The 72,089-nt window shown below is 40.0% G+C and overlaps 5 protein-coding genes and 2 pseudogenes across 5 annotated transcripts; 5 read left to right on the plus strand and 2 right to left on the minus strand.

The window, feature by feature from the left end:
- Positions 1-1,403: 1,403 nt before the first annotated feature.
- On the plus strand, positions 1,404-2,963 carry LOC102273370 (serine incorporator 1 pseudogene; annotated as a pseudogene).
- A 2,204-nt stretch (positions 2,964-5,167) lies between these two features.
- On the plus strand, positions 5,168-6,097 carry LOC102273086 (olfactory receptor 7E24). Its single transcript, XM_005907906.2, has one exon. The coding sequence runs from the start codon at positions 5,168-5,170 to the stop codon at positions 6,095-6,097; it is 930 nt and encodes a 309-aa protein (XP_005907968.1).
- An 11,557-nt stretch (positions 6,098-17,654) lies between these two features.
- LOC102272799 (olfactory receptor 7E24) lies at positions 17,655-18,583 on the plus strand. The gene is given in 2 exon segments (XM_005907905.2): positions 17,655-18,159; positions 18,162-18,583. Coding segments are annotated over 2 exon segments (927 nt in total).
- A 6,056-nt stretch (positions 18,584-24,639) lies between these two features.
- Positions 24,640-25,753, minus strand: LOC102272510 (olfactory receptor 7G2-like; annotated as a pseudogene).
- A 9,278-nt stretch (positions 25,754-35,031) lies between these two features.
- LOC102272231 (olfactory receptor 7G2) lies at positions 35,032-35,985 on the minus strand. Its single transcript, XM_005907904.2, has one exon. The coding sequence runs from the start codon at positions 35,983-35,985 to the stop codon at positions 35,032-35,034; it is 954 nt and encodes a 317-aa protein (XP_005907966.1).
- Positions 35,986-56,206: 20,221 nt separating this feature from the next.
- On the plus strand, positions 56,207-59,433 carry LOC102272538 (olfactory receptor 7E178). The gene is made up of 2 exons (XM_005910443.2): positions 56,207-56,270; positions 58,490-59,433. Exons 1-2 carry the CDS (start codon positions 56,207-56,209, stop codon positions 59,431-59,433), a joined length of 1,008 nt encoding a protein of 335 aa, XP_005910505.2.
- A 5,220-nt stretch (positions 59,434-64,653) lies between these two features.
- On the plus strand, positions 64,654-65,601 carry LOC102272256 (olfactory receptor 7E178). The gene has a single exon (XM_005910442.1). It carries the CDS (start codon positions 64,672-64,674, stop codon positions 65,599-65,601), a length of 930 nt encoding a protein of 309 aa, XP_005910504.1. The 5' UTR covers positions 64,654-64,671.
- The last annotated feature ends 6,488 nt before the right edge of the window (positions 65,602-72,089 follow it).

Raw genomic sequence — 72,089 nt, forward strand, 5'->3', positions numbered from 1 at the left:
GAGAGATAGAGGATAAAGTCAGATTTGAATGTAGACAGTGATATTCCATTCATAAGGCACCTAAACAATATTCTCTCCTGCTAACCCAGCCTGCATTCAGGCAAGTGAATTTAGGAGAAATGCAGACTCTGTATAAGGAAATGGTGACTTGAAAAGCTCTCAGGCTGGTGTAAGAAGGCCAACTTAGGGTTTGAGATCTGGCTTTGGTTTGAAATTTCTCAACTGTTCATAAGAAAGGAGACCCTGAATGCAGGAAGGATTCGGGGACATTTGTTTTCTCATCATCAAAGCAGTGAGACAGTTGGGATAGCCAGTGAAAGGGCACCAAAGATGCATAGGTTCAAAGCAGAGACCTATGAAGTTCATGTTATTGTTAATGGTGGGGATTTGAGAACTCTTATTTCAATTTCTATTTTCCTCCCACACTGGTTCTATCTTCCTTGGGCATCTTTTCCAGCAGAGCAGAAAATAGGTCTCCCTAAACTGTCCCTTAAGTTCTCCAGATGGTCATGAAGGTTATGGTGATGAAAATGATGACAGTAAACACATTATCACAAACTTTTACCTGGGATTCCATTTGCCAGGAGCTGAGCTAAGATTTTTCTGAAGCTTATTTTCTTTTATCTGCATTCCCACTCCCAGAACATGTGTTATCATCTCTTACAGTTGAGGATAGGAACACAATATTTTTATGTAACTTTTGTCAGGCCCTCTGTGGAATAGAAGAGAAGGCAATGGCACCCCACTCCAGTACTCTTGCCTGGAGAATCCCATGGATGGAGGAGCCTGGTGAGCTGCAGTCCATGGGGTAGCTAAGAGTCAGACACGACTGAGCGACTTCACTTTGACTTTTCCCTTTCATGCATTGGAGAAGGAAATGGCAACCCATTCCAGTGTTCTTGCCTGGAGAATCCCAGGGACGGGGGAGCCTGGTGGGCTGCTGTCTATGGGGTCACACAGAGTCGGACACGACTGAAGTGATGCAGCAGCAGCAGCATGTGTAATAAAAAAGGGGTAAAGTCAGAGTTGAATGCAGGTAGGGAAAATTCATTCATAGGGTACCTATACAGTATAGGTGGTGGTGGTGGTTTAGTTACTAAGTTGTGTCTGAATCTTGCAACCACATGGATTGTAGCCTGCCAGGCTCCTCTGTCCATGGGATTTCCTAGGCAAGAATATTGGAGTGGGTTGCCATACCCATTTCCAGGGGATCTTCCTGATCCAGGGATTGAATTGTCATCTCCTGCACTGCAAGTGGATTGTTTACACTTAGCCACCAGGAAGCCCCTCTAGACAGTGTTCTATCCTGCTAACTCAGCCTGAGCATTCAGGGAACTGACCTTAGGAGAAATGCAAAATCTCTATAACGAAATATGGTCTTAAAAATATGGACTTAGAGTAAATAAGCTGGGAAAGGCGAGAGAAGGTGCTGTCTCCATCTTGTTGGCATACGCTACTCCTGCGACATTGTGGAGATGGGGAGCATCTTGGGGCTGTGCTCCATGGCGAGCTGGATACCATGTTTGTGTGGCAGTGCCCCGTGTTTGCTGTGCTGATGATGTCCTAGTGGAAATAACTCCACTGTAACTAGGTTGATCTATGTACTTTTTTTGCTTGTTGGAGTGTGTGTAGCTTGTGTAATGTTGATACCTGGAATGGAAGAACAGCTGAATAAGATTCCTGGATTTTGTGAGAATGAGAAAGGAATGGTCCCTTGTAATATTCTGGTTGGCTGTAAAGCTGTATACTGATTGTGCTTTGTCTTGGCTATGTTCTATCTTCTTCTCACTCTCTTAATGATCAAAGTGAAGAGCAGCAGTGACCCTAGAGCTGCAATACACAATGGATTCTTGTTCTTTAAATTTGCTGCAGCAATTGCAATTATTATTGGGGCCTTCTTCATTCCAGAAGGAACTTTTACAACTGTGTGGTTTTATGTAGGCATGGCAGGTGCCTTTTTCTTCTTTCTCATACAGCTAGTCTTACTCATTGATTTTGCCCATTCATGGAATGAATCATGGGTTGAAAAAATGGAAGAGGGGAACTCGAGATGTTGGTATGCAGCTTTGTTATCAGCTACAGCCCTGAATTATCTGCTGTCTTTAGTTGCTATCATCCTGTTTTTTGTTTACTATACTCATCCAGCCAGTTGTGCAGAAAATAAAGCATTCATCAGTGTCAACATGCTCCTCTGCCTTGGTGCTTCTATAATGTCCAAGCTGCCAAAAATCCAAGAATCACAACCAAGATCTGGTTTGTTACAGCCTTCAGTGATTACAGTCTACACAATGTATTTGACATGGTCTGCTATGACCAATGAACCAGAAACAGAATGTAACCCAAGTCTACTGAACATAATTGGATATAATACAACAAGCACTATCTCAAAGGAGGGGCAGTCTGTACAGTAGTGGCATACTCAAGGAATTATTGGACTAATCCTCTTTTTACTGTGTGTATTTCATTCAAGCATCCATACTTCAAACAATAGTCAGGTTAATAAACTGATTCTAACAGTCAGTTTAGTTGATGAATCAACACTAATAGAAGATGGTGGAGCCAGAAATGATGGGTCACTTGAGGATGGTGATGATGTTCACCAAGCCGTAGATAATGAAAGAGATGGTGTCACTTACAGTTACTCCTTCTTTCACTTCATGCTTTTCCTGGCTTCGCTTTATATCATGATGACCCTTACCAACTGGTACAGGTATGAGCCTTCTCGTGAGATGAAAAGTCAGTGGACAGCTGTCTGGGTGAAAATCTCTTCTAGTTGGATATGCATTCTGCTGTATGTTTGGACACTGGTGGTACCACTTGTTCTTACAAATCGTGATTTTGACTGAATGGGACTTGAGGCATGAAAGTCTCACTTTGATCATCATTTATTTGAAATCAGCAGTATTCCCAACTTTTGTGAAGTTGTGTGTGTGTGTGTGCTTCCCGTGTAACTTCTCCAGTCTTCTGGCATGAATTAGATTTACCGTTTGCCATTTTATTCATTATGGTCTTGCCAAGCGCATCAATATGCGTTTTAGAATGAATCAAGAGTTGTATGAGTATATTGGTGGTAAGTTAAGAGAAGTGGACATTGTTAGGTTTATTCTCTGCTCTGTACCTGTGAAAAGAGTGAAAACAAAACTGCTTGGCAGTTTGATTTTTAAATTGTGTTAGAACATAAGCTGTTTCAGAAAAATATGAAAAATGTATGGCTGCCTTTTGAAATATTTGATGCCTTGTCCTACAGGATACTGCAAAGAACATGGCTGTCCTAATATTGTAAAAATTGTATAAACAAGTCACAAATGTCAGTTTTCTAAAAACTTTTCAGATTTTTCCCTTGATATGAAGGTAAGGAACATATACAGGTATGGAGTATTTGATTGAAAACAGTGTAGGTTACAGTTGAGACAGAGACACAGAATTTTCAGAGATTTGCTAGTGGTGGGTACTGAATTGAATACCCAGGTAGGCTGTAATGTCCCCTGAGTACAGGTCGTCTTTCATACTAACATAGTGAACTTTGCTTTGGTCATTATAAACACATGCAGATGTGTTAAAATGTGTTCAGTGGAGAAGTGAGGAACTCTGAATGATTTGGACAAAGATTTTGAAAAGGATAATCATAGGTTAGAAGGAGGTTGAAAATCACTTTGAAAGTTTGTTTTGAAAATCAGAGCTGATAAACTGAAGGCTACTAAAGCCTATTTTGCAGTTTCTTCCTGTTCTGTCAAAGTTTAACAGTGAAGAAAGTGAAGCTCAGATAGCTAATCAGTGGCAAAACTGGGAAATCCCACATCTGTCAAACACAAATGGCATTTTTCTGGAATTTAAAAATAATTTCTGTTCAAATACATGCATAATAGATTTTGCACCATTGTGAGTGGTAGATCATTTATGTGATGTGAATTGCTGATGTCTAGTATGCCTTCTACATACAAACAGGCCAGGAGAATGATGGACTGCTGTAAAATAAACTCTTGCTTAACAGTATACTATTCAGCTCCAAAGATGCTTTTCTATTTGCCGCCATCTAATTGAAATATATAGGTTATTAAAAATCTTTCAACTTGAAAATCAAGCAGTATCACTGTTAACTTAGATAGAAACTCTCAGTTGTGTCATTAGTGTCTTAAATCTTAAAATCTACATTTGCTTCTTTTAAGATATTTATTAATGTAAGCAAAATATAACAATTCCTCACCTTTTGTTGTGTTGATATTGTATTCCATGATTTCAAATGGCTGTTTTATCTTTAAATAAATGAATTCAGAGGAAAAAAAATATGGACTTAAGCTGGCATAAGAAGGCCGACTTAGTGTTTGCAAGCTGGTTTTGGTCTTAAATTTCTCAAATATTCATAAAAGTGTTGGATTTGATGAGAAATCAACCCCTTGTAAATGTTTAGGCTTGGAGACATATAAGAAGTATTACCTAGCAACTAAAATTAAAAACAGAAAAAAAACAGACATTTTATTGTGTTCCTGGATTTGTGATCTCAAAATGTCCTTCCTTCTCTAATATTCTTTAGTCCCATGTGTAAAATGTCATGGTCCGGGTGTGGGTTGGAAAAGAATTTCCAGACATGAGACAGAATGAGAGGGAAATAAAGTTTATTAGAGTGGGAGATGCTGTTAGAACAGCAGGCCAGCTCAAGGGAGAACAGATGTTAAACAGGGGTCCTTAGTCCACTTTTATAGCCAGCGTACAAGGAGTGGGATAGAGGTCTTTCAGGTCATTTGCTGATTGTATGAGGCATGTATACTGGGTAGGAGGAAGAGTAGGGCAAACACCTTCTCCCTGTGGGGTAGGAGGGGAGACAGGTTATACTGTTCCATTAATAGTTACAGCATGGAGGAGGGAAGGATGATAAGGGCTTGGTTTTTCTGTTCCTGCATTCCAAGACTCTCCTTGGTTTTGTCTGCTCTTTCATCCTTGGGTCACCACATAAATGGGTGCAAAGAAAGAGGTGACTATTTTGGTCATCAATAAAGACATGCTCACAACTGAGAACTTAGAAATATTCCAGAAGTACTGGGGTGTATATTCAAGTATGAAGACTTTATTTATGGGTTGCTTAAATCCAATGTATGAACACTTATCTGGATGCCTCTACATTTGTTTTGCTTATTTAACACTCTTCTTTTTCAAAAGATGCCCCATCAACATGGAACCACAGAATCTTACACGTGTCTCAGAATTCCTCCTGCTGGGACTCTCAGATGATCCAGAACTTCAGCTCCTCCTCTTTGGACTCTTCCTGTCCATGTACCTGGTGACCATGCTTGGGAACCTGCTCATCATCCTGGCTTTCATCTCTGATTCCCACCTCCACACTCCCATGTACTTCTTTCTCTCCAATCTGTCATTGACTGACATCAGTATCAGCACCACCACTGTCCCCAAGATGCTAGTGAACCTCCAGATGCACAGCAAATCCATCACCTATGCAGGATGCCTAGCTCAGGTGTCCTTCTTTTCTCTTTTTGCATGTTTGGAGAGTCTTCTTCTGACAGTGATGGCCTATGACCGGTTGGTGGCCATTTGTCACCCCCTATACTATCTGGTCATCATGAACCCCCGCACCTGTGGCTTATTGGTCCTGGCATCATTTTTCACCAGCTTTTTGACCTCCCAACTGCACTACTTGATGATGTCACAGCTTACCTTCTGTGCAGATACGGAAATCCCTCATTTCTTTTGTGACCTTTCTCAACTCCTCAAGCTTGCCTGTTCAGACACCTCCATCAATAATATATTAATCCTTTTTATTGGTACCATTTTTGGTGGAGTTCCACTCTCAGGAGTTCTTTACTCTTATTATCGAATTATTTCCTCCATTCTCAGAGTCTCATCATCAGGTGGGAATTACAAAGCCTTTTCCACATGTGGCTCTCACCTGGCAATTGTTTGTTTGTTTTATGGAACAGGTCTTGGTGTATACCTTAGCTCAGCTGTTTCATCTTCCCCCAGGAAGGGTGCCGTGGCCTCAGTGATGTACGTTGTGGTCACCCCTATGCTGAACCCCATCATCTACAGTCTAAGGAACAAGGACATCAAGAGTGCCCTGTGGAGGATTACCCATAGGATTGCCTAATCTTAACACCTGTTCCATTCTTTTCTTTTGGGTCATAAGATTGGAAAAGGTGGTAAAATTAAATATGTGCAACGAGAAGTTCTGAATCTCCAGTTACATAGTGTATATGCATCTCTGCTTTCTGTTTGTTACCAAGTCCAAACTTGCTTTGCTTACTGCATTGGAAGCTAATAAGTCAGGAGACAAGGTGTTGAGGCAAGAAATAATAATTTATTTAGAAAACCAGCAGATGGAAAAGATGGGAGGCTAGTGTCTCAAAATAGCCATCTTATCAGGGCCTGGCTGCCAGATTCTTTTATAGAAAAGGGAAAGGGAGGTGAGGAAGTAAAGCCAAATATCTCCTGAAATGACCAACCTCAGGGGAAGGGAGGTGTTAATTTCATTTTCCTTGCAGCCATTCACAGATGGACAGGGTCAGAGTGCTTCCCTGAACAAAGGCACTTTGGTTTAACATTCAGGCAGAGGATCAGGTTCTGCAGGCAGGCCATTATGTATAGATAGTATCCTTTTCATGAACAAAAGCAACAGGAAGAAAAGGTTAAAGTAAAAGAAATAGATCCAAGGTGTCGTCAGATTTTTTTTCTTTCTTATATTTTTCCTCTTAGAATAACTCTAATGGTTTGATAAGTTATTTTAGACTCCCCCACTTAAATCATATTCCCACCTGGATTTTGCACAGCACATCAATATATCATTCTCACTTTTTTATGCATGATCCAGGACTCCTGGCCATGGGCAGTCTTGTTTCTATCATTGCAAAATAATCATAGCCCTCTCATTTTTGCTATATTGTTTCTATACTTATGGCAGAAAGTGAAGAGGAACTAAAAAGTCTCTTGATGAAAGTGAAAGAGGAGAGTGAAAAAGTTGGTTTAAAGCTCAACATTCAGAAAACTAAGATCATGGCATCCAGTCCCATCACTTCATGGAAAATAGATGGGGAAACAGTGGAAACAGTGTCAGACTTGTTTTTCTGGGCGCCAAAATCACTGCAGATGGTGATTGCAGCCATGAAATTAAAAGATGCTTACTCCTTGGAAGGAAAGTTATGACCAACCTAGATAGCATATTCAAAAGCAGAGACATTGCCAACAAAGGTTCGTCTAGTCAAGGCTATGGTTTTTCCAGTAGTCATGTATGGATGCGAGAGTTGGACTGTGAAGAAGGCTGAGCACCAAAGAATTGATGCTTTTGAACTGTGGTGTTGGAGAAGACTCTTGAGAGTCCCTTGGACTGCAAGGAGATCCAACCAGTCCGTTCTGAAGGAGATCAGCCCTGGGATTTCTTTGGAAGGAATAATGCTAAAGCTGAAACTCCAGTACTTTGGCCACCTCATGCGAAGAGTTGACTCATTGGAAAAGAGTCTGATGCTGGGAGGGATTGGGGGCAGGATGAGAAGGGGACAACAGAGGATGAGATGGCTGGATGGCATCACCGACTTGATGGACTTGAGTTTGAGTGAACTCCGGGAGCTGGTGATGGACAGGGAGGCCTGGCATGCTGAAATTCATGGCGTCGCAGAGTCAGAAACGACTGAGCAGCTGAACTGAACTGAACTAAACTGATTGATACTGTTTTCAATGGCTTTTCCCCCACACTTTGATATGAGGGTCAAGACATTTAGTATATTTTTTGTTCATAATGATCTTGGTCTAATTTTTAAGAAAGTCACCAACTCAATGGACATAAGTTTGAGTAAACTCTGAGAGTTGGTGATGGACAGGGAGGCCTGGCGTGCTGCAGCCCATGGAGTTGCAAAGAGTCGGACATGACTGAGTGACTGAACTGAATTGAGGATGATGAATTTCCTATCTTAATCGGGGTGTTTTGAAAATGAAGTGAGAAACTATTAACTGAGTTTTCAACTGGAACTTTCCTTTGAAAACTGAGCGTATGCTTCCCAAAGAGTAGGTAAGAGAGTACCTACCAGAGCAAAGTCAATTCCCAATTTTTATGATAATTCTCTTTGCCATTCCATTTAACTTCTCCCCAATAATATTATATAGCCAGATGGAAAGGGGTAAAAATTGAATGACTCCACTAAAACGAGGACCTAAAGTAGTTGAACTGCCCCTAAGAGAGTGTAGAATGGCGGCTGCCAGAGGCTTTGGGAGGAAGAAAGGGGAGTTAGTGTTTAATGGCGACAGATTTTCACTTGGGGAAGATAAAATGGTCCTGAAGGTGAATGGTGGTGATGGCTGGAAAACGATGTGAAGGTACTTAAGGCAACTGAACTGTACAGTTAAAAATACTTTAGATGGTAGGTTTTATGTTATGTTGTGAGACGGAGTATTTCCTGCCATATCAGAAAACAAGGATGTCATGGTCACTAGTGATTCTAGCCCTCCAGTGTGAGATGGTGAGCCCTAAGGGCACTCAGGAAGGAGAAGAATACTTGTGATCTAACAGCCATCAGACTGCAGCTACTCTATGGTGAGCCATAGGGAGCTCAGGATGTGAAAAACACAGGATACTGGCCTCAGATAGCTGAGATACATATGAAAGGAATGGTTTCAGTAATGAGCCCAGACTCTTGAATCTTCCCGTACACAGAAAAGCACTAAATTCCTTAACTTGGGGTATCTGGTTTCCTTTAATTCACAAAAGTAGTTTCAACATTCAGACTACTTGCCTTTGTGTAGAGAAACTTCTATATAACCCACCTCCTCCCTCAGCCTCCTCAAACCATTTCTTTCAGGGTTACTTGAGATGTCTCCCTGCTTAAGTCCTAAAATTTCCTGCTGAATAAAGCATAACTCTCAACTCTTAGGTCATGAATATATTTTTAAAATTTAATTTCTATTGAAGGATAGTTGCTTAACATTATTGTATTGTTTTCTGCCATATGTCAACATGAATCAGCCATAGGTACACATATGTAAATATATGTCCTCTCCCTCTTGAACCTCCCTCTCACCCCATCCTACCCCTCTAGGTTGTCACAGAGCACCAATTGAGCTCCCTGAATCATACAGCAAATTCCCACTGGCTATCTATTTTACATATGATAGTGCATATGTTTCCTTGATATTCTATTTGTCCCACCTTCTCCTTCCCCTGCCTTGTCCACAAGTTTGTTCTCTATGTCTGCATCTCTATTGCTGCCCTGCAAATAGGTTCATCATCACCATCTCTCTAGATTCCATAAATATGCATTAAGATATGATATTTGTTTCTGATTTACTTCATCTGTATAATAGACTCTAGGTTTGTCCACCTCATTAGCAATTGACTCAAATTGATGTCAAAAGTGATATCTCACTGTAGTTTTGATTTTCATTTATCTTATAATGAATGATGTTGAGCATCTTTTCATGTGTTTATTAGCCATCGGTATGTCTTCTTTGGAGAAATGTCTGTTTAGATGTTTTGCCCACTTTTTGATTGGGTTGTTTGTTTTTCTGGTGTTGAGTGCATGAACTGCTTGTGTATTTTGAAAATTAATCCTTTGTCAGTTGTTTCATTTGCTATAATTTTCTCCCATTCTGAGTGTTATCTTTTGACCTTGTTTATAGTTTCCTTTGCTTTGCAAAAGACTTTAAATTTAATTAGGCCCCATTTGTTTCTTTTTGTTTTGTTTTGTTTTTCCATTACTTTAGGAGATGGATCAGAGAGGATCTTACTGTGATTTATGTCATAGACTGTTCTATGTTTTCTTAGGTATGAATATTTTTTAAGTTGACAGTTGTTTTACCACAATAAAAAAATCTCCTACAGGAATGAAAGATATAGTGCTTAAACACTGGATGTTACTAAGCCATCAGCAATCAACTCCTAGAGGGATCTGCCTCAGCTAGAGGAGCCCCCAAGCAGTCCACTTTTGATGACTGTGTGATGTGGGGGTGTAAGCATTTGGCTCCTTTGCCCCAACTCTAGCCAACTCTAAGGATCACTGTAGCTCCAGAGCTTCCTTGTGGTTTTCAGAGACCTTTGATGGGCTTCAACTTGGCTTGATGTTTTCTACTCCCTTCCTTACTACAAAGAGTTTGTGAATCAGCAGAGTCTAAGGGAACACTCACAAGACTGCCCTCTATCAGACACCAGCACAAGTTCAAGCATCTCCAGGGCCACCCTTGTTATAGGCCAGTTTGCTACAAATTTGGGAACTTCCTCACATTCAATAATTCTCAAACATGATTCAAACTGAGAGGACTCCCTCAAGTTCTGTCATTCACTAGGATGACTCAGATCTCAGAAAAGCACTCTACTCATTATAATAGTTCTATTATAGCAAAAGGATACAAATTAGAACCAGCTAAAGGGAGGTACACATAGAACATAACTCACCTGAAGAGAAAAAAATTGAGCTAGAATGTTAAATTACTTTAAACTTAATATTCCAGTAAAATTAGAACTAGAATTGGGGCTGTCATTCAAAATACCAAAAAACATAAATCTCTAAGGCATAAAATCCTAAACCCAAAACAAGGACTATGGATAAAAAAATAGAAAGTTCTCAGAGACATAAATCTAAACTGAGAAATTGGAAATACAATCAGAATCTTGGTATGGAAGACCTAAATCTCTCTCACTTACATGACCGATTCAATAGATTTGCAGATATAAAAGTCATATATTGTTTTCTCTAATTTAAAAAATGTGTTTGAACTTTATGAGGTAAATAACTTGGAAATCAGAGGTGAGGCATAGAGGTCAGCCCCCTCCTGAGAAGAGGACAGGTTTATATCCTTCCTAACATATTCACTTTACTTGTTTTCCTCCACCATGAAATTAGCAAATCCTCAGAGACACAGAGACCATGGACCAAGTTGGCTAATTATCTGCTATGTGCATGAAGTTCTCATGGCTGTATCACTATAAATAATCAGCCTGGGCTTCCCAGTTCTTTATATAGCCAGCTCCAGCCAATGGGTTCCATATCTGTGTGTCTCATGCTCCTGAAGTTATTGTCTGTACCAGAAGGCACATACATGAATCTGTCTTACTGGAATTCCTGAGGACAAAGCCTCTGTCCTCAAGTAACACCAGGTATGGGAGGGGCATTCCTGCTCCAGCAGAGACATGGCACAGCCCAGTGAGTGCCAAGTGCAATGGGAGATACTGAATGCAGAAGGAATTGGGGAGACTTATTTACTTATCATCAGAGTAGTGGGACAGTTGGGACAGCCAGTGGGAGGGCACCAAAATGCATAGTTCGGCTCAGAGGCCTATAAAGTGAATGTTGTTGTTAGTGGTGGGGATCGTATAACTCACTTACATTTCTGTTTTCCTCCCACACTGGTTCTATCTTCTTTGGTCATTTTTTCTACCTGATCAGGAAATAGATCCTTCTAAAACATCTAATAAGTGCTCAAAATGATCGTGAAGGTGATGATGAAAATGATGACAGTACGGGCTTCCTTGGTGGCTCAGGGTTAAGGAATTCACTTGGCCAATGCAGGAGACATGCATTCAATCCTTGGTCTGGGAAGATCCCACACTCTGAGCAGCAACTAATCCTGTGCTCCACAACTATTAAGGGCATGTGCTCTAGAGTCCTGGAGCTGCTAACTATTGAGCCCATGGATGGCAAATACTGGAGTCCATCTCTGCAACGAGAAGCCTCTGGAATGAGAAACCTGTGCACTGCAATGAAGCATGGCCACCGCCCGCCCCCATCCGGCTGCAACTAGGGAAAAGCCTGCATAGTAATGAAGATCCACCATAACCAAAAATAAATTTAAAAAATTATTTTAAAAAATCCTTTCATTTAAAAATATTTTAAAAAATGATAACAGTAACCACAACATCACAAAACCTTACTCAATGATTCTAAAAGCCAAGTTCTGATCTAAGTTTATTATGCAGCCTGTTTCCTATTATATGCATTTTCACCTCTCAAAGAAAGTTAGATGCATTATCGTTATTTTACAGTTAGGATAGAAACAGTTTTCTTTAATGTAATTTTGATCAATCCCTGGGGTATAAAGTGTAAAGTCAGATTTGAAAGCAGAAAATGAAATTCCACCCATAGGGTGCCTAGACAGTATTCCTGTCCTGCTAACTCAACCTGCATTCAGGGAGCTGAATTTAGGACAAACGCAAACTCTCTGTTGGGCTTTCCTGGTGACTCAGGGGTAAAGAATCCATCTGCCAATGCAGGAGACAGTGGTTCCATCCTTGGGTCGGGAAGATCCCCTGGAGAGGGAATGGCAACCCACTCCAGTATTCTTGCCTAGAGAATCCCATGGACAGAGGAGCCTGGCAGTCTACAATCCATGAGATTGCACAGAGTTGGACATAACTGAAACGACTTAGCACACATGCATACGAACTTGCTATAAGGGAGAAATGACTTGAAAGGCTCTAAACCTGACATTAGAAGGGTAACTTAGGGTGTTTGTGTGTACATGTGTGTGTGTGCTCTCAGTCATGCCCAACTCTTTACGACCCCATGGACTGTAGCTAGCAAGGCTCCTCTGTCCATGAAATTTTCCAGACAAGAATACTGGAGTGGGTTGCCATTTTGTACTCCAAGGGATCTTTCCCACCCAGGTATCAAACCAACACTGGCAGGCAGATTCTTTATTGGAGCTGGTTGTTGCTGTTGTTCAGTTGCCAAGTTGTGCCTGACTCTTTGTGACCCTATGAACTGTAGCACTCCAGGCTTCCCTGTCCTTCACCATCTCCTGGAGTTTGTTCAAACTCATGTCCATTGAGTCAATGAAGCCATCCAACCATCTCATACTCTGTCATCTGCTTCTCCTTCTGCCTTCAATCATTCCCAGCATAAGGGTCTTTTGGCTATTTGCATCAGGTGGCCAAAGTATTGCAGCTTCAGCTTCAGCATCAATCCTTTCAATGAATATTTAGGGTTCATTTCCTTTAGGATTGACTGGTTTGATCTCCTTGCAGTCCAAGGGACTCTCAAGAATCTTCTCCAGCACCACATTTCTTTTTAATATTTATTTACTTAGTTGTACCTGGTCTTAGTTGTAGCACACAGGATCTTCTTTCTTCCATTATAGCATGTGGGATCTTCAGGTCCAGCACCACAATTTGAAGGCATCAATTCTTCAGCGCTCATTGGAAGTTGAGGGGTAGTTTCATTTTCAGCACCAAACCTGGGGGAACAGCTCCCTGCCTGGCACTCCTGTTAATTCTAGTACACCGTTACTTCTTTACCAGTGAGTTACCTGGGAAGCCTCCACATGTCCTACAAATGGATATTACTGATCCTACTTCAGTGTAAAGGATACCAGCATAGAAGTGGAGAGATTTACACACACTCCACCTTTAGAAGGCTGAAAGATGTGGGTCTCACACAAAGGCTTCTTAATTCCAGTCCCAAGTCTCTGTAGCTCCTGAGTGAATTATTTTCTTTTGAAACCTTCTTTAGTCCCAGATGAGCAAATGCAATTAGAACCATGGATTGCTTCTTCTGGGATCTGGTGAGTCTACCCGTGAATTAGTAGAATGGAACAAGTGGTTTGCAGGGGGCTTTTTTGTGAATATTAAAGAGATAGGGTTTTCTATGAATAATAATGCATTTTTCAGACAATTTTGTAAATCTGAGCCATGGAAATATCATTCTTTTTGAAAAATGGAAATGTTCATATGACTCTATCATGAAAAGCCTTGCTAGTCAAATTTCAAGAATCTTTCTGATTTTATACCTTGACAATCAGAGTGTACATTTGCTTTTGTCTGATATTTCCATCAGGAAAATAAGTAATTAATAGTAAAGTTGCACAAATTTCCATCTTTAAAACTAAAACAGTACTCTTGTATGCATATATATTTTGGAAATCCTCACTTGTGTAGGATGGTGGATGGCATGATAATTCACTTATCTGTGTCATAATAAGAAATTGAAAAATAAATGAAATTTAACCTTCAGGTAATACTGTGCATCATTTTATGTGTTGATATATATATATATATGTACTTAAGAGATATAGGTACATAGATACATGTCCTTAAGTATATAGATATATGTACTTAAAATGCAATACTGTGGTAAATGACAACTTTATGTCAGCTGGAATCTAGGCCAATTTGCAAGAAAACTACTTATAAACACAGAAGTCAATAGAAATATTATGGACACACTGAAAGGAAAATACATCTATTGAATTCATGACAATGTTTATCCTGAACAACACTGAAATGCAGGGGAATAGGACCATATAGGGATAGCAAACCCTCTGTGTTTTTTATTTTTTAAGTAATAAATATAAGTTCTAATGCAAGTATTGGCTTCCCTGGTAGCTTGGACGGTAAAGCATCTGCCTACAATGCCAGAGACCCAAGTTCGATCCCTGGGTCAGGAAGATCCCCTGGAGAAGGAAATGGCAACCCACTCCAGTATTCATGCCTGTAAAATCCCATGGACCGAGGAGCACCAGGCTACAGTCCATAGGGTCGCAAAGAATCGGACACGACTGAGTGACATTATTAAATATTTATATTTTAATATGTGAAGTGTATAATAATGATGTTAATAATAGGTAACATGAATGCAATATCAATTGACTGCCTGACAATGGTTCTCTACCCTGGCAATATGTTAATATGCCAAAAGGACCTATGGGTAGAGATTCTGGTTTAATTGCTTCTAGGCTGTACCCAGTCCATAGTTAAATTATAAAAGATCAAAAGGTAATTATAGTATGTGTATGGATGAGTCCCTTTGCTGTTTACCTGAAACTACCAGAACATTTTTTGTTAATCACCATATACACCCATGGCAGATTCATGTCAATGTATCACAAAACCACTACAATAGTATAAAGCAATTAGCCTCCAAATTAAAATAAATAAATTTATATTTTAAAAAATTTTAATAAAAATTTTTTTAAAAAATGAAAAAAATCACCTATACACCAATACAAAATAAAAAGTTTTTAAAAAGGTAATTATAAAGATGAACTAACACTGACAACCACTGTGTAACCTGGTTAGGTCTGTGAAACTAATATACCCATTTTATAGATGAATAAACTACCCCAGTGTTTGTGATATTAGTCTCTGGTTTTCTCCCTTTTGATTTTTCCCATATTATATCTTGTTTTGACCTGGCATGAGAAATGAAGACCTGCATTGCCTTCAGGAAGCTCAATGTAGGAGAAACACAATTACTTGGTAAGAAAGAATGACTTGAAAAGGCTTTTAAAAGCTGGCATAAGAAGACCAGCTTAGAGTTTGAGACCTGGCTTTAGTCTGGAATTTCTTGATTGTTTATATGAGAGTTAGACTTGATGAGAAATCAACTCTTCACATATGTTTAGGATTAGAGACTTATTTAAGAAGTGTTACCTAGCCACTGCAAACAAAAACAAGAAAAAGCAAACTCAGCCTCAGATCTTTCTCCAAGAGCGTGTAACACTGATAGAAAAAAACCTGCAAAAAATAGGTACACAGTGTTTATTAATTATTACTGAATCACTGGTGTACCATATATTAATGTTATCTTTAAGATCAGTGATGCCATATGATTTTGCACTTCTAACAATTAGTTATTATCAAAATGTGAAGCCCATCAAGGCTAAATATTTGTGTTGGATGTGTAAGTTAAGAGACATTGATCAGACAATCTGCACATTGGAATGAGCATTTTACTCCAAGAAAGACAGATGTCAAAATTAAATAAAAATATTTCCCTCATGGTCCAGGGGCTAAGACTCCATGTTCCCAATGCAGGGGGACCGGGTTCAATCCCTGGTCAGGGAACTTGGTCCCATATGCTGCAACAGAGATACCATGTGCTACAATTAAGACCTCCCACAGACAAATAAATAATAAATATTTTTTAAACCCAAATGAAGAAACATTCTAAAAGATAATTGGTATGTAAAAATGGTATCTGACTATGAATATTTGAGTTTAATTTATAGTCCAGTGATTATGGGTTTTAAGTATTTAGGATTACCCTATAAATAAGGGAATTTTTGTACTGTATTTGAATAGGATAAAGTACATTTGAATGCTTTATAAGTGTACTTTAAATCTTTTTTATTAGGATATAGTTGATTCACGGTGTTGTGTTAGTTTCAGGTATACAGCAAAGTGAGTCTTTTATAAATGTCTGTACTTTTACTCTTTTTAAGATTATTTTTCCCATATAGGCCATTACAGAGTATGGAGTAGAGTTCCCTGTACAGTAGGTCCTTATCAGTCATCTGTTTTATATATAGGAGTGTATACCTGTCAATCCCAACCTTCCAATTTATCCTGTCCCCCCCAGTAACCATGAGTCTGTTTTCTACATCTGTAACTTTATTGTTTTGTAAATCAATACATTTGTACCCTTTTTTTAAGATTCCACAAATATAATATCATATGATATTTGTCTTTCTCTGTCTGACTTACTTCACTCAGTATGACAATCTCTAGGTACATGTTGCAAATGAAATTATTTTGTTATTTTTGTGGCTCAGTAATAGTCCACTGTCAGTCAGTTCAGTTCAGTTGCTCACTTGTGTCCAACTCTTTGTGACCCCAAAGACTGCAGCATGCCAGGCTTCCTTGTCCATCACCAGCTCCTGGAGCTTATTAAAACTCATGTCCATCAAGTTGGTGATACCATTCAACCATCTCATCCTCTGTCATCCCCCTTTCCTCCAGCCTTCAATTTTTCCCAGCATCAGGGTCTTTTCCAATGAGTCAGTTCTTCACATCAGGTGGCCAAAGTATTGGAGTTTCAGCTTCAGCATCAGTCCTTCCAAAGAATATTCAGGACTGATTTCCTTTAGGATGGACTGGTTGGATCTCCTTGCAGTCCAAGGGACTTTCAAGAGTCTTCACCAACACCACAGTTCAAAAGCATCAATTTTTCAGCGCTCAGCTTTCTTAATAGTCCAACTCTCATATCCATACATGACTACTGGAAAAGCCATAGCTTTGACTAGATAGACCTTTGTTGGCAAAGTATGTCTCTGCTTTTTAATATGCTGTCTAGTTTGGTCATAGTTTTTCTTCCAATGAGCAAGCATCTTTTAATTTCATGGCTGCAGTCACCATCTGCAGTGATTTGGGGGCCCAGAAAAATAGTCTCTCACTGTTTTCATTGTTTCCCCATCTATTTCCACTGTTCAGTTCAGTTCAGTTTAGTCGCTCAGTTGTGTCCGACTCTTTGCGACCCCATGAACTGCAACACATCAGGCCTCCTTGTCCATCATCAACTCCCAGAATCCACCCAAACCCATGTCCATTGAGTCAGTGATGCCATCAGTCATTTCCACTGTAATGTACTTTAATTAGAACTATATTTTTAAGAAGGAGAATACATTTTATTCTATATTTTCCCTTCAAAAGTAGGGGGCACATAATTTGCTGTGTGTATGGACTTGTTATTTCACAATCTCCTTACTTCACTCATATTCTTTGGCCCCATGACTCTAAAATGGGTGTATAGACAAGTGAATATTCTTGGCATCAATAAAGAAGAGCTCTTAATTGAGAAATACTGCTGCATGTACTTCCGTGTTTGATACTCAAGTCTGAATACATTATGTGTGAATTGTTTGAATCCAAAGTATGGACATTTATTCAGGTTCCTGTATATTTATTTCCTGTATTAAACACTCTCTTCTTTTTCAAAAGGTGGTCCATCTACATGGAATCACAGAATCTAACAGGTGTCTCAGAATTCCTCCTCCTGGGCCTCTCAGATGATCCAAACCTGCAGCTCCTTCTTTTTGGGCTCTTCCTGTCCCTGTACCTGATGACCTTGTTTGGGAACCTGCTCATCATCCTAGTCATCAGCTCTGATCCCCACCTCCACACCCCAATGTATTTCTTCCTTTCCAGTTTGTCCTTGGCTGACATCAGTATCAGCACCGCCACCATCCCCAAGATGCTGGTGAACCTCCAGACATACAACAAATCCATCACCTATAGAGGGTGTCTGACTCAGTTAACCTTTTTTTCTCTTTTTGCATTTTTGGAGAGTCTCCTCCTGACAGTGATGGCCTATGATCGGTTGGTGGCCATTTGTAACCCTCTACACTACCTGGTCATCATGAATCCCCGTACCTGTGGCATGTTGGTCCTGGCATCATTTTTCATCAGCTTTTTTACCTCCCTGCTGCACTACTTGATGATGTTACAGCTTACCTTCTGCAAAATGTAAAAATCCCTCATTTCTTTTGTGATCCTCCCCAACTTGTCAACCTTGCCTGTTCCAACACCTCCATCAGTAACCTATTAATCTATTTCATTGGTACTATCTTCGGTGGAGTTCCACTCTTAGGAATCCTTTACTCTTATGCTCGAATTATATCCTCCATTCCAAGAGTCTCCTCATCAGATGGGAAGTACAAAGCCTTCTCCACCTGTGGCTCTCACCTGTCAGTTGTTTGCTTATTTTTTGGAACAGGCCTTGGGATGTATGTTAGTTCAACTGTCTTATCTTCCCCCAGGAAGAGTGCAGTGGCCTCGGTGATGTACACTGTAGTCACCCCTATGCTGAACCCCTTCATCTACAGTCTAAGGAACAAGGACATCAAGAGTGCCCTGTGGAGAATTATCATCAGAAAAGCCTAATTTCAATCCTCCTGTGGAGGATTTTCTGCAGAATAATCTAATCTCAAAACATGTTCCATATTGTTTTGGGTTCATAAGACTGGAAAAGGCAGTAAAATCACATATATGCAACAAATGATTTGAATCTGCAGTTCCATAGTGTATATATACCTATCTGGCTTTCATCTTTCAGTCCACAAAATTTTTCCTCTTAGAATAGCTGGAAATAGTAGAATTACTTAGAATAGTAATTACTTAGAATAGTAATGGAATTGTAACATCATTTGGACACTCCATGTGAGTCATAGCCCATTCAGGATTTTGCATAGCACATCAGTATACCCTTCTCAATTTTCTTATGTATTATGTCAGACCCTTGGTCATGAGCAGTATTGTTTCTATGATTACAAAATAATAATAGCTTTTTTTGTTGTTATTTTCTGTTTTTATAGGTTTCATATTATTTGCACCCCCCCCCCACCATTTGTTAGGTGGATTTAAACCCTACCTTAAGTATATTTTTGTTTCTTAATAATGTTGTTCAGATTTTTGAGCAAGTAGGTTGACTAATTTCCTGTTTAACCAGGACATTTTGGGACTGAATTTGGACACTATAACACTGGGTTTTCAACTAGTACTTTTGGGAAATAGGATTATGATTTCCCAAGAATGATGAGAGACTACCTTCTAGAGCAAAGACAATTCTCAATTTTTCTAATAATTCTCCTTGCCATTCCATCTAACTTCTTCCTGGTCATATTACATAGTCAGACATAATACGGAAAAATAGAATGGTTCCATTTCTAGAAGGTACCAAAAGTAGTCAAACTCATACAGATAGAGATTAGAATGGTCGTTGCCAGAATCTTTGGGAGGAAGAATGGGAGTTAGGGTTTAATGGAGACAAATTTCAGTTGGGGAAGATGGAATAGTGTTGGAGATGAATAGTGGTTTATGGCTGCAAAACCAAAAGAGGAGAGAGGGTCTGAGAGAGGGCTCTTGTCTAATACTTGGAAATGCACTGTCCAAGGAGACACACATGCTGACAAAGCAAGAGTGGAAAAGCTTTATTGGAAAAGGGTGCTTGGGCAGAATGAAGCAGAGTAAGGGAATTCAGAACTACTCTGCCACATAGTTCACAGTTTCAGGTTTTATGGTAATGGGGTTAGTTTCTGGGTTGTCTCTGGCCAATCATTCTGACTCAGGGTCCTTCCTGGTGGCATGCATTACTCAACCAAGATAGATTCCAGCGAGAAGGATCCCAGGAGGTCAGTAGGACATATAGACTGCATCCCTACCTACTTTTTACCTTTCCCATATTCTTTCAGTTGGTCGTAGCTTTTTAGTTCTGCATCCCTTAACAGGAACTCCCATTGAAAGATAACCCAAACAAGTGGTTATTCTCATGCTTGGCCAGAGTTGGTGGTTTCAGTCAGTGGTTCCCCTAAAAATCTGCCCCCCAACCCCCTCCTCCACCAGGACTTCATACTGAAGATAACCTCTTGAGAATTGGAGCAGAGATTTTTCTTCTGTAACTACTTTCTGTTGAGAATGAACATTGTCCTGCCTAGTAGAGTAGACGTTTCTCTCCACCTGTTCTAAATCGAGGTATCTTATGTCTGAAACTGACATCCACCCTTGTAGTAACAAAAATTTAGCCTGAAACTGTCAGAGATATAAGTACTTGTAACAGACAGGGGCCAAACAAGAGGCCTAACAGGATGTCATCACTGTGTCCAGAAAAGGAAGGAAAAATTGGGAGTGAGGGCTACAGAGTGTATGACTTTCTTCTGATCATTTGCTGTTGAGGTAACAGGGCAGTGCTCCAGGAATCTTGCACTCAGCCTGAAGCTACCATCCTCCTCCTGGATCAGGGATACAGTTCTTCAGAACTCAAAGATAGTGTTATATATACTCTTTGAGGAGGAACCAGCACCTTGCCCCAAGTCTGCACCACCATTTGACTGCTTCTTCCATGTTTCTGTTGGCTTTCCTTGTGGCCTAGATAGTAAAGAATCTTCCTGCAATGCAGAAGACCTGGATTCGATCCCTGGGTTGGGACGATCCCCTGGAGAAGGGAATGGCTACCCACTCCAATATTCCTGCCTGGAGAATTCCAAGGACAGAGGAACCTGGAGGATTACAGTCCAAGGGGTTGCAATGAGTCTGACATGGGACTGAGTGACTCACACTTTCACTTTCCCATGTTTCTGCATCCCCTCCCTTTCCTGATTAGCAACTGTCTGAATCTGCCCTTTGAAACTCAGGGAAGATCAAGGAGGCTGAATGAGCCTACAAATAAGAAACAGGGGATGCAGAAAGGATTTGTACTCTGGAGTCCCACAGAGTCCTCTTCAGTTTCAATTCAGGAAACTGTGCAACAATGGTTCTGGTCACTTCCTGCTAAAATGGGGCAGTTATTGTTGTTGTTGTTTACGTGCTAAGTCGTGTCTGACTCTTTGTGACCCCGTGAACTGCAGCCTGGCAATCTCCTCTGTCCATGGGATTTCCCAATCAAGAGTGGGTAAAATGGGGGCATAGTTCTCCCTCAATTTGGAGAATATACACTTAATTGGAAATATTTCTGAGTTCCAAATCCTGGATCTAAGTCTTGTATGATCTCAATCCCACTTCCTTGGTTCACTATTTTGGTGTAAGATATTCAGTTAGAAGTAGTTGGAGGAGTGAAAACTGGAATTTTAACTGACAAAATAAAGTTCATTCCCTGAGATAAGCCTGAAACCCAATCTGGACCTCTCACCTTGGGGAGAATTGCAGCCAGGTAGCCAGTTGTTTACTTTTATCTAAGGAGGTTTTAACTTCCAGTGTGGTATTAACATACACATATCAGAAACTATTAGCCATTACCTGTCTCCTTTTTCTACTAATATCTGATCTAAAGCAATTTCATTTTCCAAAAAATTCTAGTTGCAAGAGGACACCTTGAACCCATAAGGTTGCAGCTACCAGCTGCCAGCAGACATTGTTTTGAGAATGGCTGGTGACATCCCAAGTCTGCCACAGCTCAGAAAACTGAAGCTCTTAGCTATACAAGGACTTTTCAGAAATCATGTTCATAATGCCAACTAGTATTATTACTTTGGATGTCTGAACTACAGCTATTCCATTTTTACTTTCAATTGCATTTATCTCCTTAATGGCCAAAACAGATGTCACCATTAATGACTTCAGTACTTTTTTCGTTATGAGAAGATACAAGAATTTGAGCTCATAAAATCTTTCCTGAAAGAAACTATCTGAAGGCCTGTTCTGCAGTTCTTCCAGAACATAAAGCACCTCATTCAAGTTCCCCACCTTGGACTCATTTCAAAAGCTGTGGTACATATACACAATGGAGTATTACTCAGCCATTAAAAAGAATACATTTGAATCAGTTCTAATGAGGTGGATGAAACTGGAGCCTATTATACAGAGTGAAGTAAGCCAGAAGGAAAAACACCAATACAGTATACTAACGCATATATATGGAATTTAGAAAGATGATAACAATAACCCTGTGTACGAGATAGCAAAAGTGACGCTGATGTATGGAACAGTCTTATGGACTCTGTGGGAGAGGGAGAGGGTGGGAAGATTTGGGAGAATGGCATTGAAACATGTAAAATATCACGTATGAAACAAGATGCCAGTCCAGGTTCAATGCACGATACTGGATGCTTGGGGCTGGTGCACTGGGACGACCTGGAGGGATGGTATGGGGAGGGAGGAGGGAGGAGGGTTCAGGAGGGGGAGCACATGTATACCTGTGACGGATTCATTTTGATGTTTGGCAAAACTAATACAATTACGTAAAGTTTAAAAATAAAATTAAATTTAAAAAAATGTGTTGAAAGTCAGTGGCTGTAGTAGCCACTGACCTAATCCTAAGAGAGACAGATGGGAAGTGCCCAGTTTTCAGTTATCAGGGCCCCTTCAGGGTAATGAATTCAACCGTGGTTTGGGGGGCATTTCATGACTCTTGTCCCACAACTCTAGGAATGTTCATTCTCAGATCTGGCAGAGATTTCTCTGATAGGCCACTCAATGTGCTATTACTGGACTAGGCCTTATTAACAGTAGCTGGAAGTCTGTGGACCACCTTCTTCCTAGTCTCTTTTGGTCTAGGAAAATATTCCCTCTTGTTACTTCTTCCCCTATCTAGAATTACACTATGACAATCATCAATCTCATATGAAGTTTTATATCATCATTTTATCAGAGGCTCAGTCACACATTTGGTAATGAAAGAAACAATTTTGTAAAAATGGGCAATATAAAAATAAGATAGCTAGCAATATTAATGAGGTCATAAGTAAGAATTTTGGTCAAGAATTGTCTTTAGAAGCAGCCCAGTATATTCGAGATCATCTGAATTTACCTGTTCTATACCAATCCTTACCTTTAAGGGAAGCTATATATTGGCATTGCCCATAAGGCATCTAGCCCAATTTCCTACTGTTATTAGACTGATTACCCCCAGCATGGTTTAACTGTCCCCAGCCTAAGGGAGTATTTAAATTTAAATGACCACAGCCTGGGTGTTAATCTCTTGGTTGTAGACCATGGGGCATCTGATCTTCATCCAAGGATACATTATTGGCTTAAGCTTCAGAAATAAACTTAGAGTATTCTCTTAATAATTTACTTAAAGTTTGCACAATGTAACATAACAGAAAGGAATTATCTGAGAAGTGAGTCTTAGTGACTACTGACTTCAATAAAGAATTAGAATTTGATATCCATTGAAACATCTCTGCTTCTCTAAAATTACCTTCATTTTTATCAAATATAATTAAATCAAGATTAACTCATCCACAAGTTAAGTCTGATTCATTGATATTGAGATATTTTCCCCTTCCTTTTTTCCTGTGTCTTTTCTACTTCTGTCTCTCTAATAAGGATATCTGTGACTACATTTAAAGGCTATCCAGATAATCTTGGATAAACTCTTTCACTGAAAAGACTCTTTTTCCAAATAAGTAACATTCACCCTGTTGTCATATAAAGTAAGATTCACAAGATAGGAAGAATAGGAAGTGGACATATTGTTTTGGGAGCTACTATTCAAACTCACTACAGAGATGTTCTGGCAGACTCATAGAAAGATCTATTAAAAACTGGCTCAGGGAAGGAAAGTCAGTTTTCTATCTTTGGGCTTCATGTCCAAGTCTAACATTTTAATTTACTGTCACCATCTTTGTGGAGAACAATCTGAGGATAAGGGCATCTCATGCAGGAGTGGATGAGTACTTAGCTCTTGTTCCTGATGATCTCTGAAGTCTTTGTCATGAAAGATAACTTTCTTTATTGTTTAATATATTAGACAAAAGTTTCCTTTTTCTTATTACAACTGAAGTCTCCTCACTGATAAATTTCAGATATCTCACAATCACCTCAACCACCAAGGATGATGACAATTTTATAGATATTGAAACTGATTATAGTGGATGCTACTGGTGCCTCAGAAGGATGCTATTCACCAGTGACTGTGATGTGATGTGTGATGTGAACTCATTTCCCTTGCCTCATGGGAGGGATAATTCTAAGGTATGATTGTCATGGCCCTTTCCATAGTCAGACAGAAGCTAGTCTCAATTCAGGACCACAGCTTCCTTCATTCCTCCCTCAACCCCCACCCCAGCCCCCTGCCTCATCCACCTCCTACAACTTTCCTTTTCTGAGAGTCATCACAAACAAAAGTCACTCAAACTAGAACTCCTGGGTCATACTGCTTCTATAGAACATGAGCAAAGAAATAGAGTATGGAGAATTGAAATGTTGTGACAAACATCCCAGAGCTAGACTAAAAGCAAAGTTGGGCTCTGAGTCCAAGTTGCAATAGTTTAAATATGACTCCATCTAGTCATTTTGGAGGAATTGTACAATGGAAGAATCAAGTATTCTGGTTCTTCTAGGGTGCCTATCATTTTGACTTGAGAAAACCAAGCCCGCACCCCCACCCAAAGACAATGTAATCACAGAACAAAAAAAGGCAACATATCAATGAGTTTCCTCAAGGATTCCTTCTTGTCCCTGTTTCTCAGGCTGTAAATAAATGATGTAAATAAATGGGTTCATCATTTAAGGACCACAATGTATCTCAGTGAGACTACTGCAATTTTTCTGGGCAAGCCAGTAACTGCAGAACTAATGTAAACCCCATGAGCTGTTCAACAGAACAAGGAAACAACCAACAGATGAGACCCACAGGTGGAAAAAGCTTTATACTTTCTATTCATTGATGACATTCTCAAAACAGAGGAGACAATTAGAGTATACGAGAAAATGGTCCCAGAGACAGAAACACCCCAAATAAGCTACCCATGAAATGTATTAGAATGTTGTTGATGAGGGTATCAGAACAGGCCAGCTTGATGACCTGAGGAAACTCACAGAATGAGTGAAGAATTTCCAGGTCTCTGCCGAAGGACAGCCTCAGTGCCATTGGACTGTGGAGCAGGGCATTCATAATGCTAAAGAACAGAAGGAATAGAATCAGCAGAACACAGAAAGGAGGGCTCATGATAACTATGTCCCTTCTGCATGCATGTGTGCTAAGTCACTTCAGTCATGTTTGACTACATGCAACCCCATGGACTATATCCTGCCAGGCTTATCTGTCCATGAAATTCTCCAGGCAAGAATACTGGAGTGGGTTGTCATGCCCTCCTCCAGGGGGTCTTCCTGACTCAAGAGTTGAACTTGAGTCTCTTATGTCCCCTGTATTGGCAGGCAGATGCTTTACTACAGACCCATGTGGGAAGCCCAGACATGTACCTTAGGGGTTGATAAATGATCACATAGCAATCATAGGCCATAATAGCAAGGAGAAAATTCTCCCAACAGGTCAAAAACAGGAAAAAAGCCATTTGGGTGAGGCAGCTTGCAGAAGTGGTGCTCTCATTCTGTGCTTACTTATTGACAAGCATCTTTGGGATGGTGGTTATGCTTAAACAGATGTCAGCAAAGGAAAGATTTGAAAGAAAGTAATACATGGGTGTGCAGAGGTGGGAATCAGAGATGACAGCCAGGATGCCAAGCAGGTTTCCAAGAACAGTGACCATGTATATGGACAGGAACAGTGAAGAGGATAAGCTGGAGTTCAGGATCTTCTGCCATTTCCAGGAGAAGGAAATCTGAAACTTCTGTTTGATTTCCTGATTCCTTGTTATGAAGAAATCGGATGGAAAATATCAGGTGGAGAAACAATAAAATTTATAATCTATGGGCTAGCTGCAGCATTAAAATTACTTTGGAACTTTTTCAAAATAACCATTCTTGGGCCCTGTTCCTGATTCCCTGATGACAAACACTAGAAATAAGGACTAACAATTAACATTTTTAATAAGGTCTCTATATGATTCTGCCAAACAATGAATTTTGAAAGCCACTTCTCTAGAAAAACACTCATCTATATAATGAACCCAAGAAAATAATTGAATCTTCTCTTCTGCCTATTTCTCCCTCCACTTACTTTATTAGCCAAAATATTTTGTTAAGCACTGATAACCTCACACACTGTGGCAAGTGCTGAGAGTAAAATAAAGAAATGTGTTTGTTAGCCATCTGTATGTCTTCTTTGGAGAAATGTCTATTTAGTTCTTTGGCCCAATTTTTGATTGCGTCATTTATTTTTCTGGAATTGAGCTGTAGGAGTTGCTTGTATATTTTTGAGAGTAGTTGTTTGTCAGTTGCTTCATTTGCTATTATTTTCTCCCATTCTGAAGGCTGTCTTTTCACCTTGCTTATAGTTTCCTTTGTTGTGTAGAAACTTTTAAGTTTAATTAGGTCCCATTTGTTTATTTTTGCTTTTATTTCCAATATTCTGGGAGGTGGTTCATAGAGGATCCTGCTGTGATGTATGTCGGAGAGTGTTTTGCCTATGTTCTCCTCTAGGAGTTTTATATTTTCTGGTCTTCCATTTAGATCTTTAATCCATTTTCAGTTTATTTTTGTGTATGGTGTTAGAAAGTGTTCTAGTTTCATTCTTCTACAAGTTGCCCAGCTTTCCCATCACCACTTGTTAAAGAGATTGTCTTTAATCCATTGTATATTCTTGCCTCCTTTGTCAAAGATAAGGTGTCCATAGGTGTGTGGATTTATCTCTGGACTTTCTATTTTGTTCCATTGATCTATATTTCTGTCTTTGTTCCAGTACCATACTGTCTTGATGGCTCTGGCTTTGTAGTAGAGCCTGAAGTCAGGCAGGTTGATTTCTCCAGTTCCATTCTTCTTTCTCAAGATTGCTTTGGCTATTTGAGGTTTTTTGTGTTTCCATACAAATTGTGAAATTATTTGTTCTAGCTCTGTGAAGAATACCGTTGGTAGCTTGATAGGGATTGCTTTGAATCTATAAATTGCTTTGGGTAGTATACTGATTTTCACTATATTGATTCTTCCGATCCATGAACATGGTATATTTCTCCATCTATTATTGTCCTCTTTGATTTCTTTCACCAGTGTTTTATAGTTTTCTATATATAGATCTTTAGTTTCTTTAGGTAGATATATTCCTAAGTATTTTATTCTTTTTGTTGCAATGGTGAATGGAATTGTTTCCTTAATTTCTCTTCCTATTTTCTCATTATTAGTGTATAGGAATGCAAGGGATTTCTGTGTGTTTATTTATATTGTACAACTTTACTATATTCATTGATTAGCTCTAGTAATTTTCTGGTGGAGTCTTTAGGGTTTTCTATGTAGAGGATCATGTCATCTGCAAACAGTGAGAGTTTTACTTCTTCTGGGCCAAAGAACTAAATAGACATTTCTCCAAAGATGACATACAGATGGCTAACAAACACATGAAAAGATGCTCATCATCACTCATTATCAGAGAAATGCAAATCAAAACCACAATGAGGTATCATTTCATGCCAGTCAGAATGGCTGGATCCAAAAGTCTACAGCAATAAATGCTGGAGAGGGTGTGGAAAAAAGGGAACCCTCTTACACTGTTGGTGGGAATGCAAACTAGTACAGCCACTATGGAGAACAGTGTGGAGATTCCTTTAAAAACTGGAAATAGAACTGCCTTATGACCTAGAAATCCCACTGCTGGGCATACACACCAAGGAAACCAGAATTGAAAGAGACACATGTACCCCAATATTCACCACAGCACTGTTTATAATAGCCAGGACATGGAAGCAACCTAGATGTCCATCAGCAGATGAATGGATAAGAAAGCTGTGGTACATATACACAATGGAGTATTACTCAGATATTAAAAAAGAATACATTTGAATCAGTTCTAATGAGGTGGATGAAACTGGAGCCTATTATACAGAGTGAAGTAAGCCAGAAAGAAAAACACCAATACAGTATACTAACACATATATATGGAATTTAGAAAGATGGTAACGATAACCCTGTATGTGAGACAGCAAAAGAGACACAGATGTATAGAACAGTCTTTTGGACTCTGTGGGAGAGGGAGAGGGTGGGGTGATTTGGAAGAATAACATTGAAACATGTATAATATCATATATGAAACGAGTTGCCAGTCCAGGTTTGATGCATGATACTGGATGCTTGGGGCTGGTGCACTGAGATGACCCAGAGGGAGGATACAGGGAGGGAGGCGGGAGGGGGGTTTGGGATGGGGAACATGTGTATACCTGTGGCAGATTCATGTTGATGTATGGCAAAACCAATACAATATTATAAAGTAATTAACCTCCAATTAAAATAAATAAATTTATATTAAAAAAAAAGAAATGTGTGTGCTCAATCATGTCTGATCCCTCGAGACCTCATGAACTGTAGCCCGCCAGGCTCTTCTCTCCATGGAATTCTCCAGGCAAGACTACTGAGTGGGTAGACATTCCCTTCTCCAGGGGATCTTCCCAACCCAGGGATCAAATCCACATTTCCAGCATCTCCTGTGTTGAAAGGCAGATTCTTTATCACTGCACCACCTGCAAAGCCCCTAAAATGAAGAAGACATTGCTGCATTTCTTCTTAATTATTATACAACTTCAAACAAAAAGAAATATAAGAATAAAATTACAAATTCTGTTTATTTATTCATAATTATGAATAAAATTATGAAGGAATTTCATCCCTTAAGCTGGTAACTGGCATATGATTTTTTTTTTAAAAGCTGAGTATGAGTGAAAGGAAAAAACTGAATACATAGGCTCCTAAAACATCCAGATGAAAATAGCAATAATTTGCTAGTATTTAGAAGATAACAAGAATACTACAAGATAACACTAAATGTCAAACATCCTAGAAGGAGTGTCCCTGTAAGCAGAGGTTCTCCCTCTCCTAGTTAGTTAGTTATTGTTAGTGGCTTAGTCATGTCTGACTCTTTGTGACCCCATGGACTGTAGTCCTCCAGGCTTCTCAGTCCATGGAATTCTCCAGGCAAGAATACTGAGTGGATAGCCATATACTTTCTTCAGGGATCTTGAGAGCCCAGGTTCTCCTACACTGCAGGCAGAATCTGAGTCACCAGGGAAGGCCTCTCAGTCTCTGGGGGTGGGGGCCACGGGGGTTGGGGAGGCAGACAAATGTGGTCTTGACAGCCCTTATTGCTTGGAAGAGTACTTAGACTCAGAACTCTGAAATTAGTGGAGTTAATTAATTAATGGAGTTAATTAATGGACTCAGACTCTACTACTTGTTTTATGAAAACAGAAACTTGTCCAACTAAATGAGTAACCTAGTATCCTCATTGAGTAATGGGAATGTTTCCTCTTGAGAAATCTGTATGCAGGTCAAGAAGCAACAGTTAGAACCGGACATGGAACAACGAACTGGTTCCAAATTGGAAAAGGAGTACATCAAGACTGTATATTGTCACCCTGCTTATTTAATTTTCATGCAGAATATATCATGAGAAATGCTGGGCTGGATGAAACACAAGCTGGAATCAGGTTTGCTGGGAGAAGTATCAATAACCTCAGTTATGCAGATGACACCACCCTTATGGCAGGAAGAGAAACGGAACTAAAGAGCCTTTTGATGAAAGTGAAAGAGGAGAGTGAAAAACCTGGCTTAAAACTCAGCATTCAAAAAAGGAAGATCATGGCATCCAGTCCCATAACTTCATGGCAAATAGATGGCGAAATAATGGAAACAGTTCAGTTCACTTCAGTTCAGTCACTCAAATCATGTCCAACTCTTTGCAACCACATGGACTACAGCACACCAGGCTTCCCTATCCATCACCAACTCCTGGAGACTTCTCAAACTCAAGTCCATTGAGTCAGTGATGCCATCCAACCATCCCATCCTCTGTCATCCCGTTGTTGTCCTGCCTTCAGTCGTTCCCAGCATCAGGGTCTTTTCCAATGAGTCAGTTCTTCACATCAAGTGGCCAAACCATTGGAGATTCAGCTTCAGCATCAGTCTTTCCAATGAATATTCAGGACTGAATTCCTTTAGGATTGAGTAGTTGAATCTCCTTGCAGTCCAAGGGACTCTCAAGAGTCTTCTCCAACACTACAGTTCAAAAGTGTCAATTATTTGTTGCTCAGCTTTCTTTATAATCCAACTCTCACATCCATACATGACTACTGGAAAAACCATAGCTTTGACTAGATGGACCTTTGTTGGCAAAGTAATGTCTCTGTTTTTTAACATGCTATCTATGTTTGTCATAGCTTTTCTTCCAAAGAGCAAGCATCTTTTAATTTCATGGCTGCAGTCACCATCTGCAGTGATTTGGGAGCCCCCCAAAATAACGTCTCTCACTGTTTCCATTGTTTCCCCATCTATTTGCCATGAAGTGATGGGACAGGATGCCATGATCTTCCTTTTTTGAATGTTCAGTTTTAAGCCAGCTTTTTCACTCTCCTCTTTCACTTTCATCAAGAGACTCTTTTAGTTCTTCTTCACTTTCTGCCATCTGCGTGTCTGAGGTTATTGTTATTTCTCCAGGCAATCTTGATTCCAGCTTGTGCTTCAACCAGCCTGGCATTTTGCATGATGTACTCTGCATATAAGTTAAATAAGCAGGGTGACAGTATACAGCCTTGACATACTTCTTGCCCTATTTGCAGCCAGTCTGTTGTTCCATGTCCAGTTTTAACTGTTGCTTCTTGACCTGCATACAGATTTCTCAGAAGGCAGGTAAGGAGGTCTGGTATTCCCATCTCTTTCAGAATTTTCCACAGTTTGTGGTGATTCACACAGTCAAAGGCTTTGGCATAGTCAATAAAGCAGAAGTATATGTTTTTTTCTGGAGCTTTCTTGATTTTTTGATGATACAACAGATGTTGACAATTTGATCTCTGGTTCCACTGCCTTTTCTAAATACAGCTTAAACATCTGGAAGTTCATGGTTCACATACTGTTGAAGACTCACTTGGAGAATTTTGAGCATTACTTTGCTAGTGTGTGAGATGAGTGCAATTGTGAGGTAGTTTGAACATTCTTGGCATTGCCTTTCTTTGGGATTGGAATGAAAACCGGCTTTTTCCAGTCCTGTGACCACTGCTGAGTTTTCCAGATTTGCTGGCATATTGAGTGCAGCACTTTAACAGCATCATCTTTCAAGATTTGACATAGCTCAACTGGAATTCCATCACCTCCAGTAGCTTTGTTTGTAGTGATGCTTCCTATGACTTTGCATTCCAGGATGTCTGGCTCTAGATGAGTGATCACACCATTGTGGTTTCTGGGTCATGAAGATCTTTTTTGTATAGTTCTTCTGTGTATTCTTGCCACCTCTTCTTAATAGCTTCTGTTTCTGTTAGTCCCACACTGTTTCTTCCTTTATTGTGCCCATCTTTGCATGAAATGTTCCCTTTGTATCTTTAATTTTCTTGAAGAGATCTCCCATTCTATTGTTTTCCTCTATTTCTTTGCACTGATCATTGAGGAAGGCTTTCTTATCTCTCCTTGCTATTCTTTGGAAATCTGCATTTAAATGGGTATACCTTTCCTTTTCTCCTTTGCCTTTAGCTTCTCTTCTTTTCTCAGCTATTTGTAAGACCTCCTCAGAAACAGTGACAGACTTTATTTTCTTGGGCTCCAAAATCACTGCAAATGGTGACTTCAGCCATGAAATTTAAAGATGTTTACTCCTTGGAAGAAAAGCTATGACCAACCTAGACAGCATATTAAAAAGCAGAGACATTACTCTGCTGACAGAGGTCTGTATAATCTAAACTATGCTTTTTCCACTAGTCATGTATAGATGTGAGAGTTGTACCATAAAGAAAGCTGAGCACTGAAGAATTGACGCTTTTGAACTGTGGTGTTGGAGAAGACTCTTGAGAGTCCCTTGGACTGCAGGGAGATCAAGCCAGTCAGTTCTAAAGGAAATCAACCCTTAATATTCATTGGAAGGACTGATGCTGAAAATTGAAGCTCCAGTACTTTGGCCACCTGATGCAAAGAATCAATGACTCATTAGAAAAGACCCTGATGCTGGGAAAGGTTGAAGGCAGGACAAGAAGGAGATGACAGAGGATGAGATGGTTGGATGACATCACCGACTCAATGGACATGCGTTTGAGCAAGCTCCAGGAGTTGGTGATGGACAGGGAAGCCTGATGTGCTGCAGTACACAGGGTCGCAAAGAGTCTGACATGAATGACTGAACTGAGCTTTTCTAGCATCAGGGTCTTTTCCAATGAGTTGACTGTTTGTATCAGGTGGCCAAAGTGTTGGAGCTTCAGCATCCATCCTTCCAAGGAGTACTCAGGGTTGATTTCCTTTAGGATACACTGGTTTGATCTCCTTGCAGTCCAAAGGTCTCTCAAGAGTCTTCTCCAGCACCACAAATCAAAAGCTTCAATCTTTCCATACTCAGCCTTCTTTATAATCCAAGTTTCACATCTGTACAAGACTACTGGAAAGACCATAGGTTTGACTATGTGGAATTTTGTCAGCAAAGTGATGTCTTTGCTTTTTATTATGCTGTCTAGGTTTGTCATAGCTTTCCCTCCAAGAAGCAAGTGTATTTTAATTTAATTTCATTCATATACTGATATCCTAATATTTAGAATATGACTGTATTTGAGATAAGATCTTTGAAGAGGTAATTTGGTTAAAATGGAATCATTAAGGTGAACCTTAATCCAATGAGAGATTTGCATACATGCATACAGAGGAAAGACCACATGAAGAGAATATGGCCAGCTACAAGCCAAGAAAAATGGCCTCAAAAGAAACCAGTCTTGCTGACACCTTCATCTAGGCTTCCAATCTCCAGAACTGTGACAATAACTTTGTTATTAAGCCACCCAGTCTGTGCTACTCTGCTATGGCAGCACTAGCTTCCTGGGGGCTCAGATGGTAAAGAATGCCTGGGAGACCTGGGTTCAGTCCCTGGATTGGGAAGACCCCCTGGAGAAGGGCATGGCAACCCACTCCAGTATTTTTGCCTGGAGAATTCCCATAGACAGAGGAGCCTGGTGGGCTGCAGTCCATGGGGTCACAAAGAGTCAGACATGACTAAGTGACTAAGCACACAGCACAGCAAACTAATACATTGTACAGACCCCTTCACCACCAGCACAAGATTTAAAGTAAACATCTGAACATTTTATAGCACCCATGTTTGTGAGGGGGAGGATTTCTACTCAGGAGAAAAATGGGTCCTGCCATTATAGAGAGAGTGTATGATCCCAGTGGAAAAAGTCCTTGGTGAGAATTCATACAAACATATATGTGAACATGTCAAAAACAGAGTCAGAGTTTGTTGGGGGTCACGAGGGTCTTGGTTTTAATCTTATGTCTCTCCTCACTGCTTCTACTGTAAGAAATTATAGTGTAACAATATTAAAGAGACTTTGTGTTACCTGGCTGACATCACTGAAGTATGGTGCTTGATATATCTCCCATGGATCTTGAAGGCAGATCTGTCCTTAGAAGGACCAGACAAACTGATTGAGGCAACGGGCTCCAGGTCAAGAAAGATCATCTCTGGAAGGAGGTTCACGTGTCCTTCTTCCTTACTGAGCAAGGACTGTTGAGTGAGGTGGTCACAGGGAGACTCTTGCAATCTCTGCATCCCTGGGGATCAATAACTAAAGCTCCTCATTAGACAAGCTATTTTAGTGTCATGCTGATCCCTGGACCTTCCAGATCAAGACTCTAGAATGGATGAGTTCACGATGGCCAATGTCTGACCCTCTGAGGCAAGGTAGCTGCACACCATCTACTTCTTTCCACTTCTGTTTGGACAGCTTTGTTTCAATCAACATAGGTAGTTAATTCCTTTTCAGAGTTCATATCCACCTTTTCCAATTTTGCCACAATAATTTCATTGTATATTTCCTTTTTCTTAGTTTATTGAGAAATAATTAACACACATCATTGCATAAGTTTGAGGTATACAGCAGATAATTTGATTTACATATATTATGAAGTGATTATCACAACAAGTTCAGCTAACAGTCATAATCAAGAGATACAATAAAAAGACAGAAAAAAGAAGGAAAATACATTTTCTTACTTTCAAGATTAACTACTTTCCTATATATCGTACGTCAGTGTTAACTGTGTCATCATGTTGTACATTGCACCCCTAGTGTTTATTTATCTTTTCTGAGGTGTAAATGATTTACATTATTAGATTAGTTTCAGATGTACAATGTAGTCATTCAAAATTTTTATAAATTAATCTGCATTTAAAGTTATTATATATTTTATGGGGGTATGTGTTGTGTTGGTTTCTGCTGTACAATGAAGTGAATTATCAAATATTGGCTACATTTACAATACAATACATCCCTGTAGCTAATTTATTTTATACATAGTAGTTTGTACCTTTTAAGCCCTTGCCAATTTCTTGCCTCTCCTACCTTCTTCTTCCCACTAGTAACAACTGGGTGGTTCTCAATATCTGTGAGTCTGTTTAATTTTGTTACATCCACTCATGCATTTTATTTTTTAGATTTCACATGTAAGTGATAGCATACTTTATTTGTCTTTCTCTCTGTGACTAATTTCACTATTATAGTAACCCCCAAGTCCATTCATGCTGTAGCAAATGGCAATATTTCATTCCTGTCTATGGCTGAGTAATATTGCATATATATATATGCAATATATATACATACAATATATATTGCATGTATATATACATGCAATATATATACATGAAAGTGTGAAATTGTTAGTCTCTCAGTTGTGTCTGACTCTTTGTGACCCCATGCACTGTAGCTCACCATGTGCCTCTGTTCATGGGATTTCCCAGGCAAGAATACTGGAGTGGGTTGCCATTTCCTTCTCCAGGGGATCTTCCTGACCCAGGGATTGAACCTGGGTCTCCTTTATTGCAGGAGTTTTCTTATATGTATTATTTATATATAACTCATTTATATACATATATTCAATTACCCATTACATATTCTTGCCTCTTTTGTTGGATATCAATGATCCACATATGATCTATGCTACAGAATGTCCATGCACACTTGAAAAAAATGTATATTCTGCCACTTACAAATGGAATATTCTACATATATCTATTAACTATTATTTTGCCTCGTTCTATAAACACAAGGCTAAGGTAGATGGCACAACCACAGAAAAGAAGATGTCCCATTGATGAGTTTTCTCAAGGCTCCCTTCATGTCCCTGTTTCTCAGGCTGTAGATAAAAGGGTTCATCATCTGAGAAACCACAATGTACATAACTGAAGCCACTGCAGTCTTCCTGGATGAGCCAGTCAGGATAGAACTTATATAAACTCCAAAACCTGTCCCATAGAATAAGGAAACAACTGACAAGTGAGACCCACAGGTGGAAAAAGCTTTCAGCTTTGCACCCGCTGATGGCATTCTCAAAACAGAGGAGACAATTTGAGTATAAGAGAAAATGATGCCAGAGAGGGGAACGACACCAAATATGCTACCCACCAAATATAACAAAAGGTCATTGATGTGGGTATCAGAACATGTTAGCTTGACAACCTGAGCAAGTTCACAGAAAAAGTGAGGGATTTCCAGGTTCTTACAAAAGGACAGCCGCAATGCTGTCAGACTGAGGAGCAGAGCATTCAGAATGCTTAGCAACAGTGAGAATATAATCAGCAGGCCACAGGTTTGTGGGTTCATGATAATTGAGTATCTTAAAGGGTGACAAATGGCCACATAACGGTCATAAGCCATGACAGTAAGGAGAAAATTTTCCAGAAAGGCAAAAACCATGACGAAGCACATCTGGGTGAGGCAGCCTGAATATGTGATGCTCTGATTTTGTGCTTGGATGTTGACCAGCATTTTGGGGATCGTGGCTGTGCTCATGCAGATGTCAGTAAAGGACAGGTTGGAGAGGAAGAAGTACATGGGGGTGTGGATGTGGGGGTCACAGCTGACAGCCAGGATGATGAGCAGGTTTCCCAGGAGAGTGATCAGGTACATGGACAGAAACAGGAAGATGTGGAGCTGTAGTTCTGGATCATCTGTCAATCCCAGGAGATAAAAATTGGAAACATCTGTTTGATTTCTGGTTTCCATATTGTTGATGAATCTGAAGGAAAAATGGAGTGAAAATAAAATAAAATGAAGGGTCCCCAGGTGAGCAGCAGCAGCCCTTGGGAACTGATTAGAACTGCAAATTCTTGGTATCACTGTAGGTTTACTGCTGATAAACTCTAGGGGCAAGGGCCAGAAATTCAAGTTTCAACAAACCCACCAGATGAATTTGATATATGATAAAGTTTGAAAAAACAGTGCTTAAATTTGAACATAAAGAAATAAAATTTTATGTATATTGTAAATCCAAGAGATCATTTAAATATTTCCCTTTGCTAATTTTCCCCTCCATCATCACATTTCACACTTTGTTGACTTTTATTTTTATTGATCACCAACAGCCCTGGGATTTCTTTGGAAGGAATGATGCTAAGGCTGAAACTCCAGTACTTTGGCCACTTCATGCGAAGAGTTGACTCATTGGAAAAGACTCTGATGCTGGGAGGGATTGGGGGAAGGAGGAGAAGGGGACGACAGAGGATGAGATGGCTGGATTGCATCACCGACTCGATGGACGTAAGTCTGAGTGAACTCCAGGAGTTGGTGATGGACAGGGAGGCCTGGTGTGCTGCGATTCATGGGTTCACAAAGAGTCGGACACTACTGAGTGACTGAACTGAACTGAACTGAACACTTTTTCACACCTTGTGCCAAATGCTGAGACTGAAATAAAGAATAAAATGTGACATTTCCTTCAGAATCATTTCTTGCCTCAAACACGCAGAAAGATGAGAATGCATATATCTAATCTGTCTTGTGGAGTGTGGTGCCCGAACTTAACATACCTCAAAATGACTTGAGGGGCTTATCAGATTATAGATGGGTTATCAGATCTAAGTTACATTTATCATATCTGAGTTATAATATATCTCTATTCATCCATGCGAACACTTAGGTAAGATGAGGTTATATCAAGGTTATGAAATACACAGTGGATAGAAAATATTAAGTCTGAGCTCAGATCTTCTCACCACTGAGTTGACTCTGGATAGTATAGAATTAGCATTCCCAAACCAACACTCAGATTTTATAATTTCCCTTTAACAGTTTAATATTTTCATCTTGAAAACATGCCAGATCTTTTCTCCTGCCTATAATATATGTTCGTCTCTACCCATGAAGTATTGTGTAACAGGTCACGGCATCTATACAGGTATATGCTCTGCACCTGAGCAAAGACTAGAAATGACATATATCCTCACCCATAACAATTTTTTACTTGACCTTTTCATAAAACCAGATCTTTATTTCTGGTAGTTTATAAATGTCAAAAGTAAGATTCATTTACAATAGTAACAAAATAGAATACTTTTAGAAAAGATGTTGATTATGTTTGAGTTTGATGTTTTATTGTGTCAATTTTCACTTTAAAAAAGAAAATGTCATGTAGATTCCTTCATGATATGCAACTCATCTGCATTAGCAATTAATTCTAACAGAAGCTGGACAAATATCACATTCTGTGTTTCATCCTAGGGGGATTTCTTCCCCTAAGATGATAGGTGAGATATCATTAAAAAAAAAAAAAAAAGCTAGATGAGAGAGAATTAAATGCATAAGCTTCAAAAAATAGATTAAAATAGCAAAGATTTGGGCTTCCCAGTTGGCTCAGTGGTTAAGAATCTGCCTGCCAAAGCAGGAGCTGTAGGAGACGCGGGTTTGATCTCTGGATTGGGAAGATCCCTTGGAAGAGGAAATGGCAAGCCACTCCAATATTCTTGCCTGGGAAATCCCATGGACAGAGGAGCCTGGTGGGCTACAGTGCATAGGGTCACAAAGAGTCAGACACAACTGAAGAGACAGCATGCCTGCAGAGCAACAATTTTTGGTCCTTAGAAGACAGGAAACTACAAGATAAGACAGATATATGACACTTCAAAAATATTCAGGCATTGAAACTTCCCTAGTGATCTACCTCCTAATGTAGGCAAGGTGGGTTCCATCCCTGGTCTTGGAACTAAGATACATCATGCCATGCGGCAACTAAGCCTGTGCACCATAACTCCTGAGCCCAAAGCCTCTAGAGGCTCCTGTTGCAACAAGCAAAGTTTGTGCACCACAGGGAAAAGCCCACATGCCACAACTAGCAACAAAGAGTCCAGCACTGCAGCAAAGACCCAGTGAAGGCAAAATAAAAATTGTATAGCTGAGCACCAAAGAATTGATGCCTTCAAACTGTGGTGCTGGAGAAGACTCTTAAGAGTCCCCTGGACAGCAGGGAGATCAAACCAGTGAGTCCTAACGAAAATCAACACTAAATATTCATTGGAAGCTCTGATGCTGAAGCTGAAGCTCCAATACTTTGGTCATCTGATGGAGTCAACTGGTTGGAAAAGATCCTGATGCTGGGAAAGATTGAGGGCAAAAGGAGAAGAGGATGGCAGAGGATGAGATGGTCAGATAGCATCACTGACTCAATGGACATGAGCAAATTCCAGGAGATGGTGAAGGACAGGGAAGCTTGGAGTGCTGCAGTCCATGGGATCACAAAGAGTTGGATACGACTGAGTGACTGAACAACAACATATATATTCAGGCACCCTACAGGATTATAAAACAATAGTCTTCCGCAGTTGGGGGAGACAGATGTGGCTATGTCAGTCCTTATTAGCTGGTATATTATTTAGGCTCAAATACTATGAACTTAATCCAGGACCAGTACTTTCTTTGAGAATTCAAAAATTGTTCAACTGTGTAAGAAACTTCAATGTACTCATTTGTTTAGTGGGAGCTATTATAAAATATTATGGAATATTGAAATGATGAGAAATGAATAAAGAGCCATCAGCATAATACTCAGCATATGAGACCTTTGTACTCACCTATCCTATTTTAAAATTTTCTTCATGAACAAAGGCACCTGTCTCATTACACTCCTAGGAAGGAAGCCGTGATCAGATTAAAAGAATACAATAGAAAGGGGGAATGAATATTGTTCCATGGCAACTGAAAATTTCAGAGATGTGTTATGAGCTTAAAATCTAGTTAGAAATCATTATCACATAGAAAAGATATGAAGGAAATATTGATGATATCCATGTTCATTGGCCATGGACACATGATGAAATAGATAGAAATTGAAATAAATGATAAAATAAATCAGATACTCAAATCAGTACCAATTATGAAAATGGTAAGATAAATTTTTTAATGACAAAGCCTACAATTTTAGAAAATTTAAAATATATATTGAACACTTACAAGTAATAATCCACAACAAATATAAACCTGGAGGATTATTCAAGCAAATAAATACAGAAATAAGTACAAGCAGCATTCCCATCTTGTGAAAAGTACCAAATTCCCACACATCACAGTCCTCATTCTAGGTGTTTTATTGCAATAAATAACACAGACGTATATGGAGTCCCCATATCATGTGTTAGAAAATCTTGATGCTTTTCCTTTCTCAAGAGAACCACTAAATGAATTACATTATACATTATTCTTCAACAATTTTTACTGTAAGCAGGTTTATTGTTTTGTGAACAATTGCATTGTACTGCATTTTGAAGTTTTATATAGTTAGGACCACATGCTGCTGCTGCTAAGTCATTTCAGTCGTGTCCGACTCTGTGCGACCCCATAGACGGCAGCCCACCAGGCTCCCGCATCCCTGGGATTCTCCAGGCAAGAACACTAGAGTGGGTTGCCATTTCCTTCTCCAATGCATGAAAGTGAAAAGTGAAAGTGAAGTCGCTCAGTCATGTCCGACTCTTAGCGACCCCATGGACTGCAGCCTACCAGGCTCCTCCATCCATGGGGTTTTCCAGGCAAGAGTACTGGAGTGGGCTGCCATTGCCTTCTCCTAGTATATGTCATTTACAATTGGTGTTCTTGTGTAATTTACCTTCTCTTTGTTGTTGATATTTTTAATCGCTTTTCATTAATTTTAATTACCAGAGAGTATTTCACTATGTTGTTGTGTGTGTGCTCAGTCATGCAGTCGTGGCCAACTCTTTGAAACCCCATGGACTGTAGTCCCTCAGGCTCCTGTGTCCATGGGGATTCTCAAAGCAAGAATATTGGAGTGGGTTGCCATTTCCTCCTCCAGGGGATCTTCCCAACCAGTGATCAAAACCAAGTCTCCCACATTGCAGGCAGATTTTAAGACTATATTATTACATCATACTTTATTTCTCTGTTTCCTAACTCATAGGTGTTATGGTTAATACATTTGTCTTACATATGTTTGTGAACACATGCACAATATAAAACAATGCAAGGGGGAACACTATCACATTCAAGATGATTTTGACTCTCAGGAGGAGGGAATAAGATCTGAAGGGGATACAAAATGGATGCCTTTTGTATGTGTATTATTTTCTTACATTATATTTAAGACCTGAAGTTGGGAACAGAATGTCACCATTTTAAAGTTTCAAAGGAGTTTAAGGATTGTTATATTTTTTAAAAGGTGTTATACTATCTTTGCTGTCCATGTATCACATTCTTGCAAATTTTATAGATACAGGTTTTCTAGGAGGACAGCCAGCTAAGGCTCCATGTGTCTCTACTTATCCCTTGTGTCTTTGCAGCCCAAGTACAGCAATAAAGCAAACGAACTTCTGTGCAGTGGTATTTGAAGAACCAGAAAGGGAAATAAAGGAAAAACTGACCAAATCTCTTCCCCACAACCACCACGGCATTCAAGCAAATGTCAGAAAGTTTTGTGAGGCATCAGGTTTGAGAAAGACATATTTCTGCTTAGGAGAATAAAGAGTATATAAAGACTTCTTCCATTTTTAGAGGAAATAGAAGACCAGCAGATTGAGAACTGGGTGAGCATTGGTACAAACTTGTCAACAAAAAGACAGGTTGTCTGGAATCTCATAGGACACTTCATTCTGACCATTACATGCTTGGACTCTGCTCATTGTGTCCCTTAGAAAAATTTTTAGTAAAACACCTTTTCCTGTTACCAAAAAAAAAAAAAACAAATCATTAACTAAGGGACTTTACCTGACTGGCATCAGTGTGTAACAGTGCTTGACATGACATGATGCTCGGATATTGGAGACAGACGAACTGTCCTCAGGAAGGGCAGACAGAGCATGTGAGACCTTGAACTCCTAGTCAAGAAGGATCACCTCTGAAAGCTGGTTCAGGTGTGCCTTTCCTAGGAAGGCAAGGGCTGTTTCATATCACAGGCTGACGGCTAACTATAGCTATACCCCTGGGGATCAATAACCAAATTCCTCATTAGACAAATATTTTTGGTGCCATTCTGATCCCTGGGCTGTACAAATCCTTAAAGACCACAGCAGTACAAGAGAGAATTTCATGATGGATAATCCTTGACCTTCTTAGGCCAAGTGTACGCCATGTATTCTATCCACCCATTCATATACACCTGCATTTCACATATAAACATTCATTTCCTAATTAATTCCAGGCTTCCTTCCTATTGTTTGCTGGGGGAGGGGGGGTGGACACGGAATTTTGTTTTATTTATTTATTTTTTCGTGGGAAGGCATTATATTTTAAATATAGCAATGTGAACCTGTTAATCCCAAACTCCCAATCTATTCCTTATTAATGTTACATACAAAGGCATCTCTATTTAATTTATAAAATCAGAAAGCCTGATTCCAATTTTAAGTGTAGAAACCTATTTTACATATTGGCCAAATAATATATTTATAAACAATTAAGATATCAGAGATCAAATTGCCAACATTTGGAGGATCATAGAGAAAGCAAGGGAATTTCAGAAAAACATCTATTCTGTTTCACTATAGCCTTTGACTGTGTGTATCATAACAAACTGTGAAAAGCTCTTAAAGAGATGGGAATACCAGACCATCTTATCTGTCTCCTAAGAAACCTGTATGCAGGTCAAGAAGCAACAGTTATAACCCTGTATGGAACAACTGATTGGTTCAAGATTGAGAAAGGAGTAAGACAGGGCTGTCTGTTGTCACCCTGTTTGTTTAACCTATACACTGAGCACATCATGAGAAATGCCAGGTTGGATGAGTTACAAGCTGGAATCAAGATATGCAGATGATACCACTCTAATGGCAGAAAGTGAAGAGGAACTAAACAGCCTCTTGATGAAGGTGAAGAAGGAGGGTGAAAAAGCTGGTTTAAAGCTAAATATTAAAAATCTAAGATCATGGCATCCAGCTGCATTACTTCATGGCAAATAGAAGAGGAAAAGGTAGAAGTAGTGACAGATTTCCCCTTCCTGGGCTCTAAAATCACTGCGGATGATGGCTGCAGCCATGAAACCAGAAGACAATTGTTTTTTGGCGGGAAAGCTATGACAAATCTAGACAGGGTGTTGAAAAGCAAAGACATTACTCTGTTGACAAAGGTCCGTATAATCAAGGCTATGATCTTCCCAGTGGCCACATATGGTTGTGAGAGCTGGATGGTAAAGAAGGCAGAGCGCCAAAGAATTGATGCCTTCAAACTGCGGTGCTGGAGAAGATTCCTGAAAGTCTCTTGGACAGCAAGAAGATCAAACTAGTCAGTCTTAAGAAAAATCAATTCTGAATACTCATTAGAAGAACTGATGCTGGAGATGAAGCTCCCATATTTTGGTCATCTGATGTGAACAGCCGACTCATTGGAAAAGTCCCTGATGCTGGGAAAGATTGAGGGCAGAAGGAGAAGAGGGCATCAGAAGATGAGATGGATGGGTGGCATCACCAATGAAATGGACATGAACTTGGGCAAACTTTGGGAGACGGTGAGGGACAGGGAGGCCTGGTGTGCTGCAGTCCATGGGGTCAAAAAGAGTCAGACATGACTGGGTGACTTAACAACAACAACAACAACAACAAGATGTTGTAACATTCAAACAATTAGAGATATTTCATCTTTAGATACATTGATGTTTTCTTAATTTTTGTTGTCTGTATTTTACCCAGCAAAATCTAATCTATTCTCAGTGATGTATTGTGACTGTGATCAGTATATACAGATTTCATAATCTCTTTTTAGACTTTAATAACCAATCTTTCCAATTTTTACACAATAGAGTCAATGTATTTTCCTTTAATTGAATTGTAGTTCTTCATTTTCAGTTGTATTGTGATAAAAAACAAATCACTGAAAGGCACTAGTGTGCAGTTTTGTCTATTAGTTCACATGAGATTTCATCCATTACTTGAGTTGTGAATGGTGCTCCATTCAATATTCACTTAAAAACATTTTTCTTTAGAAACTTCAGTATTTTCCTTTGTTCGTTAATTTATCTTCATTCTAACTCTTTCTATATGAATTTACTTTTTTAATTTTAATTTTATATTTTAAAAGTTTTATTGGAATATAGTCGATTTACAAAGTTGTGTCAGTTTCAGGCGTACAGCTGCTGCCGCTAAGTTGCTTCAGTTGTGTCCGACTCTGTGTGACCCCATAGATGGCAGCCCACCAGGCTGCTCTGTACAGCAAAGTGATTCAATTATATCAGAGCATTGAATTCAGAAGGTTGGGTATGGCACTCAAAAATGTGCCCTTCTAGGGCTTCCCTTGGAGAAGGCAATGGCACCCCACTCCAGTACTCTTGCCTGGAAAATCCCATGGGCGGAGGAGCCTGGTAGGCTGCAGTCCATGGGGTCACTAAGAGTCAGACATGACTGAGCGACTTCACTTTCACTTTTCACTTTCATGCATCGAAGGAAATGGCAACCCACTCCAGTGTTCTTGCCTGGAGAATCCCAGGGACCGGGGAGCCTGGTAGGCTGCCGTCTATGGGGTCACACAGAGTCAGACACGACTGAAGTGACTTAGCAGCAGCAGCAGGGCTTCCCTGGTGGTCCAGTGGTAAAGAATACGCCTGCCAGTGCAGGAGACACAGGTTTGATCCCTGATCCAGGAAGATTCCACATGCTGTGGAACAACTAAGCCCATGCACTACAACTACCGAGCCTGTGGTATACAGCTTGGAAGCCACAACAATTGAACCCAAGTGCTGCAGCTACTGAAGCCTGTGTGCCATAGAGCCTGTGCTCTGCAGCAACAGAAGCCACTGCAATGAGAAGCCTGAGCACCACAACTAGAGAGTAGCCCCTGTTCACTGCAATCAGAGAAAAGCCGACACTCATCAGCAAAGACCCAGCGCAGCCAAAGACAAACAAACAATTTTTAAAAAATGCGCCTGTCGGGGGGAGGAGCCAAGATGGCGGAGGAGTAGGACGGGAGAACACTTTCTCCCCCACAAATTCATCAAAAGAGCATTTAAACGTCGAGTAAATTCCACAAAACAACTTCTGAATGCCGGCAGAGGACATCAGGCACCCAGAAAAGCAACCCAACTCTTCGAAAGGAGGTAGGAAAAAATATAAAAGACAAAAAAAAAAGAGACAAGAGAGGGAGGGACGGAGTTCCGTCCCGGGAAGGGAGTCTTAAAAAGAGAGAAGTTTCCAAACACCAGGAAACCTTCTCACTGCCGAATCTGTGCCGAGCTTTGGAAGCACAGAGGGCAACATAACAGGGAGAAAAAATAAACAATAAACTCGCAGATTGCGAGCCCTACGGTAACTCCCCCAGCGGAGAAGCAGCGCAGACGCCTGCACACGCCATTAGCAAGCGGGGACTGGGCAGGGAGGCGCGGCGCGGGCTGCATCGCTGAGAGTAAGAATCTGGCCTGAATACCCTGAGCGCTATCTGAGCGAAATAATTTGGGCTAGCAAACCAGACTGTGGGATATCTACCACGCGAAAAGCCAGCCCCAACCTAAGACACCGCCAGGCCCGCGCACGGAACAAAAGACTGAACAGAGATAGCCGGCTGCAGACCTTCCCCCTCCGGTAACAGGCAGCCAGAGCCGGAAGGGGACAATCGCAGCCCCAGAGAGACATTATCTATAAAACTGTAAGCAGGCTTCTTTGCTAACTAAAACTTCTTGGGGGTCTGGACGGTCAACATCTGCCTGAGACGGTGCGCCGGTTTTACACCCAGATAACTGAGTGGCGGGGAGGCAATAAGTCGCAGCATTGGCGTTCGCCAAGTACCTCATCACCTGAGCTGCACGGACCTGGGAAGAGCACAAAATGCAGGCCCAACAGAGTCTGCACCTCTGAGGACTACCCGAGTGCCTGAACCTGAGCGACTTGGACCTGGGAGGTACATGCAGCCCAGGGCCGGCCTCGGATTGTTCTTGGCGGAACAACCTAGAGCCCGAGCAGTGTGGGCAGGGAGGCTACACGCGCTGTGAGTGGGGGCAGACCCAGTGTGGCTGAGGCACTGCGAGCACACGCCAGTGTTATTTGTTTGCAGCATCCCTCCCTCCCTCCCCACAGCGCGACTGAACAAGTGAGCCTAAAAAAAAAAAAAAAAAGTTTCCCCCACCGTCCCCTTTGTGTCAGGGCGGAAGCCAGACACTGAAGAGACCAGCAAACAGAAGAAGTTATAACAGAGGGAAACGCCTTGGAAGCTACAGGCAATAGATTAAAACCCCGTGGTTACTACGGACTACATAGGAAGGGGCCTATAGATCTTCAGAAATATAAGTCGGACCAAGGAACTAGCCAAAAATGAACTGAACCCACCATACAACAAAATCAGAGAAAGTCCTAGATATATTTTTACTATTTTTACGATCATTCTTTCTTTTTCTTTTAATTAAAAAAATTTTTAAGTCCTCTATTGTTCCTTTAATTTTCACTTTTATAACCTATTACTTTGCAAAAAAAAAAAAAAAAAAAAAACCCTGTTTTTTTCTTCTTCAGCGAACTTCATATATATATATTTTATAATTTTTTGATTTTTTTTTTCTTCTTCTTCTTCTTTTCTTTAACATTGTATTTTTGAAATTCCAAACTCTACTCTAGTTTTTTAATTTTAGCTTTTTGTATATGTTATCAATTTTGTACCTACAGTTTTTTTATGTTTCATTCTCTTCTTCAATGTTATATAACATTGTATATCTGAAATTCCAAACTCTACTCTAGATTTTTAATTTATGCTTTTTGGTATTTGATACCAAATTTGTACCTGTATCTTCTTTATAATTTTTATGACATTGTTTTTGTTTGTTTGTTTTCTCTCTTTATGTTTCTTCTTCTTTTTTTTTTAACATTGTATTTTTGAAATTCCAAACTCCACTCTAGAGTTTTAATTTTTGCTTTTGGTATTAGTTATCAATTTTGTACCTGTATTTTCTTTATAATTTTCGTGACCTTGTTTGTTTTTCTTTGTTTGTTTTTTATCTCTTTCTTTTCCTTCTTCTTTTCTTTAACATCGTATTTTTGAAATTCCAAACTCTACTCTAGATTTTTAATTTTTGCGTTTATGTATTTGTTACCAATTTTGTACCTTTAAGAACCCAATGTTCAGGACCCATTTTTCACTAGGGAGTGAGATTACTGGCTTGACGGCTCTCTCTCCCTTTGGACTCTCCTTTTTCTCCACCAGGTCGCCTGTGTCTCCTCCCTAACCCCTCTCTACTCTACCCAACTCTGTGAGTTTATGAGTGTTCCAGATGGTGGAGAACACTTAGGGAACTGATTACTGGCTGGATCTGTCTCCTTCCTTCTCATTCCCCTCTTTTATCCCTCTGGCCACCTCTGTCTCCTTCCTCCTTCTTCTCTTCTCTGTATAACTCCGTGAACATCTCTGAGTGGTCCAGTTGTGGAGTGCACATAAGGAAGTGACTACTGGCTACCCCACTCTCTCCACTATTGATTCCACCTCATCTCAATTGGGTCACCTCTAACTCCCTCCTACCTCTTCTCTTCTCCATGTAACGCTGTGAACCTCTCTGAGTGACCCTCACAGTAGAGAAACTTTTCATCTTTAACGTAGATGTTTTATCAATGGTGCTGTATAGAAGGAGAAGTTTTGAAACTACTGTATAAATAAGACCGATAACTGGAAGCAGGAGGCTTAAGTCCAAACCCTGACTCCAGGGAACTCCTGACTCCAAGGAACATTAATTGACAGGAGCTCATCAAACGCCTCCAAACCGACACTGAAACCAAGCACCACACAAGGGCTAACAAGTTCCAGGGCAAGACATACCAAGCAAATTCTCCAGCAACAAAGGAGCACAGCCCTGAGCTTCAAGATACAAGCTGCCCAAAGTCACCCCAAAACCATAGACATCTCATAACTCATTACTGGACACCCACCAGAACACCAACACAAGCTTCCCTAACCAGGAAACCTTGACAAGCCACCTGTACAAACCCACACACAGCGAGGAAAAGCCACAATAAAGAGAACTCCACAAATTGCCAGAATATAGAAAGGACACCCCAAACTCAGCAATTTAAACAAGATGAAGAGACAGAGGAATACCCAGCAGATAAAGGAACAGGATAAAAGCCCACCAAACCAAACAAAAGAGGAAGAGATAGGGAATCTACCTGATAAAGAATTCCGAATAATGATAGTGAAATTGATCCAAAATCTTGAAATCAAAATGGAATCACAGATAAATAGCTTGGAGGCTAAGATTGAGAAGATGCAAGAAAGGTTTAACAAGGACCTAGAAGAAATAAAAGAGAGTCAATATAAAATGAATAATGCAATAAATGAAATTAAAAACACTCTGGAGGCAACAAATAGTAGAATAACAGAGGCAGAAGATAGGATTAGTGAATTAGAAGATAGAATGGTAGAAATAAATGAATCAGAGAGGATAAAAGAAAAACGAATTAAAAGAAATGAGGACAATCTCAGAGACCTCCAGGACAATATTAAACGCTACAACATTCGAATCATAGGGGTCCCAGAAGAAGAAGACAAAAAGAAAGACCATGAGAAAATACTTGAGGAGATAATGGTTGAAAACTTCCTAAAATGGGGAAGGAAATAATCACCCAAGTCCAAGAAACCCAGAGAGTCCCAAACAGGATAAACCCAAGGCGAAAACACCCCAAGACACATATTAATCAAATTAACAAAGATCAAACACAAAGAACAAATATTAAAAGCAGCAAGGGAAAAACAACAAATAACACACAAGGGAATTCCCATAAGGATAACAGCTGATCTTTCAATAGAAACTCTTCAAGCCAGGAGGGAATGGCAAGACATACTTAAAATAATGAAAGAAAATAACCTACAGCCCAGATTATTGTACCCAGCAAGGATTTCATTCAAATATGAAGGAGAAATCAAAAGCTTTTCAGACAAGCAAAAGCTGAGAGAATTCTGCACCACCAAACCAGCTCTCCAACAAATACTAAAGGATATTCTCTAGACAGGAAACACAAAAACGGTGTATAAGTTCGAACCCAAAACAATAAAGTAAATGGTAATGGGATCATACTTATCAGTAATTACCTTAAACGTAAATGGGTTGAATGCCCCAACCAAAAGACAAAGACTGGCTGAATGGATACAAAAACAAGACCCCTACATATGTTGTCTACAAGAGACCCACCTCAAAACAGGGGACACATACAGACTGAAAGTGAAGGGCTAGAAAAAGATTTTCCATGCAAATAGGGACCAAAAGAAAGCAGGAGTAGCAATACTCATATCAGATAAAATAGACTTTAAAACAAAGGCTGTGAAGAGAGACAAAGAAGGTCACTACATAATGATCAAAGGATCAATCCAAGAAGAAGATATAACAATTATAAATATATAGGCACCCAACATGGGAGCACCTCAGTATGTAAGACAAATGCTAACAAGTATGAAAGGAGAAATTAACAATAATACAGTAATAGTGGGAGACTTTAATACCCCACTCACACTTATGGATAGATCAACTAAACAGAAAATTAACAAGGAAACGCAAACTTTAAATGATACAATAGACCAGTTAGACCTAATTGATATCTATAGGACATTTCATCCCAAAACAATGAATTTCACCTTTTTCTCAAGCGCACATGGAACCTTCTCCAGGATAGATCACATCCTGGGCCATAAAGCTAGCCTTGGTAAATTCAAAAAAATAGAAATCATTCCAAGCATCTTTTCTGACCACAATGCAGTAAGATGAGACCTCAATTACAGGAGAAAAAGTATTAAAAATTCCAACATATGGAGGCTGAACAACACGCTGCTGAATAACCAACAAATCACAGAAGAAATCAAAAAAGAAATCAAAATTTGCATAGAAACGAATGAAAATGAAAACACAACAACCCAAAACCTGTGGGACACGGTAAAAGCAGTCCTAAGGGGAAAGTTCATAGCAATACAGGCACACCTCAAGAAACAAGAAAAAGTCAAATAAATAACCTAACTCTACACCTAAAGCAACTAGAAAAGGAAGAAATGAAGAGCCCCAGGGTTAGTAGAAGGAAAGAAATCTTAAAAATTAGAGCAGAAATAAATGCAAAAGAAACAAAAGAGACCATAGCAAAAATCAACAAAACCGAAAGCTGGTTCTTTGAAAGGATAAATAAAATTGACAAACCATTAGCCAAACTCATCAAGAAACAAAGGGAGAAAAATCAAATCAATAAAATTAGAAATGAAAATGGAGAGATCACAACAGACAACACAGAAATACAAAGGATCATAAGAGACTACTATCAACAATTATATGCCAATAAAATGGACAACGTGGAAGAAATGGACAAATTCTTAGAAAAATACAACTTTCCAAAACTCGACCAGGAAGAAATAGAAAATCTTAACAGACCCATCACAAGCACAGAAATTGAAACTGTAATCAAAAATCTTCCAGCAAACAAAAGCCCAGGTCCAGACGGCTTCACAGCTGAATTCTATCAAAAATTTAGAGAAGAGCTAACACCTATCCTACTCAAACTCTTCCAGAAAATTGCAGAGGAAGGTAAACTTCCAAACTCATTCTATGAGGCCACCATCACCCTAATACCAAAACCTGACAAAGATCCCACAAAAAAAAGAAAAAACTACAGGCCAATATCACTGATGAACATAGATGCAAAAATCCTAAACAAAATTCTAGCAATCAGAATCCAACAACACATTAAAAAGATCATACACCATGACCAAGTGGGCTTTATCCCAGGGATGCAAGGATTCTTCAATATCCACAAATCAATCAATGTAATACACCACATTAACAAATTGAAAAATAAAAACCATATGATTATCTCAATAGATGCAGAGAAAGCCTTTGACAAAATTCAACACCCATTTATGATAAAAACTCTCCAGAAAGCAGGAATAGAAGGAACATACCTCAACATAATAAAAGCTATATATGACAAACCCACAGCAAACATTATCCTCAATGGTGAAAAATTGAAAGCATTTCCTCTAAAGTCAGGAACAAGACAAGGGTGCCCACTTTCACCATTACTATTCAACATAGTTTTGGAAGTCTTGGCCACAGCAATCAGAGCAGAAAAAGAAATAAAAAGGAATCCAAATTGGAAAAGAAGAAGTAAAACTCTCACTATTTGCAGATGACATGATCCTCTACATAGAAAACCCTAAAGACTCCACCAGAAAATTACTAGAACTAATCAATGACTATAGTAAAGTTGCAGGATATAAAATCAACACACAGAAATCCCTTGCATTCCTATACACTAATAATGAGAAAACAGAAAGAGAAATTAAGGAAACAATTCCATTCACCATTGCAACGGAAAGAATATAATACTTAGGAATATATCTACCTAAAGAAACTAAAGACCTATATATAGAAAAAACTATAAAACACTGGTGAAAGAAATCAAAGAGGACACTAATAGATGGAGAAATATACCATGTTCATGGATTGAAAGAATCAATATAATGAAAATGAGTATACTACCCAAAGCAATCTATAGATTCAATGCAATCCCTATCAAGCTACCAACAGTATTCTTCACAGAGCTAGAACAAATAATTTCACAATTTGTATGGAAATACAAAAAAACCTCGAATAGCCAAAGTGATCTTGAGAAAAAAGAATGGAACTGGAGGAATCAACCTGCCTGACTTCAGGCTCTACTACAAAGCCACAGTTATCAAGACAGTATGGTACTGGCACAAAGACAGAAATATAGATCAATGGAACAAAATAGAAAGCCCAGAGATAAATCCACGCACATATGGACACCTTATCTTTGACAAAGGAGGCAAGAATATACAATGGATTAAAGACAATCTCTTTAACAAGTGGTGCTGGGAAATCTGGTCAACCACTTGTAAAAGAATGAAACTAGAACACTTTCTAACACCATACACAAAAGTAAACTCAAAATGGATTAAAGATCTAAACGTAAGACCAGAAACTATAAAACTCTTAGAGGAGAACATAGGCAAAACACTCTCTGACATACATCACAGCAGGATCTTCTATGACCCACCTCCCAGAATATCGGAAATAAAAGCAAAAATAAACAAATGGGACCTAATTAACCTTAAAAGCTTCTGCACATCAAAGGAAACTATCAGCAAGGTGAAAAGACAGCCTTCAGAATGGGAGAAAATAATAGCAAATGAAGCAACTGACAAACAACTAATCTCAAAAATATACAAGCAACTCCTCCAGCTCAACTCCAGAAAAATAAATGACCCAATCAAAAAATGGGCCAAAGAACTAAATAGACATTTCTCCAAAGAAGACATACAAATGGCTAACAAACACATGAAAAGATGCTCAACATCACTCATTATCAGAGAAATGCAAATCAAGACCACTATGAGGTACCATTTCACACCAGTCAGAATGGCTGCGATCCAAAAGTCTACAAATAATAAATGTTGGAGAGGGTGTGGAGGAAAGGGAACCCTCTTACACTGTTGGTGGGAATGCAAACTAGTACAGCCACTGTGGAGAACAGTGTGGAGATTCCTTAAAAAACTGGAAATAGAACTGCCTTATGATCCAGCAATCCCACTGCTGGGCATACACACTGAGGAAACCAGAAGGGAAAGAGACACGTGTACCCCAATGTTCATCGCAGCACTGTTTATAATAGCCAGGACATGGAAGCAACCTAGATGTCCATCAGCAGATGAATGGATAAGAAAGCCTGGTACATATACACAATGGAGTATTACTCAGCCATTAAAAAGAATACATTTGAATCAGTTCTAATGAGGTGGATGAAACTGGAGCCTATTATACAGAGTGAAGTAAGCCAGAAGGAAAAACACCAATACAGTATACTAACACATATATATGGAATTTAGAAAGATGATAACAATAACCCTGTGTACGAGACAGCAAAAATGATGCTGATGTATGGAACAGTCTTATGGACTCTGTGGGAGAGGGAGAAGGTGGGAAGATTTGGGAGAATGGCATTGAAACATGTAGAATATCATGTATGAAACGAGATGCCAGTCCAGGTTCAATGCACAATACTGGATGCTTGGGGCTGGTGCACTGGGACGACCTGGAGGGATGGTATGGGGAGGGAGGAGGGAGGAGGGTTCAGGAGGGGGAGCACATGTATACCTGTGATGGATTCATTTTGATGTTTGGCAAAACTAATACAATTATGTAAAGTTTAAACATAAAATAAATTAAAAAAAAAAGAAAAACAAATTTTAAAAAAAATGGAAAAAAATAAATAAATAAAAATGCGCCTGTCTAAAAATGTTCCTACAGTCTTTTGGACTCTGTGGGAGAGGGAGAGGGTGGGATGATTTGGGAGAATGGCATTGAAATATGTATAATATCATATATGAAACTAGTCACCAGTCCAGGTTTGATGCAGGATACTGGATGCTTGGGGCTGGTGCACTGGGGACGACAGAGGGATGGTATGGGGAGGGAGGAGGAGGAGGGTTCAGGATGGGGAACACATGTATACCTGTGGCAGATTCATTTTGATATATGGCAAAACCAATACAATATTGTACAGTTAAATAAAATTAAAAATAATAATAATAAAATAAAAATGTTCCTAAATGTTGATGTTGCTACTTTGATGGTCACACACAAGGACCACTCTTCGAAAGCATTGACCACTATGGAGCGTGGATAATTAACTCATCCATTGGTTTGTACATAACCCAGTATACTTCCTGGGCAGATGGTGACCCAGATCATCATAGCTCTGCTGGCAGTTCAAATCCATGAGTGAATTAAGCCTCTTCATTGTCAATGGATCCTTAAAAACCTGTTCTTCTAACTTTATTTTCATTTCTATGCCCTACCATTTGAGTTCTTATCACAAAATCTGTGTTCTAAATTTTCTGATTAACAGTAAAATTACTAAAAATCATAATACTGAAATGGGCTTCCCTGGTAGCTCAGCTGGTAAAGAATCCATCTGCAATGCAGGAGACTCTGGTTCAATTCCTGGGTCGGGAAGATACACTGGTGAAGGGATAGGCTACCCACTCAGCATTCTTGGGTTTCCCTTGTGGCTCAGCTGGTAAAGAATTCGCCTGCAGTGCAGGAGACCCGGGTTCGATCCCTGGGTTGGGAAGATCCCCTGGAGACAGAAAGGCTACCCACTCCAGTATTCTGGCCTGGAGAATTCCATGGACTATCCATGGGGCCACAAAGAATCAGACATGACTGAGTGACTTTCAATTCACTTTCACTTTCAAAATACTGAAATAATCATTATTATAGTCTACCACCACCACTAATAACAGAGTTATGGCTATTGTTAGGCAGCTATCTCAGCATCTACTTATGTTAGCTAATTTCATTCTTTCCATACACCTATAAGTTGGGTGCTTTTCTCATGCCCCACTTTACCATAATTTCACTTAAGTATAAGGTAAGTTTATGTTATACATACATGGACTCATGGTGCTTTTGAGGTGGTGAAGGGATTTGAACTCAGGCTTCCAGATTTTAGAGTTGACCTCATGCCACCATGTAATATGACCTCAGAGTAGAAAAGGATTATGTGACTTGAAGGGTCGATCAGATTCCATCACTTACCTTTTGAAAACTTCCAATTGAATAAAGTCCCAAATAGTTTTTCTGATTTTCAAGATCTCATTTCTGGCCACAAAGATGTTGAGTTATTGGGCTGAAAGCATCTAAGAGGATTCACACTCAGGACCTGAGGTCAAGATTAGAATATGTTACCTGCAACTCCAAGCTCTTATGACTATGGTCATAATATATGTGAGATAAACCACATGACTTTGTTAATGAGACTATCTTTCCCCCCAATTACTTGAAGTTAAGAATATTTTTCTCATGATGTGAAAAAGTAGCACTTTTTTTTTTTTTTTTTTCAAAACACAGCAATTGGAGAAGGAGCAACATGCATAGGGTTTCGGGGGGGAAACTGAAGGAAAAAAAGCAATAATTTGTTAGTTTCTAATTTCTTAAAATGAGAAAAACTCAATCTGCCAACACAAACATCCAGAAAGGCTGAGCTTTGTTTTTTTTCTTTTCCATTATTGTTTTTTAAGGGATATTGAATATAGTTCCCTGTGCTACACAGTAAGGCCTTGTTTATTCATTCTATTTAATATATACACTAGTTTGCATCTGCTGATTCAAACTCCCAGTCCATCCCTCCTCACCCTCCATCACCAGGATTCAGATTTCATCTTTTCAGCCCTCTCTTGACATCTCACCGCCTTGCACTGATAGAAGTCAGTTGTCCTGTTGTCAGAAGCCCATTTGATAAGAAACTAAGGGAGTCCTCTGGCCCACAAAGGATTCAATCTTACCAATAGCCATGTAAGTGAGCTGGCGTTCAGATACGCTTCCAGTCAAGATCTGACAAGACTATATAGCCCAGGCCCACATTTTGAATGTAGACTCTCTGAGACGCCTAGAAGTATTTAAGCAAAATAACAGAATGCATCACAATAAACACTGTGCAATATACCAACATACACCAACTGAGCAGAAAAAGTAGAGCTAAATTTTAAACTAATTGAATTGAAATATTTTAAATTTCAACAGAATTAGAACTAGAATTGGAACTGTCACTCAAAATAGCAAGAACCATAAATTTCCAAGGCATAAATTCCAAAACCCCATAACAGGACTGTTAAAAAAAAAAAAAAAAAACAGTAGTAAGCTCTCAGAGATATAAATTTTAACTAGGGAAACAGAAATACTATCAGAATTTTGGTATGGAAGACATGCATATGTGTGGGTGAAGTTGCTTGAATAGTGTCTGACTGTTTGCGACCCCATGGACTGTAGCCCGCCAGGCTCCTCTGTCCATGGCATTCTCCAGGCAAGAATACTGGAGTGTGTTGCTCTGCCCTCCTCCAGGGGATCTTCCCGACCCAGGATTGAACCCGCATCTCTTGCGTCTCTTGCATTGGCAGGCTGGTTCTTTACCACTAGCACTGCTTGGGAAGCCCATGGAAGGCATAAATCTCTCTAAATTATATGACTAATCAAAGATTTACAGATATAAAATCACATATTGCTTTCTCTCATTGAAGAAATAAGTGTGTGAATTTTATAGTGAAACAAACAACTTGGAACTCAAAGGTAAAAATTAGAGGTCAACCTCTTCTTGGGAGTCGGAAGGGTCTAGGTCCTTCCTTATACATTCACTTTTCTCCTTTTTTTCTTCCATGAAGTTAGCAAATCCTCAGAGACTGAGAGGCCATGGGCCAATTTGGCTAATTATCTTCTAGCTGCATGGAGGTCTCCAGGCTGCATCACTGTAAATAATCAACCTGTGCTTCCTAGCCCTTCAGTTAGCCAGCTCCAGTCCAGTGGGTTCTATATCTGTGTGTCTCATTCTCCTGGAGATGTTGTCTGCACCAGGAAGCACATACCTGAGACTGTCTTCCTGCATGTTCTGAGGACAAACTCTCAGCCCTTATCCAACACCAGGTAGGGGAGATGTAAGACATCTGCATCCCTTAGTCCTGCCCCAGCAGAGACACAGCACAGCCTAATGAGTGCCAAGTGCAGTGGGAGACACTGAATGCAGGAGGGATTGGGGGAGCCTTGTTTTCTCATCATCAAAGCAGAGGACAGATAGGATAGCCAGTAGAAGGACACTAAAATGGATAGATAAGCTCAGAAGACTAGGAAGTTGATGTTGTTTCTGGTGGGGATGCTAGAACTTTTATTTAAATGTCTATTTTCCTCCCATAATTATTCTGTCTTCCGTAGGCATCTTTTTTAACTCGAGCAGGTAATTGTTTTCTCTGAAGTACCCTCTGGGCTTCCCTGTGGCTCAGTGGTAAAGAATCTGCCTGCAAATCAGGAGCCTCAGGAGACGCAAGTTTGATCCCTGGGTCAGGAAGATCCCCTGGAGGAGGGCATGACAATCCACTCCAGTATTCTTACAAGCAGAATTCCATGGACAGAGGAGCCTGGCGGGCTGCAGTTTGCGAGGTCACAAAGAGCTGGACACGACTGAAGCAACTTAGCACAGCCCAGCAAAGTGTCCTTCAAGTGCTTCAAATGATCGTGAAGGTGATAGTGATGAAAATCGTGACAATAACCACAAAATATCACAAAGCCTTATGTAGGAATTCATGTGCCAGGCTCTGAACTAATGTTTTTCTGTGACTTGTTTTGTTTTACCTGCATTGCTGCTGCTGCTGCTGCTAAGTCGCTTCCGTCGTGTCCAACTCTGTGCCACCCCATAGATGGAAACCCACCAGGCTCCCCCGTCCCTGGGATTCTCCAAGCAAGAACACCGGAGTGGGTTGTCATTTCCTTCTCCAATGCATGAAAGTGAAAAGTGAAAGGGAAGTCGCTCAGTTCTGTTCGACTCTTAGCGATTATTACCCCCAAAAGAGAGCAACACGCTTTATTATCATCTTACACTTGAGGATAGGAGCACATCTTAGGATAGATATTTTAATGTAATTTCAATCTCGCCCTGTGGTAGAGAGGAGGTAAAGTCCGATTTGAATACATACAGCGAAATACCATTTTGTTTGTTATTATTCAGTCGCTAAGTCATGTTGAACTCTTTGAGACCCCAAGGACTGTAGCCCATCAGGCTCCTCTGTCCATGGGGTTTTTCCTGCTAAGAATACTGAAGTGGGTTGCCATTTTCTCCTCCAGGGGATCTTCCCAACCCAGGGATTGAATCCCATTGCAGGCAGATTCCTTAACTGCTGAGCCACCAATGAAGCCCAAAACTCCCATTTACAAGACACCTAAACAGATTTCTCTCCTGCCAACCCAAACTGCATTCAGGGAGCTGAATTTAAAAGAAACACAAACTCTCTGTAAGAAAGAATTTATACCTATGGCTGATCATGTTGAGGTTTGACCGAAAACAGCAAAATTCTGTAAAGCAATTATCCTTCAATAAAAAAATAAATTAATTAAATGAGAAAAAAAAAAAAAATTGGCTTGAAAATCTCTTAAACTGGCATGAGAAGCCCACTTAATGTTGAGAATTTGTTTGGTCTTAAATTTTTTGATGGTTCATAAGAGGTTGGATCTGCTGAGAAATCAACCCTTCACAAACCTTTAGGATTAAAGATATATCATAGTTAAGAAGTGTTACCTAGCCACTACAAACAAACAAACAAAAAAAAAACAGCAAACAGTAATCTCAATTTCAGAACTTTCTCTGAGACTATTATAGTACCGATAGAAAAATATTCTGTAATAAGAAAAGCAAATTCAGGGTCTTAATTAGAGTTTATTAATTAATCATTGGTCCATAATATATGAATGCTATCCTCAAGATCAGTGATAGTGTATGATTTTATGCTTTAAAATTTTATAAAGCAATTATCATTCAATTAAAAATAAATACATTTTTAAATTTTAAAAAATAAATAAATTTTTAAAAAAAAAAAAAAATGTATAGCCAGTAAGAATTTGCTGTGTGAGGAATTTTCTGTATGACTCAGGGAACTCAAACTGGGGCTCTGTGACAACCTAGAGGGGTGGGAGGTGGAAGGGAGGCTCAAGAGGGAAGGGACATATGTATACCTATGGCTCATCCATGTTGATGTATGGCAGAAACCAACACAATATTATAATTATCCTTCAATTAAAAATAAATAAATTAAGGAAAAAAGGATATTAAAAATGCATTTATAGAAATATGAAGTCCACTAAGAGCAAATATTTATATTTGAGTTATATGTGTGACCACAACACACATTTGAGTGAACACATATTTCCACGGAAGATAGATGTCATAAAACCAAATAAATATGAAAAATCTCTAGAAGTTAATTTAAAAAACAGAAATGCTATCTGATTAAGAATTTTTTAAAATTTATACCCCAGAGAGTGGTTTTAGCTGTTTAGGACTACATTACAAATTAAGAGAGTTTCTTGTACAGCATTCATATAAGATACAGTATATTTGAGTGTTTTTTAGTGTCCTTTAATTAGAATGACTTTTCTAAGAGACAAAAAACTTTTACTATAGATTTTTCCTTCAAAATTAAGGGGACACATATTACATCACGTTCATGGATTTATTATGTCAAAAAGTCCTTACTTCTCTTGCATTCTTTGGCCGCATGCCTCTAAAATAGGTAAGTAAAGAAGCAAATGAGTAATTAACCTCTGATTAAAAAGAAGCAAATGATATTTGGGGCCTCATTAAAGATGGGCTCACAACTGAGAAATATTGCTAAAGTTGCTAGGCCATGTGGTCATCAAGTGTGAATATTTTATTTGTTAATTGCTTAAATCCAAAGTATGGACACTTCTCTGGGTGCCTCTACATTTGTTTTGTTTATTCAACACTCTTCTTTTCATAAGGTGCCCCATCTACATGGAAAAAAAGTAATTTAACAGGTGTCTCTGAATTCCTTCTCTTGGGCCTCTCAGATGATCCAGATATGCAGCCCCTCCTCTTCGGACTCTTCCTGTCCATGTACCTGGTCACTGTGCTTGGGAACCTGCTCATCATCCTGGCTGTCAGCTCCAATTCCCACCTCCACACCCCCATGTACTTCTTCCTCTCCAATTTGTCCTTGACTGATGTCAGTTTCAGCACCACCACCATCCCCAAGATGCTAGTGAACCTCCAGACACACAGCAAATCCATCACCTATGCAGGCTGCCTAACTCAACTGACCTTTTTTTCTCTTTTTGCTTTTTTGGAGAGTCTCCTTCTGACAGTGATGGCCTATGACCGGTTGGTGGCCATTTGTCACCCTCTCCACTACCTGGTCATCATGAACCCCCGCTTCTGTGGCTTGTTGGTTCTGGTGTCATTTTCCATCAGCCTTTTGACCTCCCTGCTGCACTACTGGATGGTATCACAGCTTACTTTCTGTGAAGAAGTGAAAGTTCTTCATTTCTTCTGTGATCCTCCTCAACTCTTCAACCTTTCCTGTTCTGACACCTTCATCAATAACATATTAATCTATTTCATTGGTGCCATCTTGGGTGGAGTTCCACTCTCAGGGATCCTTTACTCCTATACTCGAATTATTTCCTCCATTCTAAGAGTCTCATCTTCAGGTGGGAAGTACAAAGCCTTCTCCACCTGTGGTTCTCACCTGGCAGTTGTTTGTTTGTTTTATGGAACTGGCCTTGGGGTGTACCTCAGCTCAGCTGTCTCATCTTCCCATAGGAAGGGTGTAGTGGCCTCAGTAATGTACACTGTGGTCACCCCTATGCTGAACCCCTTCATCTACAGCCTAAGGAACAAGGACATAAAGAGTGCCCTCTGGAAGATTATTATCAGAAGAACCTAATTTCAATACCTGTGTTATATGTACCTATATGTGTGTGTGTGTATATATATGTTCCTAAGACTGGTAAAGGCAGTAACAACAAATCTGTGCACCAAGTGATTCTGAATATTTAGTCTCACACCATATATGTACCTCTCTGTTTATATATTTTTCCTATTAAAATAGCTCTAATGAAATTGGAACATTATTTAGTCACCCAGTGTGAGTCATAACCATTCCAAGATTTTGCATACCACATCACTACACCTTTTCAATTTCCTTATGTATTACACAGAGCCCTTGGTCCCTGGCAGTCTTGTTTCTGTAGTTACAAAATAAATGCAGCTCTTTGTTGTTGTTGTTCAGTATCTCCGACGTGTCTGACTCTTGCAACTCCATGGACTATAGCATATCAGGCTCCTCTGTACTCCACTATCTCCTGGAGTTTGCTCAAATTCATGTGCATTGATTTGGTCATGCTATGTAACCATATCATCCTCTGCCACCCACTTTTCCTGCCCTCAGTCTTTCCCATCATCAGGGTATTTTCCAGTGAGTCAGCCCTTTGGATCAGGTAGCCAAAGTATTGAAGCTGCAGCTTCAGCATCAGTTTTTCCAATGAATATTCAGGGTTGATTTCCTTTAGAATTGACTGGTTTAATCTCCTTACAGTCCAAGGGATTCTCAAGAATCTTCTCCAGCGCCACAATTCAAAAGCATCAATTCTCTGGTGCTCAGCCTTCATGGTCCAACTCTCAAATCTGTACATGACTACTAGAAAAACCATAGTTTTAAGGCAGTTCTATTTCCAGTTTTTTAAGGAATCTCCACACTGTTCTCCATAGTGGCTGTACTAGTTTGCATTCCCACCAAGAGTGTAAGAGAGTTCCCTTTTCTCCACACCCTCTCCAGCATTTATTGCTTGTAGACTTTTTGCTAGCAGCCATTCTGACTGGCGTGAAATGGTACCTCATAGTGGTTTTGATTTGCATTTCTCTGATAATGAGTGATGTTGAACATCTTTTCATGTGTTTGTTAGCCATCTGTATGTCTTCTTTGGAGAAATGTCTATTTAGTTCTTTGGCCCAGGGAAAGAGACACGTGTACCCCAATGTTCATCGCAGCACTGTTTATAATAGCCAGGACATGGAAGCAACCTAGATGCCCATCAGCAGATGAATGGATAAGAAAGCTATGGTACATATACACAATGGAGTATTACTCAGCCATTAAAAAGAATACATTTGAATCAGTTCTAATGAGGTGGATGAAACTGGAACCTCTTATACAGAGTGAAGTAAGCCAGAAAGAAAAACACCAATACAGTATACTAACATATATATATGGAATTTAGAAAGATGATAACAATAACCCTGTGTACGAGACAGCAAAAGAGACACTGATGTATAGATCAGTCTTGTGGACTCTGTGGGAGAGGGAGAGGGTGGGGAGATTTGGGAGAATAGCATTGAAACATGTATAATATCATGTATGAAACGAGTCGCCAGTCCAGGTTCGATGCACGGTACTGGATGCTTGGGGCTGGTGCACTGGGACGACCCAGAGGGAGGGTAGGGGAGGGAGGAGGGTGGAGGGTTCAGGATGGGGAATGCGGGTATACCTGTGGTGGATTCATTTTGATATTTGGCAAAACTAATACAATATTGTAAAGTTTAAAAATAAAATAAAATTAAAAAAAAAAAAAAACCATAGTTTTGATGATATTGACCTTTGTCAGCAAAGTGATGTCTCTTCTTTTTAATAGGCTATCTGTGTTTGTCATAGCTTTCCTTCCAAGGAAGGAAACACTGCTCTATTTCTTGTTATATATTGATTCTATACTTTTCCTTTTATTATTCCCTATTTGTCATATGTATCTATATTCTACCATAACGATCAATGCATCCAATATATTATTGCTCGTTAATAATCTTTTTGTGAAAATAAAATTAGAAAAAAAAATAATCTTTTTGTGAAAATAGAATGGGTATTTAATTTCCAAATCAGAGAAATTTGAAATTAAAATAGGGCACTATGAATACTGAGTTTACATAAGCAGTTATCAATTGGGACTTTCCTAGGAAAACTGGGGTATATGCTTCCCAAGGAGTAGAGAAGAGACTACCTACCAGAGAAAAATTGATTCCAAAATTTTCTGATAAATCTCCTTCCCATTCCATCTAACTTCTCCCCAATCATATTACTTAATGAGACATAAAGGGACAAAACACTGAATGATTCCACAGCTAAAGTAGTCAAATTTAAAGAGAATGATGGTTTTGGGATCAGGAAAAGGGGAGTTAGTGTTTAATGGGCACAAAGTGTCCATTAGGGGAAGATGAAATAGTTCTGGAGACGGATAGTGGTGATGGTTGCTAACAATGTGAATGTACTTAATGCTGCTGAATTGTACAATTAAAAATGGGGAGCTAAATGTTATGTTTTTTTTCTTACCACAACAAAAAAAAAATCTCCTGTCAGGAATAAGAGATGAATTGCTCCAAATTTGGGTGTTAACCCTCAGGAATCAACTCCTAGAGGTAGCTGCCTCAGCTTCAGGGAGCCCACATCTGATGACTGCATAATGTGAGGTTATAAGCATTGGGCTCCTTTCCCTCAACTGCAGCCAACTCTAAGGGATCATCTTATAACACCCTGGTAGTTTTCATAGAACTTTGAGGGTCTTCAGCTTGGCTTGACTTTTCCACTGCCCTTTCATGCTACAGATAGTTTGCCAAACCACAGAGTCTAGGGAACAGTTCTCACAAGATTGTCTCATTTCAGACACCAACACAAGTGCAGTGGTTCCCAGAGTGACTCTCACTCTGGGCATCTTGGCTCCAAATTCAAAAAATATAATAACAAAAAACATAAATCTCCAAGACAGAAAGCCCAGAACTTGAGACCAGGACTATAGAAAGAAAAATATGACAATGCCAGAGACATAAACCTTAACCATGAACAAAGAAATACTATCACATTCTTGGAAGAGACCAAAATCTCTCTAGGTTTCATGATTAATTCAGTGAATTTATAGACATAAAATCATGTATTTCTTCCCCTAATTGAAAAAAAAATGTATCTGAATTTGATGATGAGAAAATAAACTGGAAGGCAGAGGTGAGGAGTACAAGTCAGCCTCTTCCAGGCTCTACTGGATCCTTCCTAATACATTCACTTTTTTCCTTCTCCTCCTCCATTAAATTAGCAAACCCTCAGGGATTGAGAGACCATGACCAGTTTGGCTAATTATCTGCCCCGTGCATGAAGTTCTCCAGGCTGCATCACTGTAAATAATCAGCCTGTGCTTCCCAGCCCTTCAGTTAGCCAGCTCCAGTCCAATGGGATCAATACCCATATGTCTCATCCTCCCAGAGTTGTTGTCTGCACCAGGAGGCCCACACCTGAGTCTGTCTTACTGCCTGTGCTTAGGACAAAGCTTCAGCCTTCATCCAAAAGCAGGTAGGGGACAGGCAGCTAATCTGCAGTGCTCAGTCCTGGTCAAGCGGAGGGACAGCCCAACCCAGAGAGTGCCAAGTGCAGTGGGAGACACTGAATGCAGGAGGGATATGGGAGACTTGTATGCTCATCATCAAGGCAGTGGGAGTTATGATAGTCAGTGGGAGGCCACCAAAACGCAAAGATCAGCTCAAAGCCTACGAGGTTTATGTTATTGTTAGTGGTGGGAATTGTAGAACGCTTATTCAAGTTTTTGTTTTCCTTCCACACTGGTTCTATCTTCCTTGGGCATCTTTTCTACTACCAGGAAACCGGTCCTTCTAAATGTCGCCTAAGTTCTCCAGATGATCTTGAAGGTGATGGTGATGAAATGATGACAACCACAGTATTACAAAGACTTATGTAGGAATTCATACACCAGAGGCTGGAGTAATTTTTAAATATAGTTTGTTACTTTATTTGCATTGAAAGTGTGAATGTTTTAGTCACTAATTCATGTCCAACTCTTTACAACCCCATGGACTGTAGTCTGCCAGGCTCCTCTGTCAATGAAATTCTCCAAGCAAGAATACTGGAGTGGGTTGCCATTCCCTTCTCCAGGGAATCTTCCCAATCCAGGGATCAAACCTGGGTCGCCTGCATTACCGGCAGATTCTTTACCATCTGAGCCACCAGGGAAACTGCAAGAATACTGAAGTAGGTAGCCATTCTGTTTTCCAGAGGATCTTCCAAACCCAGGGACTGAACCCAGGTGTCCTCTATCGCAGACAGATTCTTTATTCTTTGAGGCAACAGGGAAGCCCTTTATCTGCATTCCCATCCCCCAAAAGAAAGCAACATGCATTATTATCATTTTCAACCTGAGGATAAGAATTTTAACGTTAATGTAATTTTGTTCAGGCTCTGGTAGAGAGGAGAATAAAGTCAGATTCGAATGCAGACAGTGACACTCCATTTTTCAAGGCACCTTGACAGTATTGTCACTTGTGACACTCCTTTTATAGGGCAAAAGTGACACTCCGTTTACAAGTCACCTTGACAGTATTCTCTCCTGCCAATCCAGCCAACATTTAGGGGGCTGAATTTAGGAGAAACACAAACTCTCTATAAGGAAGAATTGGCGTGAAAAGCTCTCTTAAGCTGGCATAAGGGGGCCAACTTGGTGTTGAGACCTGATTAGGTCTTACATTTTTTGACTGTTCACAAGAGGTGGGATTTGATGAAAAATCAAGCCTTCATATATATTCAGGAACAGAAGGATATTAAAGAAGTTTTACCTGGCCACGACAAACAAATACAGCAAAATGTAAACTCAACCGCCAATCTTTTTCTGAAAGTATTTGATACCGATTGAAAAAAAAATTCTGTGTGTCTCTGGAAACATGTTATGTAGGCCTTCCACCCACTTTTATTGATTTTTTTTTTCTGATATTGAGTTTCACAGGCTGTTTCTATATTTTGGGGATTAATTATTTGTCCATAGCTTCATTTGCAAATATTTTTTCCTATTTTAAGCTTTGTCTTTTCATCTCATTTATGGTTATCTTTCCTGTGCAAAAGCTTTTAATTTTAATTGGGTCCCATTTTTGTTGTTGTCATGTTACATTTTATTTTCATTACCCTAGGTGGTGGGTCAAAAAAGATCTTATTGTGATTTAGATCAAGGAATGTTCTTCCTATATTTTTCTTCTAATACTTTATTTGTGAATTGATTAAATTCAGTTTGGACACTTATCTAGGTGCCTCTACCATTGTTTTGTGTATTCAACAGTCTCTTTTTTTTAAAGGTGCCCCATCAACATGAAACCACAGAATCTAACAGATGTCTCAGAATTCCTCCTCCTGGGCCTCTCAGATGATCCAGATATGCAGCCCCTCCTCTTCGGACTCTTCCTGTCCATGTACCTGGTCACTGTGCTTGGGAACCTGCTCATCATCCTGGCTGTCAGCTCCAATTCCCACCTCCACACCCCCATGTACTTCTTCCTCTCCAATTTGTCCTTGACTGATGTCAGTTTCAGCACCACCACCATCCCCAAGATGCTAGTGAACCTCCAGACACACAGCAAATCCATCACCTATGCAGGCTGCCTAACTCAACTGACCTTTTTTTCTCTTTTTGCTTTTTTGGAGAGTCTCCTTCTGACAGTGATGGCCTATGACCGGTTGGTGGCCATTTGTCACCCTCTCCACTACCTGGTCATCATGAACCCCCGCTTCTGTGGCTTGTTGGTCCTGGTGTCATTTTCCATCAGCCTTTTGACCTCCCTGCTGCACTGCTTGATGGTGTCACAGCTTACTTTCTGTGAAGATGTGGAAGTTCCTCATTTCTTTTGTGAACTTTCTCAACTCCTCAACCTTTCCTGTTCTGATACCTTCATCAATAACATATTAATCTATTTCATTGGAGCCATCTTGGGCGGAGTTCCACTCTCAGGGATCATTTACTCTTATACTCAAATTACATCCTCCATTCTAAGAGTCTCATCTTCAGATGGGAAGTACAAAGCCTTCTCCACCTGTGGTTCTCATCTGTCAGTTGTTTGCTTATTTTATGGAACTGGCCTTGGGGTGTATCTCAGCTCCACTGTCTCATCTTCCCACAGGAAGAGTGCAGTGGTCTCGGTGATGTACACTGTGGTCACCCCTATGCTGAACCCCTTCATCTACAGCCTAAGGAACAAGGACATCAAGAGTACCCTCTGGAGAATTATCATCAAAAAAGCCTAATTTCAATACTTGTGTAATTTTTCTGTTGTTGTTTGTTAAGACTGTAAAAGACAGTAAAATCAAATATGTACAACAAGTAACTGTGAATCTGCACTTCCATAGCATATACGTAGCAATCTGGGTTTCTGGTTACATTTCTTTTTTTCCTCTTAAATTAGCTCTACTGAAATTGGGACATTATTTGGGGGTCATAACCCTTCCAAGATTTTGCACACCACCTAACTGTACACTTCTCAATTTCCTTATGTATTACCCAAAGCCTTTGGTCACAGGCAGTCTTATTTCTATCACCTCCAAATAAACACAGATCTATTTCTTGTCATATACTGAACCTTTGGGCTTTCCTGCTGGCCTAACAGTAAAGAATCCTCCTGCAGTACAGGAGATGAGAGTTCAGTCCCTGGGTTGGGACAATCCCATGGAGAAGGAAATGACAACTCACCCCAGTATTCTTGCCTCAGAAATGTCATGGACAGAGAAGCCTGGCAGGCTACAGTCCCTGAGGTCCCAAAACATCTTAGTGACTAAACAACAACTGATTCTATGTTTTCCTATTATTATTCCCAATCTGTTATGTGTATTTAAACCCTACCTTAATGACCAAGACATCTAATATATTTTTGCTCCTTAATGAATTTTGACAAATAGGATGGGTATTTCATTTCATTTCCAAACCAAAGTATTCTGATATTAAAATAGGATGCTATGAATACTAAGTTTGAATAAGTTGTTAACTGGGACTTTACTAGGAAAACTGGGATGTGTGCTTCCTGAGGGGTAGATATAGAGTACTCACCAAAGTAAAGTCAATTCCCAATTTTGCTGATAATTCTCCTTCCCATTCCATCTAACTTCTCCCCAGTTATATTACATAAGTAAAGTTGCTCAGTTGTGTGTGACTGATCTTCACAATCCCATGGACTGTAGCCTACCAGGCTCCTCCATCTGTCGAATTTTCTAGGCAAGAGTACTGGAGTGGGTTGCCATTTCCTTCTCCAGTGGATCTGCCCAACCCAGGGATTGAACTTAGGTCTCCCTCATTTCAGGCAGACGCTTTACCCTCTGAGCCACCAGGGAAGCCCAATCATATTACATAATCAGACATAAAGAACAGAAGTTGAGTGATTCCACTGATATGAAGTACCTAAAGTAGTCAAATTCCTATAGACAGAGAAGAGAATGATGGTTGCCAGAGGCTTTGGGAGGAGGAAAGAAGAGTTAGTGTTTAATGGGCACAGAGTTTCAGTTGGGGAAGACAAAATAGTTCTGGAGATGAATGGTGGTGATGGTTTCAAAACAGTATGAATATACTTAATGCCACTTAACTGTACACTTAAAAATAGTTAACAGGGTAAAATTTATCTTATGTTGTTTTACCACACACACACAATCAGTCAGAAATGAGAGACGCTTTCCCCAAATGTTGGGTGTTACTCAGCCCTCAAGATTCATGTAGATATATGGCAAAACCATCACAATATTATAAAGTAATTATGGTCCAATTAAAATAAAGAAACTTTTTAAAAAGAATCAACTTCTAGAGGGATCTCCCTCAGCTACAGAGAGCCCAAGGCAGCCCACATCCAAAGACTGTATGATGTGAGTATGTAAGCATTTGATTCCTTTCCCCTCAACTGCAGCCAACTCTAAGGGATCATCTTTAGAGCACCCTGGTGGTTTTTATAGACCTCTGAGGGGCTTCAACTTGGCTTTATTTTTTCCACTGCCCTTTCATACTGAAGAGAACTGGCCACACCACAAAATCGAGAGAACCATCCTCACGAGACTGCCCTCATATCAGATACCACCACAAGTGCAGTGGTTCCCAGGGTTCCATGCCCAATTTGTGCTGAATGTGCTCAGTACTCAATTGTATCCAACACTTAGCAACCCCATGGACTGTAGCCTACAAGGCTCCTCTGTCCATGGAGTTTTCCAGGCAAGAATATTAGAGTTGGTTGCCATTTCCTATCCCAGAGGACCTTCACAACCCAGGGATAGAACCCACATCTCTTGTATCTCCTGCAGGGCAGGCAGGTTCTTTACCACTGCACCCCTTGGGAAGTCCCTTGTCCAATGTAACTGAATATTCTTATCATCTGATAGAAAACTAGATAAATATGTGCAGTTTAATTGAGAAAACTGCATATCTAGTTTTCTGTCTATTATTTAATGAAGACTTAATCTCTGAGTTCCTCATACATAGACTATGAGCCAGGAATACTGCAAGGATAAGATGTAGAAGGTCACAACAGACCGCATCTCACATATCCTGCTTTAAAACTAAAAGGACACTGTCTTGATGAGCACTAAGTGTTCAAACACAAAGGTTTTAAAGAAAAATATATTTAGAGAGAGATGTGACCTCTTTATTATGTAGAAATAAGCAATGCAGGAGATGCCAGAGACCCGGGTTCGAGTCCTGGGTTGGGAACATCCCCGGGAGGAGAACACGACAATCCACTCCAGTATTCTTGCCTGGAGAATCCCATGGACAGAGGAGCCTGGTGGGCTATAGTCCAAAGGTCATAAAGAGTCAGATACGACTAAGGGATGAACACTGAGATGTTTGTAGAACTCCAGCACTGGAAAGGATGTGGCTTATTCTAACAGTGATGGAAGGACTCTATGGGTCTAAGAGAAACAAGAGATATTTCTGGATGAATGGCTAGGAACAGCAAGGTGGGATCTGCAGAAGTACCCACAACAGGGCAAGTTTTTCATGTTTTAGTTCTTCTCTGGGGAATTTTTCTTGAAAAGATGATGTTTTGGAGCCAAGGCTGGAACACAGAGAAATATCTCCATAGTTTTATTCTTTTTAGAGTCAACTGTACAGAGGGAGAATGAGGCTGGTTAAGTGGGTAGCTTCAAAGATGCTTTCAAAGATCCCCACCACCTCTGTTCATGCCCTTGTACATACGTGTCTCCTTGGACTGAGCACAGTGACTTGTTTCCAGTCAACTGAATTTGGAAAACTATTGGCCTGTCGCTTCCACCATTAATGTGTAAAATAGCTCAACTTTCATCTTGCCAGTCCTCTCCAGTCTACTGACCACCTTGCTCTGATGGAAGTCAGTTGCCGAGTCATAAGAGGTAAGAAACTAAGAGAATCCTCTAGTCTCCAAAGCACTCAGTACTATGAACAGACATGGAAATGAGCTTGGAATCAAATATTCTTCTAGTCAAACCTTGATAAGACTACAACACTGGCCCCCATTTTGTATGTAGATTCTCTGATGCCCCTTGAAGTGTTTAAGCAAGCTAGCAAATTACTAGACAAATATGTTAAAATAAACAGTTGTGTAATGTAACAACATACATCAAATGAAGAGAAAACATAAGAGTTAGAATTTTAAATTAATTCTGTCCTTGGAATTTTCCAGGCAAGAATACTGGAGTGGGTTTCCATTTCCTTCTCCAGGGGATCTTCCCGAACTGGGGATCAAACCCAGGCCTGTTGCATTGCAGGCAGATTCTTTACTGTCTGAGCTACCAGGGAAGCCCTTAAATTAATAGAATTTAGGATTTAAAATTCCAAGCATATTAGAACTAGAAATTGGATTGTCATTCAAAATTCTGGTATGGGGAGGGAGGAGGGAGGAGGGTTCAGGATGTGGAACACATGTATACCTGTGGCAGATTCACTTTGATACATGGCAAAACCAATACAATATTGTAAAGTTAAAAAATAAAATAAAAACCATAACTCTCCAAGGAAGAAAATCCAAAACTCCAGACAAGGACTATAGAAAAAAATATGACAATGCCAGAGACAGAAATCTTAACCATGAAAATAGAAATACTATCAGAATCTTGGGAGGGAAGACCTAAATCTCTCTAAATTTCATGACTAATTCAGTGGATTTACAGAAATAAAATCATGTATTGCTTCCCCTAATTGAAAAAAAATGTTTCTGAATTTTATGATGAAAAAATAAACTGGAAGGCAGAAGTGAGGAGCAGAAGTCAGCCTCCTCCAGGCTCTACTGGATCCTTCCTAATACATTCACTTTTCTCCTTTCCCTCCTCCATTAAATTAGCAAACCCTCAGGGACTGAGAGACTGTGGACCAGTTTGGCTACTTTGCTACATGCATGAAGGTCTCCAGGCTACATCACTATAAATAAGCAGCCTGTGCTTCCCAGACTTCAGTTAGCCAGCTCCAGTCCAATGGGATCAATACCCGTGTGTCTCATCCCCCCAGAGTTGTTGTCTGCACCAGAGGCCCACACCTGAGTCTGTCTTGCTGCCTGTCCTGAGGACAAAGCCTCAGCCCTCATCCAACAGCAGGTAGGGGCTGCTGCTGCTGCTGCTAAGTCGTTTCAGTCGTGTCTGACTCTGTGCGACCCCAGACACGGCAGCCCACTAGGCTCCCCCATCCCTGGGATTCTCCAGGCAAGAACACTGGAGTGGGTTGCCATTTCCTTCTCCAATGTATGAAAGTGAAAAGTGAAAGTGAAGTCGCTCAGTCATGTCCAACTCTTCGTGACCCCATGGACTGCAGCCCACCAGGCTCCTCCATCCATGGGATTTTCCAGGCAAGAGTACTGGAGTGGGGTGCCATTGCCTTCTCCGGCAGGTAGGGGAGGAGCAGCCAATCTACATCCCTCAGTCCTGGTCCAGCAGAGACACAGCCCAGCCCAGAGAGTGCCAAGTGCAGTGGGAGACACTGAGGGCAGGAGGAATTGGAGGAGCCTTGTTTGCTCACCATCAAAACAGTGGGACAGTTGGAATAGTTGGCAGGAGGCCACTAAAAAGTACAGATTCAGCTCAAAGCCTGAGGTTTATGTTATTGTTAGTGGTGGGGATCCCAGAACACTTAAGTTTTTGCTTTCCTTCCACACTGGTTCTATCTTCCTTGAGCATCATTTCTACCTGATTAGGAAACAGGTCCCTCTAAAGTGTCCCCCTGAGTTATCCAGATGTTCTTGAAGGTGACAGTGATGAAATGATGACAGTAACCACAGTATTATGAAGATTTATGTAGGAATTCACATACCAGAGGCTGAAGTGATTTTTCAATGTAGTTTGTTATTTTATTTGCATTGAAAGTGTGAATGTGAAAGTTTTAGTCTCTATGTCATGTCCGACTCTTTTCAACCCTATGGACTGTAGTCCACCAAGGCTCCTCTGTCAGTGGAATTCCCCAGGCAAGAATACTGGAGAAGCCATTCCCTTCTCCAGGGAATCTTCCCAACCCAGGAATCAAACCCTAGTGTCCCACATTGCAGGCAGATTCTTTACTCTTTGAACCAAAGGGAAGCCCTTTATCTGAATTACTATCCCCCACAAAAAGAGAGCAACATTCATTATTATCACTTTACACCTGAATTAATTATTATTACTTTACACCTGAGGGTGGAAATTTTAGTTTTAATGTAATTTTGGTCAGGCCCTGTGGTATAGAAGGGGATAAAGTCAGATTCGAATGCAGACAGTGAAACTCCATTTCAAGGCACCTTGACAGTATTCTGTCCTGCCAATCCAACTGACATTCAGGGAGCTGAATTTAGGAGAAACAGAAACTCACTATAAGGAAGAATTGGCATGAAAAGCTCTTAAGCTGGCATAAGGAGGCTAAAATAGTGTTTAGGACCTGATTAGGTCTTGATTTTTTTGACTGTTCATAAAAGGTAGGATCTGATGAGAAATCAACCCTTCACAAATACTTAGGATTAGAGGCATATTTAAGAAGTTTTACCTAGCCACTACAAACAAACACAGCAAAACATAAACTCACCCTCCAACCTTTCTCTGACAGTGTATGACATTGATAAAGAAAACATTCTCTATGTCTTTGAAGGAGGCCTTCCCTGATGGCTCATGGTAAAGAATCTGCCTGCAATGCAGTAGACACAGGTTTGATCCCTGGGTCAGGAAGATCCCCTGGAGAAGGGAATGGCAACCCACTCCAGTATTCTTGCCTGGAGATTTTCAAGGACAGAGGAGCCTGGCAGGCTACAGTCCATGGGGTCACAAAGAGTTGGACATGACTGAACAACTAACACACTTTAGAGAAATTTCTGCATAGGTCTTCCATCCATTTTTTGATTGAGTTGTTTATTTTTTCTGATATTGAGTTTCATAAGCTGTATATTTTGGAGATTGATACCTTGTCCATTGCTTCATTTGCAAATATTTTCTCCCATCCTGAGGTTTGTCTTTTCATCTCACTTATGGTTGTCTAAAGAGATGGGAATACCAGACCACCTGATCTGCCTCTTGAGAAATTTGTACGTGGGTCAGGAAGCAACAATTAGAACTGAACATGGAAGAACAGACTGGATCCAAATAGGAAAAGGAGTACATCAAGCTGTATGTATATTGTCACCCTGCTTATTTAACTTATATGCAGAGTACATCATGAGAAATGCTGAGCTGGAGGAAGCACAAGCTGGAATCAAGATTGCTGGGAGAAATATCAATAACCTCAGATACGCAGATGACACCACCCTTATGGCAGAAAGTGAAGAGGAGAGTGAAAAAGT

This window comes from Bos mutus, chromosome 7 (assembly GCF_027580195.1).
Source record: "Bos mutus isolate GX-2022 chromosome 7, NWIPB_WYAK_1.1, whole genome shotgun sequence".
NCBI lineage: Eukaryota > Metazoa > Chordata > Mammalia > Artiodactyla > Bovidae > Bos > Bos mutus.

Excerpts from the sequence above, each read along its gene's own strand:
- LOC102272538 (XM_005910443.2), top strand. The coding sequence starts at position 56,207 with ATGATCGTGAAGGTGATAGTGATGAAAATCGTGACAATAACCACAAAA. Across the intron at positions 56,271-58,489 it reads AAAATATCACAAAGCCTTAT|GTGCCCCATCTACATGGAAA; the intron begins GTAGGAATTCAT and ends TCTTTTCATAAG.
- LOC102272256 (XM_005910442.1), top strand. The coding sequence starts at position 64,672 with ATGAAACCACAGAATCTAACAGATGTCTCAGAATTCCTCCTCCTGGGC.
- LOC102272231 (XM_005907904.2), bottom strand. The coding sequence starts at position 35,985 with ATGGAAACCAGAAATCAAACAGATGTTTCCAATTTTTATCTCCTGGGA.
- LOC102273086 (XM_005907906.2), top strand. The coding sequence starts at position 5,168 with ATGGAACCACAGAATCTTACACGTGTCTCAGAATTCCTCCTGCTGGGA.